This window comes from Aptenodytes patagonicus, chromosome 1 (assembly GCF_965638725.1).
Source record: "Aptenodytes patagonicus chromosome 1, bAptPat1.pri.cur, whole genome shotgun sequence".
In the NCBI taxonomy this organism is placed as follows: Eukaryota; Metazoa; Chordata; class Aves; order Sphenisciformes; family Spheniscidae; genus Aptenodytes; species Aptenodytes patagonicus.
Window position 1 is genome coordinate 130,055,992 of NC_134949.1, and position 71,459 is coordinate 130,127,450.

The 71,459-nt window shown below is 41.5% G+C and overlaps 2 protein-coding genes across 2 annotated transcripts in view; one reads left to right on the top strand and one right to left on the bottom strand.

Annotated features, from left to right (window-relative positions):
• The first annotated feature begins 495 nt into the window (after positions 1-495).
• MED14 (mediator complex subunit 14) lies at positions 496-39,660 on the top strand. The gene is made up of 31 exons (XM_076355333.1): positions 496-677; positions 2,596-2,622; positions 8,426-8,531; positions 9,204-9,377; positions 10,141-10,270; positions 12,009-12,137; positions 12,502-12,609; positions 13,459-13,591; positions 14,149-14,299; positions 16,901-17,012; positions 17,657-17,782; positions 19,215-19,293; positions 20,870-21,029; positions 21,408-21,602; positions 22,196-22,330; positions 22,756-22,832; positions 25,372-25,532; positions 25,810-25,956; positions 26,048-26,139; positions 27,287-27,439; positions 27,662-27,931; positions 29,240-29,395; positions 29,961-30,072; positions 30,702-30,833; positions 31,887-32,069; positions 32,737-32,972; positions 33,656-33,835; positions 34,034-34,141; positions 34,595-34,720; positions 35,322-35,511; positions 39,058-39,660. The coding sequence occupies exons 1-31, from the start codon at positions 496-498 to the stop codon at positions 39,129-39,131; spliced, it is 4,344 nt and encodes a 1,447-aa protein (XP_076211448.1). The 3' UTR covers positions 39,132-39,660.
• A 19,618-nt stretch (positions 39,661-59,278) lies between these two features.
• ATP6AP2 (ATPase H+ transporting accessory protein 2) overlaps positions 59,279-71,459 on the bottom strand; it is a 14,081-nt gene continuing 1,900 nt past the window's right edge. The window contains exons 2-9 of the mRNA XM_076355346.1: positions 69,642-69,772; positions 67,174-67,302; positions 64,675-64,770; positions 64,337-64,474; positions 63,974-64,027; positions 62,456-62,605; positions 61,249-61,365; positions 59,279-60,370 (exon numbers count right to left, since the gene is read on the bottom strand). Of these exons, the coding sequence (XP_076211461.1) occupies positions 60,176-60,370; positions 61,249-61,365; positions 62,456-62,605; positions 63,974-64,027; positions 64,337-64,474; positions 64,675-64,770; positions 67,174-67,302; positions 69,642-69,772 (1,010 nt within the window). The 3' untranslated portion in view covers positions 59,279-60,175. The remainder of the gene's footprint in view (positions 60,371-61,248; positions 61,366-62,455; positions 62,606-63,973; positions 64,028-64,336; positions 64,475-64,674; positions 64,771-67,173; positions 67,303-69,641; positions 69,773-71,459) is intronic.

The window sequence follows — 71,459 nt, forward strand, 5'->3', positions numbered from 1 at the left end:
GCCCCGCCCCGCCCGGAGCCCCAGGAGAGGTGTGCCGGGCCGGGCGACGCGCCAGCCCGCCGCCCGGCCCCGCGCGCCGGCCCGCAGGCGGCGGCGACGCCCCGCCCCAACGGCTCCGCGGCTGGCGCGCGCGCGCCCGCCCGCCGCCGCCACCTGCCGGTCCCGCCCGCTCGACCGCGGTCCCGGCCTCCTCCCCCCCGAGTTAGGCTTTCCCGGAAAGGTTCTCTTTCCGGTCCGCCACAGCTGTTCGCTTCCGGTTCCGTGCCCCCAACATGGCGGCGGTCCCTGCGCCAAGCGGGCTCTGAGCCCTGCGGAGCCCCCTCGGTGCCGCCGCCGCCCGCCCCAGCGCCGGGGCCCGCGCCCGCCCCCGGCCTCCCCGCTCCCTCCGTGCGGGGCGAGTCGGGCCGGGTGCCGGTGCCGCCGGGAGCGCCGGCCGCCCCGGGCTGCCGAGGGGTTCCTGCCCGGGGTTGAAGCGCTGCTGCCGCCGCCGCCGCCATGGCGCCGGTGCAGCTGGAGAGCAACCAGCTGGTGCCGGCCGGCGGGGGCCCCGCGTCAGCCCCGGCCCCGCCGGCCCCTGGGGCCGTGACAGCCGCCGCCAGCCCTGGCTACCGGCTCAGCACCCTCATCGACTTCCTCCTGCACCGGACCTACGCCGAGCTCACCGTGCTGGCCGACCTGTGAGTGCCCCAAATTCCCCCCGGCCCGGTCCCGCGCTTCTCCCTGCCCGGCTGCCGGGGCTAGCAGTGCCGCCTCCCGGCATCCCGGGAGGATGAGGAGACCTCGCCAGGGATCTGTCCTGGACCCCGGCGGGGGCTGGAGTGGGGGGAGGCGGTTGCCCCTTCCCCGTCTCCCACCCCGGGGAAATGGCCTGTTCGTGCAGGTTGGCCTCTGCGTCGGGGTCTGTTCAGGGACCTAGCGGAAGGTGGTGAGTGATCGGTCATAAAGAGAGACCGTGATTGCGAGGAATGCAGAGCAGCTGGATGCAGATTGTCTGGTTAAATGCTTAAGCTTGGCCCCACGTTACTGTCAAAAAACCCAACTGTAGTGGTTGTACTGATAACAAAACACATGAAACTGAAACGTGTGAAACTCAGATGTTTTCAGATGCTGCAACTCCTTGAGTTACCTGTGTACTTCTTAAAATACCGTTTGATTATTTTGGAGAAAGAAAATAAGTTATTTACATTTGCTTTACAATCTGCTGTGCTGATGTTGTCTTTGAAGTGGCAAAACAAAGGAGTGTTTTTGGGCCAAGCAAAACTTTAATGAAAGCATTTGGACTCTGAATAAATTCATTTCCCTTTTAGTTTGTTTAACCTTAGAGGTTCTTGTGGGGAACTTGTATGTTTTAAGAAGTGGCATACAGAACAAATGGGAAAAAATAGGTATAGCTCTCGTAAAATACCATGTCTGGTAAGTACACAAACAGAGTTTTGCTTGACTTGGGGTTAAGAGTGTCCAAACTCTGGAAAGGACGAGGGTTTTAGAATTTTAGTTTGCTTTGGAAGAACTTCCAAAATGTCGGTCAAGAAGTCTTTCCCGTATGTTTGGTATGTATAGGCAGTACTTGATACTGTATGCGTTCTTGTAGGAGCATGTGCCTGTGATGACTTTTATTCTTTTTTTAAGGTGTAGAATAGGTCCCTTTGACTTAAGTACATCATAAAGGTACAAAATAAAATGGGTGGTGTGAACAACGCATGGGCAATGCTTTGGGCACTTTGATTCACCAGGTAGTTTATAAGCTATGTGATGGCCCCTCCAAAAGCAGAGTGAGCTAGATTTTTTCCACCGCATTTCCCCATGAAGTATGATTCGGCTAGTAGAAAGCCTAGCTGGAAAGTGTTCTCCTCCTTCCCTCCAACAAAAAAAATGATTTCTCGTTCTTTTACTAGCACCAGCCTAGTCCTAGAATAAAAAAAAAAAAATAACTCTTTAAATGAGATGCCTGTGATACCTGTAGAACATTATAGAAATACAGTCCCCTCTCTGCAGTAGTATCCATCACTCAGGTCATTGATAAAGTTCTGGAGTATGGTATTTCTCCACTTTTAGATTGATTAAAAAGGGAAGAGAAGCTCATTTCAGGCAAGTCAGGAAACAGCCAATTTTAACACCTGCTGCAGTTGTTCTAGGATTGCTGCTATGAATTAATTAACTCTAGTCATGGATGCTTAGTGAGTCATCAATTACAAAGCACAGGCAGTGATACTGTGTGGCTCACTAGATTAGCAGAAGTCTTGGGATTTCAGCACCCTTTGTCAAGCTTTTAAATTAATTTGACCAGTTCCAGCTTACCTGGTACAGAGTAGTGGCAGGTGACCTGTGGTGCTATTATATACCTGATTTTATTTATTTTTTTTCCCCCCTTAACTCGGCTGCTTTCTAGAACTGTCAAGCTACTTCTTTTATCAAACATATAATTTCATTGTATTTAGGAAACATTTACAATCGTAGACATTTTGAAATGCTCTTTATAGGTATGTAGAAGTTCTTCTTGTACTTAGTTGAAGGTTACTAACAAAATTTCTAGTAGTCTGAAATGTAATAGAACAATACATAATACACTTTTTTTTTCTTTCCTTTTTAATATAGATTACCAAGAAAGACTGATATGGAAAGGTGAGTTACAATAAGACAGTCTGTAATGCATGTTAGAATATAGAACTTTGTTTAGGATGTTAAGATTAATATAGAACTGTTTAAAATTAGGAGAAAAATATTTTATTTAATTTTTTGCAAGAAAATAAGCCTTGTCTGTCTTGCTGTCACTACATAGTTTCAAGATTTTTCTCAGCATCAATGGCAATATTAGCTTTTGTTGGGTTTTGGGTTTGTCGTTGTTTGGGCTTTTTTTTGTTGCCCTGTTCAGTAACATACCGTTGCTGTTATAGTAGATGAACTCTGTTAAGGGCGTTTTTCTCTTCATGACTCTTGAAGCAATGAAGTGACAGTAAAGCTGATGTGAAAGGCAACTGGAGAACCTAAATAGATTCTAGTTAGTGTGATAAAGAAACTTTTTGTTCAGAAGAAGCAGTTCAACAATTAAAACAAGGTAAAAAGCTCTTTTCTGCTTTTTTCCATGTTTCCTGATCTTTCTTATCGTGAGCACTGTTTTCTGCTTCTGTTCTATGTGTTTTTGAAGTGTGAAGATTATTGGAAAACAAATGTAACAGACCAGAGCAGGCCCTTCCCCCCTCACTCCCACCCCCCAGGATGAACGAACTTGACTGACTTTTTTGTTTCTTTGAATAAATTTTATGGAAGTTGTCAGAAAATTCTTTCCATGTGTTGACATGCTAATTGACCTAATTTTCTTTGGAGACATGTAGCAGCTATGATATTCCTGAGAATGTTAATAAAGAACTCTGTGTACCAGGATGATCCTTAATTCAGCTATCTCAAATCTTCCAAAACTTTCATAACATGTTGTGGAATGAATCCCATTTTCAGGGACTCATAACCTGGGATAATTCCTTGTGCCCCTTTTCCTTATGCATAATATTACACAAAGAGAAACAATCTGGGTTTTGTTGGTTTTTTTGTTTGGATTTTTTTTAAATTATCGCTCTATTTGAGGAAATTGCATTCAACTTTGATCCAGAGCTCCCTTGTACTGGTGGGGGGGGCTTCTCCCATCTAGATGTTCAGCATTTTTTGGTAAAGCTGGAATCTACTTTGCGGGGCACACAGGTCTGGAGCAACATCTTAAGTCCTAATGGATTACAGATAAAAGAAAATAAGACGGCCTTCAGTGGTTGCAAAGCATGTCCTGCAATTGAAATTGTCTTGAAATTAAATGTTCATGTCCTTGTTAACTTTGACTTACAACTTTTCTTGATGAAGTGGCTTTCCAGCTCTTGGAGGAAATCTGTAAGGAAGGTAGTTTAATTTTCCAGATTATTCTATTTTTCCTAACTTTGAGAGCTGTAATGGCAGCAGTAGTTGGGCTTCAAGCTCAGTTTCTTGAAGCTAGCCTGGTGACATGGCATGCATACTTTGGTGAAGATGTGATGGTATTATCCTGTAATAAAGTTCACATAAAATCTAAGTTCATTACTATAGTGCCTAGCTAGAAGATGCCGTGATAAGAAAAACTGATAGGAAGTTATGCATCATAGTATAATATGGCTTTTCTTTGTAAAGGGTCATTTATTAGTTATCAATTATAGGAATAAATCACTTTTGCAACAAGAAAGAAGTGGTTGAATTAAAAAAACACTAGTACCGTGGTGTAAAATTAATAGTGCTGGGTTCTGGGGGTAATTCAGGGGCTTGCTTCTTGATAATGGAGACCTTTTTTTGCACAGTATTCTTTATCTTTTCCTTTTTATCCTCCAATAAAGTGTAAAATCTGGGAAACTTGTATCTAAATACAGTAATGGCTTTATAAGATTTAACTGGAACTTGGATTATAATGACTTTGCAAGGCCCTATCTTCTGTTGTGGGGAAATGGAAAGTAAAACCTTACACCTGCATTCCTGAGTGAACAGTTCCTGCTGAGAAGTATTTAAAGAGAAGTATTGTTAAAATAGTTCCAAGAACTACATAAACATACCGTTTTCCTAAAAACAGGCAGTTTTCCTACTGGTTTTGCAGTAGTTAGCGAACAAGACTGTTACTTCTCAAACTTGCAGCAAACACTCTATCATCTACACAAGATTAAAAAAAAAAAGCATTCAGAACTGTTGTAAAAACATGTTATTCGTGACTTCAACAATAGTGCAATTACACACCTAATTTTTGTGAAACATTGAGTTCCATTCTGTTCTAATGACAAAATGACTGTTATTTCACTCCTTTCATAGACACAGATAATAGTTCTGGTTGGAATGGTACTTTGGAGATAGCTGGTCCAACCCTCTGCTTGAAGTAAAAGACAGTTTCAAAGTTTGGTTCAGGTTGCTCAGGGTCATATTCAGTTGAGTGTTAAATATCCAAGAATAGAAATCCTGCAACCTTTCTGGGCAACCTTCTTCAGTCTTTGACCGCCTCTCTGTGAGTTTCTTTGTTTGTTTTCCTAATGTCTAACTAGTTTTTCACTGTTTTAGTTTGTGGCTGTTGTCCCTCAGCCTTTTGCACTTTTGAGAAGAGTCTGGTTCCATCTTCTCTATAACACCCCTTTAGATATTTGAAGATGGCAGTAGGATCTCACCATAGCCTTCTCTTCTTAAGCATAAACAAACACAGCTTCCTCAGCACCTCCTTCTATGTCATGTGTTCCGGCACCTAACCCACTTCTGTACGGCAGTACCTTTCTTGGTTAGGGAGTATAAAACTGGACATAGTGCTTCAGATGCAGTCTCACAAATGCTGACTCAAGGTGAATAATGCCTTTCCTTGACCTAGGCTGCGCCGGTGCTAATAAAGCCTGTCATTGTTGCAAGGGCACATTGCTGATGCCTGTCCACCGGGACTCCCAGGTCCACTTCTGCAGAGCCGCTGCCCAGCTGCTGCTTAGTACCCAGCCTGTGCTGTTACATGAGAGTGTTTGGGTCCAGATGCAGGACCTTGCATGTGGTTTTGCTGAACTTCATGAGGTTCCTGTCAACCAGTTCCTCCAGCCAGCTGAGATCCCTCTGTTTGCTCCCATCAGTTTGGCACCACCTGCAAATTTCCAAAGAGTGCATTCCTTCACATCATGCAGGTTGTTGATGGGGGAGTTACACTGTATTGGCCCCAGTATTGACCCTTAAGGAACACCACTAGTAACCAGCATTAAAGAAATCCAACTGGTAGCCAGTCACAGCCTTTTATTCCTGGCAGTGCAGCCAGTTTTTCACCTACCTTGTAGTCCACTTAGCCATGCCATATCTCACCAGCTTGACTACAAGGATACTATGGGAGATCTTGTCAAAAGCTGTACAAAAGTCAGTGTAAATGCATCTTCTGTTCTCCCCTTGATCACAGAGCTGTTCATCCTGTAGGAGGCAATTGCATTGATCAGGGATGGTTTGCCCTTGGCAAATCTGTGATGGCTGTTCCCAGGCTACTTTCATGTTCGTTATTTATCTGGACGTAGCTTCTGGAAAGATTTGTTCTCTGAATTTTCTTCTTAACTGAGCTTAGGCCAACTGGCCTGTAGGTCCCTAGATCCTTCCTGAAGAAGGGCATGATGTTTGCCTTTTTCCAGTCATCAAGACCTTTGATCACTATGGCCTTCTGACAATGATAGAGAGCAACTTTACAGTGGCATAGGTCAGCTCCCTCAGCATCCTTGGATGCATCCCATCCACTCCAATGGACTTTTGTGTGTCAAGCTTGCTTAAGTGGTCCTTAACTTGATATTCTTCTACTGTAGCTAATGCTTCACTCCCCCAGACTCAGCCACTAGTCTGAAGGATCTAAAACCCCTGAGATCGGAACTTACCAGTAAAGACTAAGGTAAAAAATGCACTGAGTGCTGTGGTCATTGGAAAGCTTTTTAATGTGCTTTGCTTTGCTTTTTTAGGCCTTGTAAATGTACTCTTTCCTTAAGTTTCATCTTCCTTGAATAAAAATTTTTGTGCAGCCCAGCATAAGGTCCTGTATCTATAATGAAGGACAAAGGAACGCAGCAAAACTGAAAGACTTTGGGTTCTTAGTAGAGAAGTAGCTGGATGTGAATTGCCAAAGCAGTCGTCATTCAGGGATGGTGGTGGTGGCTCTGGAAGCAGGATTCTGTCAAGTCGAAGTAACAAGTCTTCTGTAACTTCATACATGTGGTATTAGTGGAACGGTTACTGGAATACTGTGTCTAGTGTTAGCAATAATTTTCATTATTAAATTGCTGTCCTTTTTTCTGTTTCTTGAGGGGTTTGGGGGGGAGGTTTGTCTACCTTTGATTTCCGGTCACAGAACATCAGTTTGAATTTTTCTTGCTATCATGCTGTTTCCACCACAGAAGTTTGATTGACATAACTACTAGATTTTAGCAACTTTTATATGGGGTTTGTCTGAGAGATTACTGGCTTTCTAAAGTCTCACTGTAGACATCTTTCAAATCCCATAAAGTTTTTCTGAATCTTTCAAAATTCTCAACATCTTGTTTTCATAATGTAGTTACTATTAGAGCAGTATGTACATATAGCGGCTTGTCCACCACTTGAAATCTTAATATCGGGCTGAATGCCATTCGAAAATATATGCCCTAGAACCCAGAGAAGTTACTGGCTTAATGCCCAAGTTCGTGGAAGAGGTTTGTAGTGTGTAATGCAAGAAACTGGACCAGATGGTATTAGTTGTGCTTCTGGCCTAAATGTTCAGCTGCTACAAGCAGATTATGCTTTACGTATTGCACAAAAGTGTTAACTTCATTACACCAACACTTTCAGCAGAAACAGGCTCGCTCTGTGAGTATGTGTTTTACAGATTAGGATCAGAAGGAGGTGCAACTTCTGTTTGGTAGAGGCCAATATCAGTTGCACTGATTAATGTTCTTTTTGTCCAAGTGCTTTTGTTACTTTAGAAAACTGCATCAGGTTAAAACATAGTGGATTTTTTTTTTTTCAAAGTAACTAGAAAACCATGGTGAAATTAGCGAATTGAATGTGTAGAAAGGGAGGAAAACCTCTATAAACAGTAGATGAAATGGTATTTCAGAGTGTATGGTATTACAGATCTACATTGTGGATCTGCATGTCTTGTCTAATGTATCTACAATGTAGATCTGTAATGAAGGGGGAAAATCTGGGAGTGCTCCTATTACGTTCTCTTTTACGAAAAATAACTCTTAAGACATGCAAGCATACACTGCCTCATTTTGACTGTCTCATACGAAGCCCAGTGGGAGGAATATTGACTATCGGTAATTTCTCCTTATCCCAATTTCTTTGCAAGGTGGGAATGGGGAGGAGAGTAAAAGGGTGGGGGGGTTTTGTGGTCTTCCCCACCACCACTCCCTTTCCTGGCAAAATGGTAGCATATTGTAACATACTGTGTAAAGAGGTCTTAAAATTACTAGAGTGATACTTTGTTTAATATATGTTTTGTTTCTTTTTTTTTAATTTTTTTTTTTGTGTGTGTTAGTGAATGTCAGTGTAATGTTACTGCCAGGTCCTGTAACCCTTAGGTATATTGCCTTGTCTACTTTAAACTTAATCATAAGCCCTGGGGAAATCCTGTAAAAGGTATATAAATAATTCAGTTGAGTTCACTATGGAATTGTTTCTCTTAAAATCAGTGATTGATTAATGTGAGTATGCTTTTTTGTTTGCCCAGACAGTCTTGGTTGGTTCGAATCCATGTATGTTGTTAGCGTTTAGGTATTCAGAACAGTGACCTATCTGGTTTTTTCATGTTCTAATCAAACAAGCCATATATTAGTGATGCCTCCATTAACACAATTAGAAGTTATCTTTACAGCTTTTTTTATTGGCACAGAGTTAAATTGCAGCATTATTATATATCTGAGCACTGGCTTAATGTACATTTGTTTTTTTCCAGAAAAATAGAAATAGTGCAGTTTGCAAGTCGCACGCGTCAACTGTTTGTTCGTTTGTTAGCCTTAGTCAAATGGGCTAATAATGCTGGAAAGGTGGAAAAATGTGCGGTAAGTTAGCAACAGAGTTTGGTATGAAATAATCTCTAAGTGATACAGGATTTTGGTACACCCTAGCTTCTCCTTACCATAGAAGTTAAAAAAAAACAAGCCTATTTCATAGGCAAATGAATATTAAATTATAACCAATTTCTTCCTATTTAGAAATTGTATAATCTTGTCTTTTAATAGTTCATGTTCCCAAAAACTCATCAGTGGCAAAAAAAGAAAGGCTTATCTCCACATAGTTTGAGGAGTGCTTTGGGGTTAGGTGATAGGACAGGGAAGATGGTGATCTCAGTGTGTTAGTTCTTATTATCACTTTCATCCTGCTCTTGGTTAAATAAGAATAAAGTCCAGAATGTTGCAAAAAACAAGCCCCGAGTGATTGCAAACAAGTATGGTTGCATTCCAGTAGCAAACATCAGATAAAGGGCTGTGAGGCTTTACAGATCCTCCACAGCATCAGAAATGGCATGCAGATTTAAAGCGTCCTTGCATACAAATGTAAGAAATGGCCAGAATATTCATTCTTTCTTTGTTTTATAGATGTGATTACTTGAATTGGAAGTGACAGATAAAATCAGCTCAGTCATGTGCACTAGATGAACTGAATATAAAGGGGCATTGATTTGTGCATTTTTTTGGACACATATCTTCCCCACCCCTCCTTGTCCTCTACAGATGATATCAAGTTTTTTAGATCAGCAAGCCATTCTGTTTGTGGACACTGCTGATCGTCTGGCATCGCTAGCTAGAGATGCTTTGGTTCACGCTCGTCTACCTAGTTTTGCTATCCCATATGCTATTGATGTTCTGACAACTGGATCATACCCGCGTCTGCCTACCTGCATTAGGGTAAATAATGCTACCGTATGTCTGGGGGCGGGGGGGAGTCCCCGGTACGGTGTCAAATGCATGTTAATGAAACTAATTGTCTATGTGCAAATGGAACTGTAGCTTAATACAGGCCTAGTGCCAAGTCTCTGTAGTGTCAGTTTCTCATGCAGAGCATTTCCTATTTGAACAAGTTATGCTTTCCCAGTAAAACATTCTCTCCATTTAAGCTAGTTCTGCTCTAGTAGCAACTCTTCTTCCTTGGTTCTTTAAGTATTTGCACATGCTAAGCCACCATCCTAGAAAAATGAAGTGTGAAAAGGAGATATTGACATCTGTTGTTCTTAGAGGTTTTGCCTGTATTTGGAAATGTACTGAAATACTTACAGCTCTCTTTAATGCTGCTGCCTTTTCTTACTGATAAAATGCAGAATAACAGGATTTTGTGAAGTAATATAAACAGTAGTACCTGTGACTTAGATCTATAGCTACAGATAAGGATTGGCTTTCAAATCTTAGTATTTAAAAACAAGTTTAGCCTGATGTAAGGCCCTGAATTTATTTCATGATCCAAGTTGAGCAGTTTTATTCAGTGGTCAGTCTCAGGTAAAATGTAATCGACTAGAAAACAAATCTGAATGTAAGATACAAAACTTTGCTCCTGTGTAATGGCCTGTAGTATTTACATTTTCAGACTTCTAGTCTCGTTAATTTTCACCATTCCTACTGTCAATGTGTTACACATGATTGAGATACGTAGACTTGTTCGTGTTTATTTTAACAGGATAAAATAATCCCTCCTGACCCAATAACAAAGAGTGAGAAGCAAACCACGCTTCATCAGCTAAACCAGATTCTTCGACATCGACTAGTGACTACAGATCTCCCTCCACAGCTGGCAAATCTTACAGTTGGTAAGAACTGGAATTACTTTTTGAAGAATACGTTATTGCAGGCTGATTTAAAATTGTTGCTTTAGTGCTAAACCAAAGCTAAAAGATAGCTTAAGTGAGACTATTAGGCATGCTTAATCTATTAAGACTAGGATCCTGTCTCTGTATGACATCAAAATATGTCTTTTCCCCTTTTGAAAAATGAGGGCCCTGATAATAGTGCTGAAATATTACTTATTTTCAAGAAGAAATCCTGTGCAGGTAGTGGCAAAAGGTTGTAGACCTTGTCTTGTTCTTTCTGCAAATGTGTTATGAAAGAGTCTTAGGCCTAACAATGTAACTGCTTTACCTTAAGTTAATTTTAAAATGCAATTTAGTTAAACTGTTAGGCCTTTCTCTAGAAACTCTTTGAACTTTAGCTTAAACAAGTCACTCTAATGTTGCTTTTTTAATCTGTTTTGGTACTCATCTTCATGCATAGAATCTCTTCATATTTATGCATGCCTTTTGTTCCGTGACTCACTGCAGTGCTAGATCTCTTAATCTGTTTTCAGATCTCTATTTTCATTTAGCCCAAGTAGTGGTAGACATTAAGATGACCTTTTTTACAGGAAAGATGGCTATAAACTGGACTAGGTTATTGCAGAATCACAGAGAATAGGACTGGAATGGACCTAGTCCATGCTTTTCACTAAGACAAGGTTAGCCATGTGTAAACCATACCCCACAGACCTAGATCAAAGATGTTTCTGAAAAATCTTAGTTTTCACTGGTCCCTGTGTGAATGCTTGCAATATCAGTGTTAGAGCCATTTTTGTCTAACGGACGTATAAATGGATATATGTCTGAGCTCTCCAAATTTTTCAGTTAACTAAACATTTCAATGACTATTAGTTTCTGTTTTGGGGTTTGGTTTGGTTTAAGAGCATATGTGGGATGCTTTTGAAAATGAAACTCCATGAGTTAAAACGGTTAAAATTTCTATAGGAATATTTCTGTATGTCTATAATTGTAAAGGTATATGGCATATTTTGTTAAGTGATTGAGAAGAAGGTTGACCTGCAGTTTATAGTCAGGACTTGTACTAAATTGTTTGCTCTGCAGCTCATTCTCTTCATGACCTTGCTTACATAGTTTTGACAGTCTTTGTTCCCGGTTCTTGAAACTGATAGCAGTGTTCACAAAGGTGTGAGGATATATATGTCAATTAGATAAATAGCGTACGTAATCTTTGCTTGTGTGCATATATATGAATTATGCAAAAGATTATCTTCCTCACATGAAAATGGAGTTATAATATTTTAATGTTAAATAAATGGTTTGCAGTGAGATGTGTTTCCAGAGCTAGATTTCAGCCTGGGCTGAGAAAGCGTTCTGAACCTCTTTTGAATATTGCTTGAAGTATTCATTGTTGATATAGCAAAGGATTGGAAAAATTAAGCTGGAGGTTTTGTTTGTGTAACTTGTCAGGCTGGTAGTCAGCTCAATGTTACTCTGTATTTAAGTAGCATGAGTGTTAACGAGTTGTCTTGACTAAAGCGCTGCTGTTCAGGACAGTTTGGGACGTCTGTCCCTGCTGCTTGTTGACACTGGTTCTGTTGCAGAAGCAACTGTGAAGTCTTAGGAGTTGCACAGAAACATATGCAACAGAGCAGAAACTATAGGGAAGTAATCCATTGTGAGTGCCAGGAGCTACCACACTGATATTTTGAGGCATCTTAGGAGACTGAGTGAAATAAAACATTTTTTTCTTCCTTAGCCAATGGCCGTGTGAAGTTCCGAGTTGAGGGTGAGTTTGAGGCCACCTTGACAGTGATGGGTGATGACCCTGACATCCCTTGGCGCCTTCTCAAACTGGAAATTTTGGTTGAAGACAAGGAAACTGGTGGTAAAAAAATCAAACCTTTACACTTTCTTTTTAACATGATATTCATCTCTGATGCTGTATAGGTCTTGTTTATACAGGGTCTTTTGCATATCCCAACTTAAGATAATGAAGCTGTATATACTTGTCCTGTTCTCACCTCGCTCTATATGTGCTTTTGATACCTTAACAATGGTAGACTGTGACAGTGTAGTAGACTGAAATTTCCGGAGTAAACCAAGGATTTTGTTATTTTGTTAGAAATTCTGGTATGGAAATTGCTCAGTTCAGTTGTATCTTTTTTTCTTTTTAATTTATTATCTTATTTAATTATTTTAAACACCTATTTTCCTGATGTCTAATGTGAATTATTTTTAATTCACAAAAGATGGTCGAGCCTTGGTTCACAGCATGCAGATCAACTTCATCCATCAGTTGGTCCAGTCACGGCTGTTTGCTGATGAAAAGCCACTTCAGGACATGTACAGCTGTCTGCGTATCCTTCTGAAAGTTGCTTCTGAATAAGCTGTGTAATGTAGCCTTGTTCTTCCTAGTAGCTGGAGGTCAAGAAAGATGGATTCCCTATTAAGCTAGGGGGAAATGTCTGGATGTGGAGTAAAAATGATGGTCTTGGAAGCAGTTATTCTCACGTGCCAGCATGTAAAATTTGATTTTACACACTTAATCAGCAAAGGTAAAGGTGAGATACTCAAGACAGCAGGTTGTGTGGTAAGTCAGTGCAGCAGCAACTGGCTGCATGTGCTAATTCCAGAGATAGAATACAGTGCTGACTTGGGAAGGTATGGGAGCTGACAATTCTTACTACTAAGAACTGCAGTAAGGCAATGATGGTGTGTTAACTGTATTGCACCTGTGTGAATAATAAAATGGGATATAGCATCTGCAGGAAGTAGCGCAGTGACTTTCTACGTGCAAAGGGCAAATTGCTTGACAATGTGGAACTGTTTTCAGTGAAACAGCTTCTGCAGAAACAAATAGAATCATGTTATTTTAGGGTGACCATGGAAGATGGGGTTAGTGGTAACTATAGGGTGAATTGAATTTCTTTGTTAGTAATCTTCTTTTCCCTAAAAGATGATCAGAGTTAAAATCTATAAAAGAAAGCTATTGTGACACTCTTGTCTAACACTCTGCCCTAGATAAGAGTTTTAAAAAAAGCAAAAGAAACTTTGAGAAATATTTGATGCTGTTTTTATGTCTTTATCTCTGGATTAGTACATTACTGTGTTTTCAGACAGCATCTTCTCTGACTTTTGTGACAAGTGGATTTATGTAGTGTACAGATTCTTTGGGGGTCTTATATTTTCTTAACTCCGTTCGTTAGACTCCTTCTGCTTGGCACTTCAGTTGGAAGTCTTGCATTCACAAACACTAATGCTGATTCGAGAGCGCTGGGGTGACCTTGTGCAAGTGGAGCGATATCATGCAGGGAAATGTCTCTCGCTCTCTGTTTGGAAGTAAGTTAATTTTAAAAGGGCTCTTAACAAACAATAAATGAAATAATAGGAGGGTTTTCATTTACTAAGCTTGAGCCAGAATTTTCAGAATTGTACTTTCTTTTTGATGTGAGACTCCTAACTTCTTGTAATTAAGTACCTAAACATGTTGCTTGACTTGCAAAGAAGTGAGGGATGTACATTAATGTACAGGAGAACAATGGATACAGTCATAAATCAGCTCATATTTATGCGGATATCTAACTCAATGAATTAGACAATTCTTTGTCAGTCTTTCACTATGTTTATTGCTCGACTTGCACTAGATAAAATTTAAAAAAGCAATCCAAATGCTCTTCTGATTCTGTGTTGAATTTGCAGCCATCTAAAACTTCTTTATGTAGTTATAGTTTACTAACCGTTCTGCATTAAAATGTAAACTAAAACAAGTGCTTTTTTTCAGTTCAGCTGACATAATGTTATTTTTATGCAGAACTCTCAGAATCAAGGATTAGCTACTGAAAAGCATATTTTCTGCTATTCCAGTTACACGGTTTAATTATTCTCTTTATTTTAAGTCAACAGGTGCTTGGCAGGAAAACGGGGACCGCATCTGTTCATAAGGTCACTATTAAAATTGATGAGACTGATGTCTCAAAACCCTTACAAATATCTCATGAGCCTCCACTGCCAGCCTGTGATTCCAAACTGATGGAAAGAGCCATGAAGGTAAAGGTTTGCTTCGCAGTAGGCATCTAGTTTTATAAATCAAAGTCTTAAAAATGCTTTTCATTGTCAGTTTGTTTCACTTAGAAACAGCTCTTTAAATAGAATCAAAAATTTCTAGTCAGCAGTTACTCTAGGTTGTGGTGTGTTTATGTTGGGACCTAAAATTGTTGTTACAAATTATTGGCCTTGACTTCATCTTAAAAATTACACCTACTTTACAGTGCATTATATACGACTTGTGAGACAGAATGCTGAGGCTGGGGGGGAAACAACAGCAAAGTGTCAGTTATGTTTAGTGTTTGGCATGAAATGCTTTATAGAGAGCCGGTTCTTCCCTTTCCTGTCTTGGAGATGCTGTGTAAACTTCCTCTGAAAATCAGCGTCCCCATGTTCGTTGAGTTCGCTACCCAGCAGTGCTATTCACTTTAGAAAATCTTACATTATGATTTGGAAATCTTGTGCAAAAGAGCTAATGTCATTTGCTTGTTACAGGTGTTAGGTGAAGCTTGGTTTTACATTATCACTAACCAGATTATGTCATGTGGCCTGTTTGAATGTGCCTTTGTATTGTTCAAATTCCCATATGTTGAAGTGGGATTGTTGAAAAGATCCAAAATGGGTAACTGCAGTCAACTTCCTGCTCAGATTAAGGCTTCACTGGTGATAATTGTAGATCTTGGTTAATGATATCTAAGGGAAACTACGTTCTAGGTTTTATAAAAAGTCTTCTGTAAGTTCCTCGGCAAGTCTGGCTGTGATATATCAGGATGTGTGTTTGTCATTATTTCTTACAGTGTTCGGGTTTTTTAAGAGAGTTAATAAAACTGGAGTGAATGGTGTAGTTTTCAAACTTTCAGTACAGTTTTTCCACAGGGAAAAACTCTCCAGCTCAGATTCTTCACCTGTCTTACAGAACCTTCTACTGATGATAGCCTTCACCTACTGTACATACTTGGTATTTGAGCCTCTTGGCCCATCTTGTTTACCAAGTCTGACAGACAAGTCTCTACATGGTGAATGTCAAGAACTTCATATGTCTGGGCAACAGAGGAATGTGGGAAACTTAGTGGAGCATAGTAGATTCTACTCTATTTCTAGAGTAGAAATTCTACTATTAGTATAGTAAATATATACTAAATTTACTCATTTAATAGCCTCAATTAGCATAATTAGGCTACTAAATGTACAGTTAATTTAGTGAAGATATTGTATTTATGCCTAAATCCAGGAAAATGTGCTTTATCTAGAACATCTGCTGAAGTTCCACTGGAGCTGATGCAGCCTAACCTCACTGAATCAAGTCTACAGACTGTAGATTAAGATATGAGGCCACTGTAAATTTGAGATTTATCAAAGTTAACACTGACTCCCTTTATAACTACTTGCTCTGAGCTTAAAAAATTTATCAGCTATGGTATATACACTGCTGTTCTAGTGTTTGAATAATGATCTCAGCTGTAATGACGTAGATAGCACACTGTGTTTCTGTTTATTTAAGATACTATATAAAACAGTGGCACGAACAAATATGTTTGTCTAAGCAGGTTATTATACATTAACCTACTGAAAATTGGATGTAGCTATAGAACCTGTAGTCACTTGTTTGTGAGGAAGATTTAACTCATAGCAGCTGCTGAGTTGAAATGCTTTTGTGGATGGATAAACACTTGATTTTTAAGGCCTTGTCTTGGAAAGCTAGTCTTTAGGGGAAGGTCATTCTGGTATATACGGAGGCGTGTACTGAAATTCTGTATAATTCTGTTCTGGTATAAACTTCTTCTGCATTTATCTCTTATGCTAGAAGAAAATTTGAGTTTAATTCACCTTGAACAGTTTTCAAAGCAGTGTGAGGTTAACTAGAAAAAGGTTTTGCAGTAATCTGTAGCTTTGCTTATGCAAAATATGTAAATAATATGACTAATGTGAATGGATATAAATGCGAATGTTTTAATTTAGGTTGCACAAATAAGCTACAGTTAATATAAGTGGTGGCATAAGCTTCAGCACTGGCAGTGCAACAAGCCTCTAGGTACTCCTGGGTTCAGTAGGGTTGCTCATATTCACTGTCTGCCACTGCATCTTCACTGACTGCATTGTTACCCCGTTAGCAGGACTAGAACTAGTGTGTTGTATTTCATGCTAGAGCTACTTATGTGTTTGTGTAGAGGTAACCATATTCTAATACAGTGTTGTTTTGGGGGGTTTTGTGGTTTGGTTTTTTTTTTCCTTAGCTTAAGCTAGTTATAAACGGGTGCATGCTAAACTGGAAAATAGTCTGGCCTTGATCCAGAACAAGTATGTCTGTACAGGGAGTGATAACAGCATAGTCTGTGAAACTCCTTTTCTTTTACATTTTTTTTTTTAATCTTCTCTCAAAAACCCTCCCACTGCTTGCTGCACAGACAGGATCTTATGTTAGTTTGTTGTATTTTATAGTAATCCAAACACTCAAGTTAATAGTTTGCTTGGTTCACCACAGTTCTGGGCAAATTTTTTCTTAAGTGATTGTTTTATTAAGTTATGTAGCTTTGTTCCAGTGTGCTAATGCATAAAGTCTACACATCAAATTTGAACTTGCTCAAGTACATTCCTTTTTTACAGATTGACCACCTATCAATAGAAAAACTCCTAATAGACAGTGTCCATGCAAGATCTCATCAAAAACTCCAGGAGCTGAAAGCCATTCTTAAGAGCTACAATGTTAATGACAATTGTATGTGTTTTCTACTGAAGTTTGTTTCCAGTTAATTTCCATTTGTGCCTAGGAATGGTTTCCTTTTTTCTTGGTGTTTCTTGTTTTCATTAGTTTAAATAAAAAATATGAAAAAATAAAGGGAGATGTGTTCAGAATTAACAAGACTTAGCTTTAAATTATTCTGCATTGATAACTGTAAAATATTTATACCTCTAAATGTAGTATAATAGATGGAGCTGGTAGAACATTGTAGTCTGGGTTGAAGGGTTAAAAGTTGCCTATTGTAAAACTTGTACGTGTTCAGAATTGAAAGCAAATCCTTCACTGTCTTGAGCTGGCTTTGGATGAGACTTTGCTTAAACTGTTGTTGAAACTATTGGGATTCAAATTGAGCTTACAATCATGAAGCAGTGAGTTAAAAGATACTCAAGGATTAATAATCTCTTTCAAATTTGGTCTGTCTTTTCTCATTGGTTTGTTAGTAGCACTGTTTTCACAGAGAAATTCTTATATTCAATTCCCTCTTTATGTTAACAGTATAATAATGTGCAAGTGAAGATTGCTTCTACAAAAACAAACAGGTTTTGTAATTATAATGGGCTAAGTTTTAATATGATGAGCTTGAATTTTGTGTCAAATTATTAACATCAATTTTTGTTTAGCATTCATTGAGACGGCTCTTCCAACTCTTGTAATTCCGATTTTGGAACCATGTGGTCGATCAGAGTGCCTACATGTATTTGTTGATCTCCACTCTGGAATGTTTCAACTGATGCTGTATGGTGTTGGTAAGTAGGTGCAAAACCAGTTTGTATTTAATATCTTGCAAGAGTCCTGCATTATGAGGTAATTTTGTGTGAACAATTCTGTCAAATCTGCAAAGTTCTGTGCGTAAATAAGGGTAATGCGAATGAACATCACACTTGGGTCATCATCTAGGTATTTGCATTTGAGGAACAGAGAAGTGGATCTTTGTGCTTAAGAGTCACAGTTCAGTTAGGTGTATTTTAAGAGGACAACAGACTAAATATCGTTAGGCATCATTGCAATGCATGTTCTTTAAGACTCATGGTTCCTGGGTTCTGCTGTTAATGGATGCACTCATTTCATATGGACCTGATTGAGAATTGTATTTGTCATGGTTTAACCTCAGTTGGCAACTGAGCACCACAGAGCCGCTCGCTCACTCCCCCCTCCCCGGTGGGATGGGGGAGAGAATCGGAAGAGTGAAAGTGAGAAAACTCGTGGGTTGAGATAAGAACAGTTTAATAATTGAAATAAAATAAAATACTGATAATAATAGTAATAATAAGAATACACAAAGCAAGTGATGCACAATGCAATTGCTCACCACCCACCAACCGATGCCCAGCCAGTCCCCGAGCAGCGGCCCTCCCGGCCAGCTTTCCCCAGTTTATGTACTGAGCATGACGTCACATGGTACGGAATGTCCCTGGGGCCAGTTTGGGTCAGCTGTCCTGGCTGTGCCCCCTCCCAGCTTCTTGTGCACCTCCAGCCTTCTCAGTCGGTAGAGCATGGGAAGCTGGAAAGTCCTTGACTAGTGTAAGCACTGCTTAGCAACAACTAAAACATCAGTGTGTTATCAACATTGTTCTCATCCCAAATCCAAACCACAGCACTGTACCAGCTACTAGGAAGGAAATTAACTCTATCCCAGCCGAAACCAGGACAGTATTATGTGACCTTATACATCTTGAGTTACTGTTCAAGTCTTAACTTCAGGTTTCAGATTACTTAAGAATCAAGTTCTTTCAGTTTATTTGCCTAATAACATACTGCTGTGGTTTTACAGGCATTATGGATCATTTGTTGTGTATCTTAATCTCTCTCTTCACAATGAGCCACATGGAGAAGACAAGGGGCAACAATTACAAGTTGCACCAGGAGAGGTTTCGTCTCAATATAAAAAGAAATTCTGTACAGTGAAAACAATCAATCACTGGAACAACGCCCCCAGGGACGTGGTGGAGTCCCCATCACTGGAGGTTTTCAAGATGCAATTGTACAGGGTGTTAGATAATCTCATCTAGGCTCTATTTCCCATGAAAAGTTGGACCAGATGATCTTTTGAGGTCCCTTCCAACCTATGATTTTGTGATTAGTTGTTTGTTAAATTAGATGAGACACTTTCATTAAACGGTCAAAATTTTGTTTGAAGAGCAGATGTTAAGACCACTCACTCACCTAATGTTCTTGTAGATCAACTGACACTCGATGACATAGAGAAGTCTGTTAATGATGATATGAAGCGTATCATTCCTTGGCTCCAGCAGCTCAAGTAAGAGACTTGAATGATTCACTTGTTTGCATAGAATAAATCACCATATTTGTATTTTGGATGATCACACTCGCATGGCTTTGTGCTTTACCGCAGTAGGGAATATACTTCCTCCCTGTTCTAAGCAACTCGGAGTATTTGCCGTCTCCTCTAAATGGGTGGAGGAAATTCTGCTTTTGCTTGGAGTCGATTCCATAGTCCTCCTTTAGTCTGCCCCCTTACACGTAGCCTCATGCATTGCTATGCGCACACTCTGCATGAAGTCTTTTCACTTTAAGTCAGTAGCAGACCACTTGCTTCCTGAGGATCTCATTTTGTGTTCATGTTCATTTTCTGTCCTTTATTCCACTCTGTTTCTATAGCTGAACTCTGCTTGTTTCTCATCAAGAACGATCTCCCCTCTCACAATAGAGAGAAAACCAGGAAGTGGCCTAGGAATTATTTAAATAATATCTGTTTATCTTCTAACACTTCAGCCCTTGCTGGTTTAAACCTCTAATCTTCCTTCCATAAAGCCCTGAGATTTAGGCACAAGATACATTTGGCTCCCATAAGAGGTTGTAGCAAATAATACAAATACAGTTTGCATCTGCATGAAAACCAAGTTCCGACTGCTCTGTCGTTTTGGAAATTCCCAGTACTCTGAGCTAATTGCAGGGTGAAACCTCTATTTGAGGAATGTTGCTTCTAAAAGAAGCATGATGACGCATGAAGCACTGGCACCCTGGAGGAACTAATCAACCTCCCTTTGTTATAAATAATGTACTCGAGATAATGGCTTGGGTAGTGCTGCAGTTTTTGAGGAAGCTAGGCAGTCCCACGAAATGCCTTTTAGGACAGCTGTATCTAACATGTATCTATGAGAATAAACGTGGTGTGTCGTGATGGAGAGATGCTGAACACCCACATTTTCCACTGCTGTTTTCAGTGGAAGTTTGCCTGAAAAACCAAGCCACGCATTTCTGAGCCCCTTTCAAGCCTAGCTAGGCTTTCTGGCCTTGTCACTATAGCCAAAATCCATTGGAGTAGAACAAGTTTGATTCCAAACATTAGAATAAATTTGGTGTCATGCATGTCCAAATTTACTCAGGTGAATGAGTTTGTTTATAACATAATCCAGAGTGACGTTAATCCAACTTTGGTGACTCTTTTTACTGTATTGCTTACCAGCATGTGGGATTTTTTTTCTATACCAAAAAATAATGGAAGATTCCAAATTGTAAAATAACTGTAATCTGCATATTTTTTAATTTGTCCCTTCTTTTTTATATTGTAATTTTATACTGTGGTGTATAAAAATTTATTTATGTATTCCTTCAGCAAATAATTTCAGGGCTTTTCTTCTTAAATTAACAGCTGTCTGTTACTCAAGCTGAAGACAATATGTAAAGATAGTAATAAGAAAATATAAAGTCATGAAATTTTCTGTGTGATTTTCTGTGTATAACTTGTGCAGCAATGGTAGATGTTGACTTAGAATATGACTGACTGAATTTGACACTAATGCTCTAAACAGCAGTATACTAGAATAATTTAAAACAGTCTGAGGGTACTAATACCATTATTTCAATGCAAGGTTCTGGCTTGGACAGCAACGTTGCAAACAGTCTATAAAACATCTGCCTACAGTGAGCAGTGAAACTCTTCAACTAGCTAATTATGCTAGCCATCCAGTGGGAAACCTTTCCAAACACAAATTGTTTATCAAACTCACTCGCCTTCCACAGTACTACATTGTAAGTAACTGAAACATGCTTCTATCTTTTGCTCCCAGGCGTGGATATACCAGACAGTTTGTACTGTTAACTCTAACATTAGGAACCCAAGCGATTGATGTAATCCTCAATTCTCCCCTCTCCCTCCCTTCTCTCTTTCAGTGGGTTTGTTAAGCATAGAGAGGAGGGGACCTAAAGGCTTATTACTCAGCAGCCTTCCCATTCTCTTTGTTTCCTGAAAGTTTAGTCTTCCTTCTCTTTTGGATCCCTTTCTTAGCCACAGTATTAATATCTTGAAAAAGACTAATGTCTTGTCTTTGGGGGGGGGCGGATAGGAACTGATGTAGACATATTCTTAGCTTGAGGGTCTTCTCAATTTGTTGTTTTGTTTAAATATAGGTTGTAGAGATGTTTGACGTTCCTGGCAACCCCACAGAACTAGAGTATAAGTACCACTTTCTCTCTGTGAGCTATGCTGAAGGAGATGACAGCCCTGCTACTGCACTTTTACTACAGCAGTTCAAACCAAACATTGAAGAGTTGGTACTAGACACAAAAAGTGGGAAACAAATGAAAAGTGGAGTCAAGCGCAAGGTATGTGCTTCAAAAGTCATCAGGCTAGTTACAGAGCGTGAGAGCTAAACACGTGTTCTGAGCATCAATACCAGCTTTAGTAGTGTTGTTTCAAAAGTTTGTATGCCTGACATCTTACTTGTATTGCGTCTTGGTTCTCTGGACTGCTTCCCTAGGGAGATGTTGGGAAACTATTTTGTAACGGTTGTCTTTTAATTCATGTCAGGCCTTCTCCGCTGTTCTAAAGAGCCAAGGCAGAGCAGTGTGCTGAGGTAGCTAGAGTAGCTTGTATACGCAGAGCACTGGTATCTGCGTGATATGTTTTGCGCCATGTAGATGTAGTCTTTGAAAGACTTGCAGGGGCTGATAAGAGTTACTTCTTGGGGTCAGGCTGACATGGCTTAGTGATACGTAAATACTGTTTTAAGGAAGGAGGTGATTATAAAATTACTTCAACTGAATTGCTTCAGTCCTGAAGTGGACCGCATCCTTTCAGGAGTTTGTGCTCAGGGTGTGATTCATTTAAAACTTGGATGAATGAGATTATTCTCTGACATCTTCTCAAAATGTTTACTCCGAATGTGCAAGTACATTTGTCTTTATTTTAATTCTAGTTATCTGGTGATCCATGTTCCATAGAACCTAAGAAACCAAAACGGTCGGGAGAAATGTGTGCCTTCAATAAAGTGCTAGCTCATATTGTAGCCATGTGTGATACAAATATGCCATTTATAGGGCTTCGTATGGAGGTATGTATTAAGAAATATTTTGTTTCCTTCTTCCCCTCTACTACTCCTGATTCTCTTGTCTAGATGTGACTTCGGCAAACTTGTGGTCATGTGTTCACCTTGGAGTTCCCCTGCCAGCTGAGCCCGGGTGACTGATGTTCTACACTGGGTTGCTCTAGTCTTGTTGTAGCTGATTCTCTAATACCAAGCACTGCAAAAAGCTTGAAAAGTTGAGGGAAAAGGGAAAGTGAGAGGATGAAAGACACGCTTGTGGGAGGGGGTGGGAGACAACTTTATGCCAGATTTGCACAGACTGTTTTTTGGCTTTCCAGTGCTTGAGGATGTGAAACATCTGTCACCCTTAGGGAAGAAAAAATCCTTGAAAAAGTTACAGTTATTTTGCTTGACTTTTTGCTTGGGATAACATTTTTCTTGTTCGTTCCTAGTTATCTAATATGGACATTCCTCACCAAGGAGTACAAGTAGAAGGAGATGGCTTCAGCCATGCAATACGTTTATTAAAGTAAGAGGATATACTCCTGTTTTTCAATTTATTACTGTACATACACTTGACAGAAAAAAAGGATTGTTTGGAGAGTAACACTAAAAATATCGGGGCAGGGGAGATTTTTGGGTTTGGGTTTTTTGGTTGTGTTTGGTGTTTTTTTAAATTATTGTGTGCCTTGCACTCTCATGTGAAGCAGTGCTGGAGAAAGAGGAAAATACGAGTAGACACAGAGCCAGCTATAATTTGTTTCCTTCATTAGCCTAAACTGGGGAGCTCTGAAAACAGTCTGACAGTCCTCAATCCTAAAATCCAGGCAGTGCTAAGGAAGATATGTGATGATTCATGAACATGTAATTGCAGTTTTAGATCAGATCAGCGGCCTACATACTCCAAATGTTATTTGACAATTACCAGTATGTGATACTGCAGAGGAAAATGCAAGGAATCCCAGAAAAGACAATTGCATGGTAAAAAACTTGTAGAGGAAACATCTGAGAATCGTACAGTAATTTAAGAGTGGAAGGGACCTGTGGAGGTCATCTGGTCCAGCCTCCTGTTCAAAGCAGGGCTGATGAGCTGCATTTTCCAATCTCCACGGGTTTTTGTGCCCTCCCTGGGCACAGCAGTCTCAAATGCTGACTAGCGGGGAGTAGTCACTTGATTGCCTGGCTAATACAGCCCAGGATGCAGCGGTCTGTCATTGCTGCAAGGGCACGCTGCTGACTCCTGTTCAGTCTGTCTCCCAGACCCCCAAGTTCTTTTTCTGCAGAGCTGTTGCCCAGCCAGTCAGTCCCTACCCTCTGCTGTTGCTTGAGGTTATTTAGGTCCCAGTGCAGGACTTTGCATTTCATAGAATCGTAGAATAGTTTGGGTTGGAAGGGACCTCTACAGGTCATCTAGTCCAACCCCCCTGCCGTGGGCAGGGACATCAACTAGATCAGGTTGCTCACAGCCCCGTCCAACCTGACCTTAAATGTTTCCAGGGATGGGGCATCCACCACCTCTCTGGGCAACCTGTGCCAGTGTTTCACCACCCTCAGCGTAAAAAATTTCTTCCTTATACCTAGTCTAAATTTACCCCCCTTTAGTTTAAAGCCATTCCCCCCTGTCCTGTCACAACAGGCCCTGCTAAAAAATTCGCCACCGTCTTTTTTATAAGCCCCCTTTAAGTACTGATAGGCTGCAATAAGGTCTCCCCGAAGCCTTCTCTTCTCTCGGCTGAACAACCCCAACTCTCTCAGCCTTTCTTCAGAGGAGAGGTGTTCCATCCCCCTGATCATTTTTGTGGCCCTCCTCTGGACCCACTCCAACAGGTCCGTGTCTTTCTTATGCTGAGGGCTCCAGAGCTGGATGCAGCACTCCAGGTGGGGTCTCACCAGAGCAGAGTAGAGGGGCAGAATCACCTCCCTCGACCTGCTGGCCACGCTGCTTTTGATGCAGCCCAAGATACGACTGGCCTTTGTTGAACTTCATGAGGTTCCTGTTAACTCATTCCTCCAGCCAGCTGAGGTCTCTCTGAATGGCAGCCCTGTCTTCCAGCATGTTAAGTGCTCCCTTCAGTTGGTGTCATCTGCAAACTTGCTATTCCTTTGCATTACGTAGGTTATTGAAATTGTTAAATAGTATTGGCGTCTGTGTTAACCCTGAGGAATGCCAGCCACAACCAACCACTAATTGGACCTGCAACTATTGACCACAGTGCTTTCTACCTGGCAGTCCATCCAGTTTTTCACACTTCTTGGAGCCTACTTCAAGCCTCACCAGTTAAACTTTGGATTGTGTTATGAAGTAAAACAGATTATATCAGTTTAAAACATTAAAAAAAAAAAAAAAGACACCTTCTAGAGTAAAACCTTAACTACTTTTATGCTGCAGAAATGTACAGTGATATAAAGGCATCAGTCTTTAAATGCATCAGGACCTACCTTTTTAACTTTGCATAAGAGCAGAGAAGTACTGAGAACTTCTGAACTGGAGTTAAGGGTGGTACATGAAGTTTCTGGTTAGACTCTCAAGGGATTTGAAAAAGTTCGGCATGTTTTTACTTAAGCTTTATTTAGTCTGTCCCCTGAGCTCAATTCTCACATTGGGATATGAATAAATTAGTGGGTACTAAGAGAACTGCCAGGTTGTTCATTGCATTTAGAGCGAGCTTGTTCTAGAAGGTGAACTGATTTATGAATTCAGGTTGCCACAGAACTTACTTATTTTCATGTTTTTTGGCTTGTTTCTCTGTATAAAAGCTTTATATCGGTGTGCTCTTACTTTCACCAGGAAATCAGGGCAATTCAACAGATCCCTTAACAGTTTGTAATTTGCAGGTGTTGAATCCATATAAAAATTGGTCTTAACTCAGAGTGCTTTTGTAACACACTTATTACAGTCCTTGAAGAGGAATGGCATGTTTCACTGTGCAGTCCAGCTATCTTTGCTGTTGATTTGTTCATTCTTTCATGTCCAGACTTGGAAGTCCTTCAGGAAATACTAGAAGGTAGTATTTTTCGTTTTGGAACTGTACTGTATATAATTGAGATCCTTTTTTCTTCATGAATAGAATTCCTCCCTGTAAAGGTGTAAATGAGGAAACACAGAAGGCTCTGGACCGATCTCTTCTTGATTGCACTTTCCGATTACAAGGTAGAAACAATCGCACATGGGTGGCTGAGCTGGTGTTTGCAAACTGTCCACTTAACAGCACTTCATCCAGGGAGCAAGGTAAGTTTTATTTAGGAAGACTGGTAAATTTTGTTTGTTTGTGTTTTACATTGTCTGTTCCAGTAGTTCTAATGTTTTGGTGTTACTGGACAACTGTCTACTCTTAAGATTTCTAATAAACCACGGTGCACCTGAATCAAAATTTTGGCTGCTGAGTTGATGCACTTTTGTTATTTAAATATGCTTGCTGGTCACTTGCCACAGTTCACTCACAGTCTGTAAATGACAGTTAGGAACCACTAGTTTAATCAGTATTTACAATCTCATAACACTGCAGGACCAACCCGTCATGTTTACCTGACGTATGAAAACCAGTTATCTGAACCAGTTGGAGGTCGCAAAGTTGTTGAGATGTTCCTTAATGACTGGAACAGTATTGCTCGGCTGTATGAATGTGTCTTGGAGTTTGCACGATCCTTACCAGGTACAGAAGTCATCTTCTCTTCATTAAAATGATGTGTTTACAGATTACTATGGTTTTCTCGCTCTAACTCTTTTCCCTCCTCTCTTCAAAGACATACCCAACCACTTAAACGTTTTTTCAGAAGTTCGTATCTACAACTACCGAAAACTTATCCTTTGTTATGGAACTACCAAGGGGAGCTCAGTAAGTAACTCATAAGTGCACTTAAAATGTATGTTTGAGAACAGAATGGGTAGGCCTAGAGTTCTCAGAATTGTGCTACAAAATATTTCCTTGTATTGCATTATTGTGGAATTAATACTGATGAATGTAGAAAAGACAGAAATAGAGGGTGCCAGATTATTAATTTGCTAGGTTACTAGATGTTCAGAATTTTTGAGAATTTGTATAAGATGCTTCAGATTGTGGGAAGGACAGTTGTGTGCTTGATTGAGGAAAGCTGATGTGGCAGCCTTTTTCTGACAAACTTATGGTAAGTGTTGCTACTGGTCACCGTTGTATACTGGAATATATGGATATATGTAAGCTGTGTGCTTAATGCTGCCTTAGAAGAAAGGACTCTAACTAAAGTTTTAAATGTAGCACTGTGCTTTCAAATGAGGGGGTCCTTAATTACTTTGTAGCAGTGCTGTTCCTTTGTTCAGAACTCTAGCTTACTCTTTAGTATTTGAATTTACAGCTTATTAATTACTTTGATAACTGTGTACTTGCTCACACCGTTGCATTAAATGCAAGGTAGAGGAGGAAGTAAGTGCACATTTATTACAGACTAAGAATGTATTTTTGTGTGCAACCGGTGCAAAGTAGCTGATGCACTTGAAATTGGCTTTCTGGAAGGCTTTTGCGTTTGTGTTCTAAGCTGAATTTTTAAGAGTATTTCTATGGGCATTTTTGGGACAGTTAATAAGTAATAAGAGTACCAGTGTGGATTTTGCATGTCACTTCCTCATATATTAGCATATCCAGTTCTCGGTTTTGTGTGATATGACTGAGAAAACCAATCCACCTCCGGCAACTCATTAATCAGTTCTCTGCAGCATGAATCTCTGAAGTTTAATTTGCTCTATCTCACCTTTTGGCAGAAAAGGCTTTTGTTCATTCTGATTGACTTGCTAAAGTAACTCCCCAGTTTTGTGGTTGCCAACAATCCAGCTAGCTAAATGGATGTTAAAGCTAACAGCACTTTTTTTTCAGAACCTCAACAACTTTTGAGGAAGGTGAGTTAGGAATCTGTTGAGGTTTGATGAAAAATGGCAGCAGACCAGCTTTCTTGTTATAACCTCATAGTTGTTCTAGTTTCCAAGACCATTTTATGTTCTTGACATTGCAGATCAGCATTCAGTGGAACTCCATACTCCAGAAGTTCCACATTTCACTGGGAACTGTTGGCCCAAACTCAGGTTGCAGTAACTGTCATAACACAATTCTGCACCAGCTCCAGGAGATGTTTAATAAAACACCAAATGTGGTGCAGTTGTTACAGGTAACGTTTTAAAAACTTCTCTCAAGAAAAGTGCAAGATAATTTAAGAGCTGAATTCTGGTTAAACTGTTCTCTTCAAAATTACACGTGTGTGTTATGACTGTTTACGGATCTCATTGGCAGAAGGTGGCTTGGGGAAGATTGTATCTCCCCTATGCCCCATTTTCCCTGACCTTTACTTAAAGGTAAGCTACCTGATCTCTCAATATCTGTTCTCTCTCAGGTTTTGTTTGACACTCAGGCTCCACTAAACGCCATCAACAAACTTCCAACTGTGCCCATGCTGGGTCTGACTCAACGCACCAACACTGCCTATCAGTGTTTCTCAATTCTGCCACAGTCACCCACGCATATCAGGCTGGCTTTTAGGAATATGTACTGCATTGACATCTACTGCCGGAGTCGTGGTGTTGTAGCGATACGTGATGGGGCGTACAGTCTCTTTGACAACAGCAAAATAGTTGAAGGTTTTTACCCTGCGCCTGGATTAAAGGTGACCGTTTCTGTGTTTTCTGGCATGTTGTAAATAAGTGAGCTTCTAACTTGAAGTATGGATCTGATGTGAAGAGTTTTGTGAAACTTTTTTTGCGAAGAGCTGCAAGCCTTCCAAAATTCTGAGCACAGAAGGAATTTTCTGATTTATAAGTGGATTTGTTAATTAGTTTGAATTAAAACATTTCCTTTAAGAAAACTAGCATCAAATGTCAGTGGTTTTTTTTCTATCTATGTAATAAGGTAACGTAGAGGCTACTTCAGGCATCCTTTTGTTAAAACTTGCTGAAGCTTTGTGACCAGGCTAGATGTATTCTCCAGGATTAACAACAACTGCTCCTCACAACCTATGTTGTGTGGCAGGACAGTGCTCATACGTTGCGGATGAGGAAACGCTCCATGTCAGATGATCCTAGACAGAAACTTCTCTTTTAAAACTTGTTTCCATCAGTGTGTGGCAGGAGCCTGTGGCTTCGCTTCTGAATACAGAGCTGGTTTGCTCTTCCTGAATAATGAATCTATGCACACTGACAGACTACCATAGCTGAGGGCAGCTTGTACCAGTGCTAGTTATACTGAAATATTGGAAAGTGGCACCCATTGTGAAACAGGATAGTTTGCTAATTTTTTCTTCTGACAGTTGCAACTGAACACTGATTCTCTGGTACTGCATTTAGCTGATCCTAAACATCTACCTCTTTCACGAATTCGAAGTGGAAGGCTAATGAGAAGAGGAAGGGGATTATAGATACCAGCGGAAAAGTATGAGAGAATGAAATTGGGAAGGTAGAGGAGGAAGTGATTCAAGCGGGTTGGCAAATTTCTCTGGGTACAAGAGAATGCTATGGAGGAGGTGACCTGAGTGTTCTTACCCAAATAGGGCAGTTGTAGGTGTGGTACAACAGCCCAGTAGGTTCTGCATACTGATGAGTTGTTCTGGAACAGCTATTTCCAGGTGTAGGCTTTTCCTTATTTTTAAGGAAAGAAGAAGAACGTTGGTATTTCAATTAACTAGAGATATTTCATGTTAATGAGCAAGGTTTCTTGTTTGGTGGTGATGCAAGATCCCTTTTTTAAAAGAAAAAGGAAATTAAGCTTAAATATCCACTGAGCAGCTCTGTTTATGAATTGATATTTTGCAAACTATTCATACTGTATATAATGAATGCCCACTAGTAGTTAGTTCTAGAGACCTGCCTGTTTCTTATGTGCCGTAGCCGATATAGTATTAGAGCTCAGCAAATACTGTGCTCGTTTATGTAATAAAATTTAAATGGGGAAACTGCTAACAAAACTGATTTTTCCACAGACGTTCCTGAACATGTTTGTTGACAGCAATCAGGATGCACGAAGACGATCTGTAAATGAAGACGATAACCCACCTTCTCCTATTGGAGGAGACATGATGGATTCTTTGATATCACAGCTTCAACCCCAGCAGCCACCGCAGCAACCACAACAACAGGTACCCTCCAGGCAAAATAAGAGATGTTTATTGTCTTCCACAACTGTAGGTTTTTAAGAACTGAAGTTCTAAAAGGATTAGCTGTAAAAAATGGAAAGGGAGACTGTAAAACTGCTCTGCTGTGGAATTCCCCTTGGGGCAAAATGTATTAATTTATTTTGCCATTTCTCCTTCCAGTGTAAACAGCCCGTAGCATGTGAACAGCAACTTTGGAAGGTCACATGAGACTTGCTGCCTTAGAAGCAAAGAACTGAGGGAGGGAAAGTGACTGTTTAAGATAACAGATGGGAAGGGCAGTCAGGAGGCTTCTCCCTTATAGGGTGGCAGATAAAAAGGAGTGAGATGCAGGGGTATTATGTATTGAGGAAAAACTGCAAAAAGTCCCTGAAAAAAAATAGTGAGCACTGAACAAGGTGATACAAAGAATCAAATAACCATGTTGAATGACCTATCAAATTTCATAGGTGGGGACCAAACTCTCATTAGTATTCTCCTGCACATACTTAACTTTAGTTTTAGTACAAAATGATGAAAGATTTTCGTTGTCCTGTGTTGACAATTTCAGCCGTTTGCAAAACAGGCAGGAGCATCGGGAGCATATCCTCTTACTTCACCACCCACCTCCTATCACAACACAGTGACGCCATCTCCATCTATGATGCACACACAGTCACCAGGTAAGATGGCTGAGAGTTTGTGTGCTAATCACGTACTGGAAATACACACGCAGCTCTCCTTGTATGTGCATGCTTTTTCTATTATTTGAGCTGTGTATAGCTCCAAGTTAGCCAAGAGAATGCACCTTATATTGTGGAAAAATAGCAAAGCAAAGTCCTGCCATGCGTGTTTTGGAAAGTACATTTTGAAGCTAAAAGAAAAGTTCAGTGAAACTGTCATCTTTAGCTGTGTAATATTTGGGACCGTTTCATTCTTACAGCTTACAACTTGCTCAGATCAAAACCTGTTAATTTTAAATACCTGCTTTTTCAGAAAAGCTTTTCATCACCGAAGCTCTGCTTTCTTCTCCCAGCTGTTATAGCACAACAGCTGAAAATATTTAAATTTGGGAAAGGGCTGGGCAGGGGAGAAATGCCATTCTTCAAGCCAAATATCTTGGAAAGTTTCCTTTGTGTGGTCAATCAATCTGGAAAATATAACGCTCATGCATGTACAAAATACAGCCTTTGAGTGCAAAAACAAACTCTCATGAATCTTGTTTGCTGTCTCCCTAAAAAGGAGATAGCTGTAGCAGTTGGTAGAAAAATGGGAAATGTGTATGTTGAGTGACGTGATGTCTTTTGATTAGGAAATTTGCATGCTGCAAGCTCACCTAGCGGAGCTTTAAGAGCACCATCACCAGCATCCTTTGGTCCAACTCCTTCACCTTCCTCTCTTGGAATCACAATGGGACAAACAGCTAACTTTGCCAGCCCGCATGGTGAGTTCTTTACTGGCAGGTGTATATATAGCGACAGGGAGAGCACATTCGCTTCTTGAAATTAAGTCTTCCGGAGCAGACTTAAGTTAATTGATTCATGTTTTGTAACTGGCTTAAGGTAGCTGTTTTCATACATGTGGCGTAACTTGTAACAGTAGTCAAAAGTAGCTGCATGGCACGTTGAGATGTTCCTAACGTTTTAAAAATTGATTATCAGTCACTCTTTCCTGCTTACTAACGTGGGGAAATTCTGTGCGGTCTTGTAGCAGAACAATGGCTGCAGCTTTTAATGAGCATTGTCTCTTGTTGGATTAGTTAATGTATTTTCACTGCTTACGTTTCTTGGAAAAATGACTGGAACAGGTTAGAAATTCAAATACTTGCAATTTGAAAACATCAGAATCTTGCTGGTTTGACATACATACATGAGCAACATGCTGCCTTTTGGTTGTTTCCTTTACTAATTTTTTTTTTGAAAGCTGCCAAAACAATTGTTTGTTGTAATCACAGTGCATTGGAAACCATTCCATAGATCACAATAAATGAACAGTTCAGATTGTAATTTTAGCACACCAATTTAATTGTCAAGATGAACAAAGTGAGATAGATAGACAACAGACTGTTTAAGAAGCTCGTTCTCATCAGTCTTTATAGGGGAGTACAAAACCAAAGATACTTTTGCAGAGATAACGGCAAGATACTGAATAGATAAGAAACAATCTCGCTGAGGCTTTCATTTGCTAAGGAGGAGTAGAAGTCCAAGTCTATAGGCAAGAGCTCTTTTTAGTTTAGACCCCATTATGTGTTGAACATGCCGATTTGCCTTAACGTTCAATTTTATTTCACTTTTTCAAAAATACAACCAGAAAACCCTTGAGTCTGCATCTTGATTTCCACCCACCCATTATGTTTTTTATATGGTTGTAAAATGTAGTCTAAAAGCTTGCAGACACTTTCATGCTTTACAGATTTTGGTAGGCCTTTTTTTAGATCTCTAGCCTAGAAAACCTCGTACTTTTTAAAAGAATAATAACGTTCTTGTAACATCTGTAGGTACCATAGACCCAAGCTCACCATACACCATGATGTCACCCAGTCAGCGTGCAGGGAACTGGCCAGGATCTCCTCAGGTCTCTGGTCCATCACCAGCAGCACGAATGCCTGGAATGTCACCAGCCAACCCTTCCCTTCATTCACCTGTCCCAGATGCCTCTCATTCCCCACGAGCGGGAACAAGTAGGTTTCTTTATCAGTATTTTGGCTGTGAAACACTCATGTTTAACATTTCTAGTTCTGTTCTTCTTGGTAGTTTTGTGTGTCAGCCTAACAGTCCTTACTGCCCTTGTGCAGTAAAATATCTAAGGAAACGAAGCCTTTATTCTGTCCTCATTCAAGTCTTCTGTAACAAATTGGAAAACAAGTTAAATCATACAGCATAAACTCCAGCAGGATTGATACCTCTTGTGCACTGCAGAAATTAGTCTTAAACTATTGAGCTCCGTGACTGAGAGAAAATTTTTTGGAATGAAAGCAATGATACCCAGATACTAACTTTTCACATCATAGAGTTGTAATGCTGCTCTTGCACGACTGATTTAGCCATCTTTACATCTCATTGAGTTTGTTGTACAAACCTGCTATCTGCTGGCATGCTGCAGAAAGAAGGAAAGGGAGTAGGATTTTAATGTTACTGAGACTCTGCATGGGTGGAGGGTTGAAACTCTAATTCTTTGACTTTGTCTCTGTTGCCTATCACTAGGCAGCCAAATTCTTAAATAAGAAGGATTAAGCTTTTGCCCAGAGAACTCATGGCTTGTATAGTGACAACAAATAAAGTGAACACATATCTTATGTTACAGCTTAAATCCTTCCTTTACTGCAAGTACTTCTTCTGTACCAATAGGTTCCCAAGCAATGCCGACTAGCATGCCTCCACCTCGTAAACTACCTCAGCGCTCTTGGGCTGCATCCATACCTACAATCCTCACCCACAGTGCCTTGAATATTCTGCTGTTGCCCTCTCCTACCCCTGGGCTTGTGCCAGGACTAGCTGGCAGCTATCTTTGCTCCCCTCTTGAGCGATTCCTCGGATCGGTTATTATGAGGAGGCATCTTCAGAGGATCATACAACAGGAAACGGTATGATTTAGGTTGTTTTAATATTGACATGCAAGTATGACTTCACAACTGTTCTTTTTCATGCTTCTGTACTCCATGTCTTTCAAATCAGGCAAACTGAAATGCTTCAAATACATTAAGTATTTGCTGTTGGACTTGTGCTATACTTCCGAATCTTGCCATCTAAAGTGTCAAAATTTAGAAAAAGCATTTAGTTCTGCTTCTTTTCCACACAAATCAGAAGTGGAAAGCCTGTTTGATCAGGTGAAATTTGGTAACTGATATGACAGAAAGACTGTGACTAGATTTTAAGGTGCCATGGCTTCTGTGAGTTTAGCACGTCTGTTGGGAGTTAACTAGAACAGGCACAGGGTTACTATGGATGCCACTACTTGGCAGGAGTGCCCAAGAAATTAGTTACTAGTTAACAATAACTGAAGTACTCAGTCATGAATGTTGCTTTAGGGTTTGGGACAGACAATGTGCACCTCTTTGCTTCTTTGGCATTGATTCAGTGACAGAGAAAGAAGCCAAATCTTGCATAAGCTTCATTCTCAAGGCAATTTTACCTGTATACAAATATCACGTGTTTCGTTCTGGAAAGAGGGCAGATTGATCACTACAGTCTTGGGAGTGAACGTGTGTGTGTGTGTGTGTTCATGCTATTTAACGACCGATTGAATGTGTTACTTCTTTTTATTCAGCTACAGTTAATAAATTCCAATGAACCAGGTGTAATTATGTTTAAGACGGAGGCACTGAAGTGCCGGGTTGCTCTCAATCCCAAAACCAACCAGACCTTGCAACTGAAAGTAACACCTGAAAATACAGGACAGTGGAAATCAGAGGAGTTACAAGTTTTGGAGAAGTTCTTTGAAACAAGGGTATGTACTCAAATCATTAACGTTTTACATTTTTTTGCGTTGCTTTTAATCTGGTGGTGTTTTGAGTGCTACTGCTGACTTTCATTGGCATGTATAAGGGCTGCAAAATATAAAATTAACAGCTGTGCATGCTGGTTACCATATTAAATGGTATAGCTATTATCTAAATAGGCAGTACTAAATACCGTCTGTCTTTAGGTTGCAGGACCACCTTTTAAAGCGAACACCCTAATAGCCTTCACAAAATTACTAGGGGCTCCAACGCATATCCTCAGGGACTGCGTACACATCATGAAACTTGAGCTGGTAAGTTAACCGTTCTATTTAGTTCACCCAACTTCAGTGGTTATATTTTAAAAAAAAAAAAAAAGGTGCTGTATCTTTATTTATAAACACATAAATTACTCTAAATTTATATATATGTTACATAGTGTTAATAAAGAAGTTTTCATTTTACTATTACTAGCTCTCCTGGAAACTCCCAAAATTTCTCCTTTAAACTGATGATTTTGAGAAACTGCAGGCACATTACTGCACAATAGGCACATGCATAGGCTGGCTGGAATCTTTCTGATTGTATTCTTGTTTACCCTATGCTCAATTCTTTCAGAGTTATTCTGACTTACGCTAAACCTGGCAACGTCTGCAAGTTTAGCTAGAGGCACATTCTACTTTCTAATGCTTCCCTAGTTCATAGCCATGTATGTCACTGATGTGAGACCTTTGCTGGTCTTTCTCTGTGCTGTTCTTTCTAAACAGTTCCCTGATCAGGCAAGTCAGCTGAAATGGAATGTGCAGTTTTGTTTAACAATTCCTCCCAGTGCACCGCCAATTGCGCCTCCAGGAACACCTGCTGTTGTGCTGAAATCCAAAATGTTGTTTTTTGTAAGTAGAGCTATCTGTTTTACAGTTTTCTGGGCTGCGTGGCTTTGAAATCATCACGGGTTAGTAGCAAAACATAAGCATGCTATATCTAACTGTAATAGCTAAAAATGTTCTGCCGTTTGGAAGCCTAGATTTGCGTGCATCTCTCTTGTAATGAGTTCAGTTAGTATTCCTATTCTCCCCCCTGTAAAAACACAGCAACTCATCATGTTTTGCGTTCTTGGAGAGATGTTGACAATATATAAAGTTCAGTTCCCTCTGGGCTTGCAGGTATCTTCGAATGCTCAACTTCTGGGTGTTTTGTTCTTCTCTGAGGCGCTAACCACCTAGATTAAGTGATAAATGCATTAGTGGTGCTGGGAAAGAATAGCAGGAACAAATCCATATTAGTGTCATCTCTGAGGCAATGCTCACTGTAGGGTGCTTTTGAGAAGAAAATAGTCTACACCTGCCTGATAACTTCTCTGTTACAGAATGGATGTCTGAAAACAGGGGGTGGAAGTGCACGCTGTCTGGAGGCCTAGAGCATTTAACTGTATCGGAAGTTGCGCTGAAGTACGTGGTCATTCGATTTGACACGCTTTTTGTTTTTTCCCCGCAGCTCCAGCTAACACAGAAAACAACAGTCCCACAGGAAGCTGTTAGTATTATTGTCCCAATTATTTATGATATGGCTTCGGGTACAACGCAACAAGCTGACATTCCCAGGCAGCAGAACTCTTCTGTTGCTGCTCCAATGATGGTTAGCAATATTCTAAAGAGGTTTGCTGAACTGAATTCACCACGAGCAGGTACTGTACATGTCCAGTAGATATATTCTCTTCACCCAGACATCTGTGACAAATCTCCAGTGTAAAACTAAACCTCTCTTAAGTCTGAATTCTTCTTGATTTCTATCATACTTCTTTAGTGATTACAAACTCCTGATGTGACAGGCAATACATAACTTAATAGCAAGTATTGGCAACACAGCAGAAGGTTACACTGATGATTCAGGCTGGATTTTGCTGTTCTGCCCAAATGATAGAATGCACCTCTTGTTGGCCCAACTCTTGCTGCACAGTAGGAGTCATACTTTTTAAGAAATGGGCCCAGAATGAGTCACAAGACATACGCTACGGTCAAGTGTCAGTTTTCATGGTTAATTATGAAGTTATTGAGCTTAACAGTAGAATATAAAGGGATGTTAAAATAGTTATCGGAACTTGTCCACGTGCTGTGAATGATGAAAAAGTAATTGGAGTGATTGTATACTCCTTTGTCAGTGTGTACACTAACAGAGGCGCATACAGTTCTGTCCACCAAACGTGCTGTGAAGTGTTTGAGCTAAATAGGTTGTTCTGAATGTTCATTGGCCCGTAGGTAGTGCACTGTGAGCAACGTTGTGCTTTGCTTTCCCTTGTTTGTCATGCCTTTTTTTTTTCTTTCTTCTTTTAATATCTGAAACATTGAACAACAGTAGCAGGTTCTTTGGGCAGCATGTTGTCTGTAAGCAGTGGTTTGGGGTCGTAATACACAGATGGCTCATAAGAACAATAACTTTCAGTTCTGCTGTAGTTACATGCTGAAGAACAAAGCCTTTTTTCAATAACCCAGTGAATAGATTGAAGTTGTGAATCCAGCGGTTGAATTCTACTTCTATTCTGTATAATTATTCATCTTGTTGTTATGCGGTAATTTTAACTATGCTTGATGGTTTATTTTGATTGCTAGAACACGAGCAATGTTTATCTTAAATTGGTGTGGATATGCATACGTTTCTGGAAATTGTGATGAGATTTAAATTCACATGCATTTTCTGTTTAACATAGAGTAATAATGTAGGTAAATAGGAGAGAGAATAGCCTTGAGGGCCTGTGGGGTTACCTGTAAGAGTTCTGTACGTGGTACAGAACTGTTGTTTGTCTAGCACTTTTATTTCAAGATAGGTTAACTAAACTTCAGGTGTTTCTTTTGGAAGGTGCTTCCCCACTGAGTTCCCCTAGTGTGGGGAAGGGTAGATACTTGTTTTGTTGTTTGTTACTGCGCTAAGTTGTGTTTTAAGGTAAACCCTCCACAAAATACCGCAGCATAGGGAGTAATTGTCAAAGCTGCTCTTCAGTATCCTAGGTGAGATGTCTTCTGATGATCGCTAGCTAGATCAGGATAGACAATTTTTGTTTGTCACACAAGTTTTGAAGTAGTTTGGGATTGTGGTGCAGGGAGCGGAGTATAGACAGGGAAAAAAAATGCGTGTAAAAAGAGCTTGTGGCCCCAAGCAGGACCTTATCCAGGCAAAGAAGAATGAGCAGAGGACACTTCCAATAGTCGTTCCTCTGACTTCTAAAAGAAAGAATGAGTCTGTATGGGTTTACTTATTTACTTATTTCCACCACCACCGCCCAGCCAAAGCAGGATCTTCCCTGAGGACACTTGAAATGCAATTTCCTGTGTTCTTACTGTCAAAACTTACGTTATTATATCTGATAAAAGAGAACAAGATACCTTCTTTTCTTTGCCGTTGAAAGGTGATAGGAGAGCCAACAGATGGAAGTAGGTAGTTGGGAGACTTCTCTTACAACAGCAGTACCCGGGAGATCCCAGATGCATATCCTTTCTCTTCTGATGCTATTGTCCTGTACCCAGAATTTTCCTACCTGTGTTAGCTCTTCTGCTGCACTAACTGCAATTTGCTTGGTTAAGTGAATTTTTCACTGTTTCAGTCAGAAAGGACCAGGGCTTCCCATCATGCACGTATGATATTACTGGCACTTTCATTGTAACCCGTAATCAGTGTTGCCTCGTTTTGGCTGTATCTTTTTTACCTTTCTCTCTTTGTGAGAAAGTGTTTTGTATTCAGCTTAATTTTCCTCTTAATAAAATGGTAGTGCCTGAAAAGTAAGTTCTTTTGGAAGAGTTTTCTTTTCAGATCTGTGGGCAAACACATTCTGCTGTGTTTAACAGTAAAATGTTGACTCATTGTGAGTACGCTGTCTTTCTGAGAGCGCTTTACCTATGCCTCCATGGGGAAAAAATTCTTTATTTGGGGGAAGTAATTATATGATCTGAGATGGAATCAATGCCCTGGAATAATAGGGTTAAACTTGAGCTCTAAGTCTACAACCTGCATTATGTAGTGGACGTGGATCTGGTAGGGAAATGGAAGTCCCTACAGATGCTGGAGGTGACCCTTAGAGAGGAGCTCAAGGGACTCGTGATATCTCTTAAAGGACTTCACGACTAAGCATTTTTCAGTGCCTGATTTTCAGTGATGCAGTGGATGGTATCTAGCCCAGATTTGTAGCTTTGATATGATAATGACTTGCCCAGAATAATCTTGGGAACCCCTAGTTTGGCAGTTAGGATTAGTGCATCCCAACAAGCTCTGCTCTTACCTCTTTGCTCGCACTGTTGCTCCTTCAGCAGCAAAATTGAATGTCTTCTAATTGATGTTTCTTGAAACGTGCAAGAAAAATTCAGCCCGCAGTGACCAGGGTACGATAGTGGCTATTAATGGTATTCTCTTACCAGGGAACAGCAGATGAAAGTCACAGCTGCCTAATTCTTCACCTTTTGTTGTTCTGATTAAACCCTTTTGATTCTATTGGTTTTAACTTTTTTTTTAAGCTATTTCAGAATGTGTGTGTGTTTTTGTCAAAAAATGCTGGTATTCAAAACTTGAGACAGCTGCGGCTGGTTTTTCCTCTCGGTATTAGGTCTCAGCTGTTTGAAACACAAGTCCATTTGCTCTGTATTTTATTTTGCAGTTCAGATGTCAAGGGTAGAGCCAGAGCAATTTGGTTGAAGGAAACAGATTTCTGACTTTTGCCCGGTCTTGGAATTAGAAATGTTTCCAAGACTAGGCTTAGGACAGAAAACATCCTCCAGCTGTTTCAGACTTGAGTCTTTTGAAATGTTTAGTTTCTGCTCTTAATCAATACAAATAGCACTTGAAAAAGTTCTTTTTCTTTCCAAGACGCAGTGCTTTTAATGAGTAGCATCCAGAAAAATTCGGATTGCAGTGCCGTGTACGATAAATTCTAGCGTAGATTCAATCTGACCTTCCAAAGCAATTAAAAGTTAAGAGCTTCCTGCGATTTCGTGACCAACAAGAGCGGTCCTGCTGGGAAAGCCGGAGCTACTTCAGTTAAAACCGTTCGTCACAAATCCCGACGTCCGCGGAGGTCGCTGGGATTTGCGAGTCGCAGTCAGTCACCACGTATCGTCAAGCCCTGCCCGTACGGGGCAGTAGCCGTGCCGGCGTGGTCGGAGTCGGCGTAGCGCGCTGCCTCGCGAGCTTGTTAGAGTGAAGGCCTGTCTGTGGAGTGATGCTAACCTGTCTCTTTTCCCTGTTCCAGGTGAATGCACAATATTTGCAGCCGTTCGTGATTTGATGGTTAATCTTACGCTGCCCCCTGGTGGGCGTCCGTAGACACTTTTAAAAGAAGGCTGACAGTGAGACAAAACCGCAAAAAAAATAAAAAAAAAACAGATAGTAATAAAGCCTTCGGTTAAAAGAGGACGTTTTAATTTTACCGTCTTTTTTTTAAGAGCTAACTATAATAAACTGGCAAACTTTCAGGGATGCACTTTCATCAAATGAGTATCACCACGACTTTTGTATAGTGCTGTTGTATAGTGTGTTTTAATGGGAGACACTTCAGACTAGGTAATAGATTGAAGTATCGGCTTGCTGGTAATAGATTTAATATTCTGTTTTATACTATAAAGATTATGAAAATGCCAAACTTGTTTGTTTTTCTGTTTTTCCTATGTTTTGGTGTAATAGTCTTTTTTTAAGGCAGGTCTGTCATTTTTGAATACTGTAAAACTGTGACAAACTTTATATTGAAGCTGTATTTTAATATGACTGCTTTGAATCCTTAAACAATTTATTTGGGCTTGTTGTAAACATGTCCCCAAAAAGCAATATTTAATAAACTGGATTAAAAAATCTTAAACTGGATGTTGTATAATCTTGAACTTTGTTCCTCTCCACTACAGCCACTGGCCAGACCTCTTGTATTCACGCTTACTTGGCTGTCTCTGTATGTGATCTTGTTTTTCCCCCCACACATGTGCTGCTAACCTAAAAAAAAAAAAAACAACCCCAAAAAAACACCAACACAAAAAACCAACCAAACAAAAAACCCCTTACTTATTTATTCTGTGGGTTTGGTTTGTTCCAAGTCGTAGGAAACCAGAGTTTGTTCATTTTCCTGGTTGTATAAATAACCAGTAATTACTTAAAACGATGCTTCATTAGAGTCATAAGGAGCTACATCTGTTCCGTCCCCAAAGCAAAGTTTAGTGGAAGAAAGCACCTTTTTCATCTGTCATGGAGTTTGTAGTTACAGACGCCTCTATAATAATAGAGTATTATTTGTCCTGTCGTAAAGGCAGGTAAGGTAGAAGCTTGAACTGTATACCATGAAATTGGAGAGGCCGATCCAAAAAAGAAACCACCTCACATCTAACTTTCTGAATTGGATGGATGTAGATAACGTTGTCAGTGATGACTGAAGGCTCTTGTAATTGAATGAAATTTCCATCCTTAGGAATCACTCTGTCATTTAACCATTTGTCCTCATGGATCGGTGTTCCCAAATTTTTATTGAGTTCAAGTTGGCTTTTTCTGACTTCCTGCAAGAGTAGCTTTCTGCTACTCTGCCTCACTCCCCTTGCGAAGCTCTGTCAGCTCCCTGCTCAGCTGAAGGATGTTTTAAACCAGTTTTAAAAATCTTTTGGTGGATGTATTCTAGCCTGCCTTGCTGGCTTTGAGGCTGCCCATTTCCCCTACAACTGTCGCAACGCTTCTTTCCCTATGAATGAATGAGTCTCTTTCAAAGCTCTTGCCACTAGAAGTAATCTTTTGGTTGGTGTCCGCTTCAGATTTCAGCCTTGAACCTGTGGCTGTGGGGGTTGGTACTGATCAGTCAGTACTTTTCTGACCTGTGTGTATCTAAAATCTTCTGTGCGGTTTCCGCTTCTGAAATGCGAAACTCGTCCGCTGGAGTGAAAACCCTGGCAATCTTTAGATGTTGTTGCTGCTGCTGCTACTTAGTTGGAAAGATTTTGTATTTCTATCTTTTCACAACCAAACTGATGTTTTAAAACAATTGGCAGGTGATCCAAGCATTCCTGAAAAAGGCTGGCTATTATCCTGGCTACTAGTCTGCATTCAAGGTCTGAGCATTCCTATGCCTAAAAGCAGCTCTCCGATACACAGAGCAGTATCTGCTGTTCTTTGTGCTAAGGGGCAGGTGAGCGTGCTGGCGGGCAAAGGCCCCCCGACAGCTTCAGCGCTTGAAAGTAAAAGGGAGGGGGAAGGTCTGCCCATTGGGCAGAGAAAACAAAACTCGTAAACTTGTGGCAGGCGGTTATGAACTGACATTCCCCACCTGAGATTATGGGAAGATTGAATTTTATTTTGTTATACACACCACTTCTCCTAACATACACCACATTTTATGCCTTTATCCTAAAATTAAATCCTCAAGGAAAACGCTACTAGTAAAGGAACCATTTCCCACTGACCAGTGACACTTGTTCCTTTCAAAGAAATGACCGTGTGTATTTACAAGTGCAGTTTTAAGTTCAGATTTTCGTGTGTTCAGTCTAGTTTTCTGGTAGCCAGATGTTACACCTACCTGCTGCATTGGGACTATTTGTAGATTTTAATTGTTACAGGAGATTCGGTTGCCCATTTATTTCACTAGAAATGCTGCAGTGACTCCACATCCTGTGCGGTACCCGTAGATTGTTTCTGATAAACCTGCCTGTGGGACAAGTGTGAGAGAAATTTAATTACACAGAGAAAAATAGCAGTTCTGAACTGATCCGTGGTTCAGTTGCTGGCATAGCAGTGTTAGCCAGTGTCAAATGGGAACACGCGACTTTTTAACTATCCAAAAAGCCATCCCAGGTGACAGCAGTAGCCTTTGTGCTTTCCAGATAACAAATATTGATCATGTTAAAGGTTTTCTTAGTATAGAAAGGCGGGGAGAGGCTTTTTTGAGCCCTACAAACACTCAGAAAAGGAGCTGAATCAAGGTGAGGTTTGGGGGGTTTTTTTGCTTGAAACTAAGTTTAAATTACTTGCTATCCTTACACATTTGAGTCTCCTACAGGTTGCTTTTGAGACCGCAGATGTTTTAACTGAGTTTACAAAGATTGCAGGAAACAAGTTCTGATAATAAGTAGCTGAGACAAAACAAAGCTCCATAAAAGTAGATGCTGTTTTTCTTTCAAGGGCTATAGTTTGTCTCTAAGCATGTGCTCAGTTTCACCTATTAGTTGAAAGTTACCCTAGTTAGCGGGCATTTTAAAGCAAAATCTTCTGTGTGAAAAATAGCAGATAGACTACTAGGAGAATATTTGTGTCATTTTAATCAGCTTTATGATTCAACTGCCAAAGGTGTCGCTTCAGAAGTTGTGTTAAACTGGTTATTTTAGCTCAAGTGGTTTTAGTTGTTCCCCTGGCCCAAATTTTCCATGTACCGCAGAATTTCAAATGTTTTTAAGGTAAGAACGTATTTCAAGAAATTAATGTGTAATTGAAACGTATTAACCGTACGTAGCATCTAGACTGTAGTTACAAAGCTGCGACTGCTGTGTAACCCCATAATAGCAATATAATTGAGAGTTTCGCATTCAGATTAAATCACATTGACTTCAACTACTGCGGGGCTTTTCCTAAGACGCTCCAACAGCCGCTGGTGCTTCAGCGTTCAATGGGTAGATCATAATTTTTTGGGAAGGTTTTTAAGACTTAACTTCGCCTCCAGGAGCATCGCAAGCCCAGGAAGCAGTGCTGTGCTGCCCTTCCTTGCGTGACGCTCTCCCCGTGTACTCCCAGCCCCTCACATTCTTCCAGAGCGGTGATTAACTTCTTTGGGAAATGACCCCGCGTAATAAGTTTTACAGGAAACATCCGGCTGCCGCTCCGAAAGATAAGAGATGCTGAGTGAGGAAGGGTTGTACTCGTGTTGGTTGGGGGCTGTGCAGAGCGGCACGGATGCGGAAAGCTACGGCAGCTTAAGCCTGGACAGCTTGAATTCCTGCCCCAAGAAATGGAGTTCGGAGGGGCCTCCGGAGGCGGTGGAGGCAGAGCCCCCCAGAGCAGGACCGTCCGTCCCCTCACACTTTGCCGGAGAGCCGCTGCACATAGCCAGGAGCAACTGGCATAAGCAAGTGCTGCGGGGAAAATGGTCTCTGCTATGTGAAATAGGGCTCTCGTTGACTGGTTTTACTTCTCCTACGATTCCCCACCACCACACATGTTTTTAAAAGGCCGTTATCGAGGCTGCAAATACCAGAGTGGGGGAGTTTCAGCTGCACCTGAGGCTTTCTTTTGGAGAGCAGAGGCTAAAGGGGGAGTTTGTCAGAAACTACAAAAAAGTGGTGTGCTAATAGGCCGGTCTGAGGTGGGGAAGGGTTTTGCTGACACCCTTGCCGTGTGTTAGGGCAGGCAGCTCCCAGGGAGAGCAGGTCCAGGTCCCTCTCCTCCGCCACGCCTGGGGATGCGCCTGCCTCCCTGATGTCTAATCCCTCTCAGGGCCACTTCAGCTAATCAAAAATAAATGAGGAGTCCTACCCTACCGTTAGGAAACCTGCACTGTGGCCTTGAAGCGCCCGCATCTCCGCATTGCCATAACCTGGTCTGTACGGGCAGGGAAGCCCAGCACCAAGCCCCCAGCTCTTGCCTGCAGCCCCCCACCTGCCTGGTGCTCCTGCTGGCAGGGACCCCACAGGCCAGGACCGGCCTCCCAGCAGCCTGGCCTGCCCACGGCCCTCCCGGTCCTGCCGGCCCTGCCTGCTGCCGCGGGGGCTGCTCCCTGATCGGGCAGCATGCTCCTTTCTGCATCTTTATTTTTGAGGCTTCCTCTGTGACGAATACAGCCTTGAAAGCAGCCGGCAAGCTTGCAAAGCAGCAGGCAAACCTTAAGTGCTGCATTTAAGAGAGACAGAGAAAAGCGCTCCCATCCTTTGAAGCTGATTTTGCAGCAGAGGGAGGGAGGGGGCGGCTGGGGGGCTGCAGGCCAGCCTGGGCCCTGCTGTGCTTTCGGCACAGATCTGTGCAATGTCGATCCCATCAAAACAGGGACAGAGCCAGCCTGGCGCGGGGCTGGGAGCTGCTGGTGGTGTCTCTGGTGCCGCTCTGCACAGGAGCTCCCGCCTTGCTCCTCGAGGTTACATAGAATAGACTATTTCAGTTGGAAGGGCCCTACAACGATCATCTAGTCCAACTGCCTGACCACTTCAGGACTGACCAAAAGTCAAAGCATGTTATTAAGGGCATTGTCCAAACGCCTCTTAAACGCTGACAGGCTTGGGGCATCGGCCACCTCTCTAGGAAGCCTGTTCCAGTGTTTGACCACCCTCTCGGTAAAGAAATGCTTCCTAATGTCCAGTCTAAACCTCCCCTGGCGCAGCTTTGAACCGTTCCCACACGTCCTGTCACTGGATCCCAGGGAGAAGAGCTCAGCACCTCCCTCTCCCCTTCCCCTCCTCAGGAAGCTGTAGAGAGTGAGGTCGCCCTTCAGCCTCCTTTTCTCCAAACTAGACAAGCCCAAAGCCCTTAGCCGCTCCTCACAGGACATGCCTTCCAGCCCTTTCACCAGCTTTGTTGCCCTCCCCTGGACGCATTCAAGGACCTCCACGTCCTTCTTAAATTGTGGGGCCCAGACCTGCACGCAGTACTCCAGGTGAGGCCGCACCAACGCTGAATACCGCGGGACAATCCCCTCTTCTGACCGGCTGGTTACGCTGTGTTTGATGCACCCCAGGTTACGGTTTGCCCTCTTGGCTGCCAGGGCACGCTGCTGACTCATGTTGAGCCTGCTGTCGACCAGCACCCCCAGATCCCTTTCTGCAGGGCTGCTCTCCAGCCACTCCTCTCCCCATTTATACTTATCAGGCCTCTGCTCGTGAAGTGCTGTAATGTTGTAGGAACGCGTCATGATTTTCATGCACAGCTGAGAAGCCGTGTTGTTCCTTGTGTACCTCCACAGAAGCAATTCCACAGTACCGAACAATATTACAATTATCACACACTGGTGCTATTAAATAAGAGCTAACACTTTTACTTACTGATCTTTTAAGACATCAGTTAGCAGGACAGACTAGATCTTGTTTAATTAAATCTATTCTCTGCCCTTCTCCCATCAAAAGCTGCAAGGAAAAGAAGTGTTTGTATATATGTGGCACCAATGAGCTTGAAAAAAAAAAGGTAAAATGGATGTACACCTTAACTATTTGGGCAGCCTGCAAAGCCGACCGTTTCCGAAGGATTTAGCTATGTTAAAATAGATATTTTTGTAATATTACTGTGTGAAAACTGAAATGTAACTTCAGATACTAGAGACATCTTTCCCCCCACACTGAAGCAGCCTGGCTGAGCCCATCTTAGCCACAAGTCCTGCTTAGCTGTCACCTCAGTGCCCAGAGGGGAGCAGCCAGCTTTTCCACCAGCTGAGACCTAACCTGTATTTGAACCTAGATCTACCCTTTCCACCTACTGTGCACTCTTGGGTTCAAGTCTTCCAGTTCAGCTCTCAGTTAATGTGTCAGGGCACCATACGAGGAGCCGTTTGCTGAGCGGCCATCCCGACAGCAGCCTCCTGGCAGCTGCTGCCATGGAAAAACACCTCTTGTGTTCTCCACCCTGTCGCGCTGCACCAGCAGGGATGCAGGAGTTGGCTGGGGAAACCAAACCACAGACCTCGGCTTTTGCCAGGCAGCTCTTGGGAACCCGCAGTGGTCACGCTACTGAATTTTCTGCTTAGCGGGAGGCCCCAAATGGTGGGCTCAGTTCGAGCATGTTTTCCCCTGGTAAATAAAAGTGGGCCAGGGAGCGAACTCGAGCTTGCCGTGCTGACCTGCAGAGCCTACTGGCTAGCAAGCTTCCCAGTTCTGTGCGGAACCGCTCCGGCTAGCTCTCCACAAGCTGAATTTGCTCAGGGTGGGCATGGACGCGTGTGGGTGTGAGTCAGTCGGGGCCGCTTGTCCGAAGGGCCCAGGATGGGTCCTGTTCCTCTCATGTAGCAGTGTAGGTGCAGTCCCTCACCGTCACGTAGCTCCATGTGGAATGCACGAGCGTAATGTGTGTGTTTGGGGTAGCTCTGGATGCTCAGAAATGTTAAATTCCTTTTGATTTCTGTGGGCTGGAATTTACCTTGGGAGCGACTGCTGTGCTGGGTAGTGTCTTTCCTTTCGTGGTATCTCACAAATGGGGAGCAGGGCAAGTTTTAGAAATAAATTCATTCTTTTCTATGCTGCAGGTATCCAGGTCTATACATAGTTGGTCATAGTCAACTTGAATTCATCTTAGATTTGAAAGCACGTTCGTTGGGCCTGAATCCAGATTTGTACGTTGCTTTCCTCTACACACTTCTGCATTTGTTTCTCTGCATTTGTTTTGTTGCAGATGGGTGCTTTAAAAAAGAAGTTTGCCTATACAACGTCCTGCCTCTTGCTCGCTGCACAGTTTGGCGCAGTATGGTACCGTCCACATTCAACTCTTACTGAAAAGTCAGCTGCTCAAATAGGGAAAGATTTAAGTCTGAAGGATCAACCTCTTATTCAAACATGCTGTTGACTAGCAAAGAGCACATTCTGGGCATCCTGGAAGAGGATTATTCCAGTTTGTTTCATTTACTTCAGATGATATGACCTTGAAACATCAGTGGCATTTGCGGTCAGGTAGTGATGCTGGACAGAGTCTGCAGCTGAAGCCCAAGGTGACCCATCAGCCGTGGGGGTTTTGTTGCGCAGGTTTACCTAGCATATGGGAGAAGAAAGTTTTTGGGCCAGATTGGTGGGACACAGCAATGCTCCTCCATCTTTTTAACTTCTGTGACTGCCTCAGAGACAGGCAGACATCAGCAGAAACTCACAGAGGTCATCCTGACCAGATTATTTCCAAGGAGTCCTCTTTTCTTTCATAATATGTAGTACTGTACAGCCCTACATTGTGCAAGGTGTTTGTGGTAAGCAGTACCAGTGCTGGGCGCAGAGAGGCCGTGGCCCTGCAGTGGCACTGCTGCTGCTCTTCACCTTCTCCTTGGAGGACTGGAGGCCGCAATGACCTGATGCGTTCTGCAGAAATGAGTTTCTTCTTCCTCCTGGCTGAAGGGGTTTGGGAGGGAGGCCCAAGATTCACTGTGCACGTTGCAGAAGCTGCCAGAGGCCTGACCGCTCATACAGCTATAAAAAAAGGTGAAACAAGAGGTTCTGCTTTGCATTTAGTGAGAAATATAGGGCTGGCAGTGGCCTCCCATGTCTCCAAACCCAGATCCATTGCAGGCAAACATGCTGTAAAATGCTGTTTATAAACTTGGCAGGCTCCATCTTAAAGTTAGATGCTTTTGGCTAAACTCACAAGTCTGCTCAGTATCCCCTGGGGAGGCTCTTGGAGATCCTCACTGCTCTGAGCTTTGTGGTGCACTACAGAGATTATGTCAGCCACAGGAAGCTATGAGTGAGACAGGTGATATTTTTAAGCGTCCAAGGAAAAAACTGCCCCTTTTCCATCTCATTTCTGAGCTCCGGTCCCTTTGGGCAGGGTTAGGACCACAGTCAGGCAGCAGCTGTTAAATTGTGCTTTTAGAAGCATCTTGATTTGTTCTCTTGCAAGAACAACAACAACAAAATCCACCCAGCCACAGCTCTCTTTTAGAGACCTAGCTTAAAGTTAGGGAGGAGTGGAGGGAGCTGGACGGAGGAGCACAGTGCAGGCTGGCACAGGGGTGTCCAGAATCGTGGGGAGGACCCACCCCGGGCTGGGTGGAGGGACTGGCCCCGGCTGCTTCCCTCCTTCCTCTTCCCCATGGCCGCTCTCCCAGCCCCAGGCGCTGGGACGACCTCCCTGCAACTGAGCGGGAGCGGAAACATCTCTCCTGGGCTGGCGTTGCCTGTTCTGTTCTCCTCTTTGTGCCTCAGACAGGTCATCGGGTTGGGTTGTCCATGCACAGGAGGAGGCAGATCCATGAGGTGGATTGGAAGAAGAGATGGGAGGGTGCTTGATCTCCGTGCAAGTAAATGAAATAGAGCAGGAATTAATAAAGGAGAGATTTCAGGAGATCTAGAAGAGCAGGAGAGGCTGTCTGAGAAGGTACTTCAACTCTCCCCGCCAAACTCAGTTTATCATTTTAGAGAGGTTAGTTTTAGGAAAGCAGCAGGCAGATAGCTCTGTAGGATTCCTTGTTCGACCTTAAACAAAGTATTTGCTGATGAAGGCCTGCACGAGCAAAGGCAGATTTTTAGGTTGCCAAGTGACAAACTTGGAGTCCCTCCAAAAGGGATCAGAAATGTTCTCCGTCTCACAACTCTCTTGTTCTAGTCCATCATGGCAATTTTGCAGGGAAGGCCTCGCGTATTCGCCTTTGCCTCCGTTGTTGGCATTTGTGAGCTGCTCTCTCGCTCCTCGGCGCAGTTGTGCAGCACTCTCAGACACTTCTTACCTGCCTCTGCCAGCAGCAGGGCTCCTCAGTTAACCAAACTAACCAAACTAAATTCCAGAAAAGGAATTTTAAAAGGAATTTCTTTTTCTCTGCTTTTTTTTCCCGTCTCACAGTTTCTTGGAGCTTTTTGTCCTACAGTCAAGATTTTGCATGCATCACACTATCACTCTGGAGGACTTAAGTTAGCAAGGCTTATACAAGGAAATGGTTTAAAAAATAATAAAGCCAACCTGTCATTATGGGGGTTTGGAGAAAATGTAATTATTTGAAAGCCTATTTATGCCTACATAGTTTGATTTAACAGTGCGAGGAAATTTTAAAATTTAAATTAAATTTAAAAGTTTTAAATGGGTTATTACAAAATTAATCTTTTAAGCAAATTCTAATTCCAGTGGAGATAGCTGAGATGGGGGTACTGGGTTTTGGGGTTGGATTTTGTTGTTTGGATTTTGTTTTCAATGTGAACAAGGTTGTGGTTTTGCAAATCTGAACACAGCAACATTGTGCTAATCAACAGCAACGAACAGAGAGTGAGGCTGACCAGCCTGTACTGTTGTTTTACTCCAGTGCTTTTCATACCTTAGTTTTTAAGGAAGGACATCAAAAACTTACTCTGATTCTCTTTGATTTTCCAAGTTTTCCTCCGCCTTTGAGTTGCACAGGCATTTAAACAAACAAACAAACAAATAAATAAAAGTACCCCCCCCCTCCATCCCATCCCAAATCTTTGCCAGGGTGCCCCACATGCTAAAACACGCAGGATTAGCCTGGTTCAGGGATTGGCAGAGCACAGGTTAAAGCTGACGGAATGAAGATCACGCAAGCTGTGCAGGAACGGGCCAGCCATGGAGAATTAATTGAGCGAGAGGTGTCCTGAGGAGCCTGTTCCCGGCTGGCACCCGCCGGAGCGCACCGGAGGAGACCTTTCTCAGGGAGAACAGGTCTGGTCTGGGCCCAGGACTGCACGGAGCCTTTCTGAACTCCATAAACACTTTGACTGTGGGAAAGACGGCTTCTTTTTTTTCTCAAATGAAAATGTGGCTCTGAACCCAGGTCGAAAGGAAGATGTGTTTAACCCTTTAGTTTCCAGCGGGGGGGGGATGCTTGACATGCACGTACACACACACGCACTCTATTTTTACTTTAGGTGAACCCACCTGCTGGACCTCGCCGCGTTGTCCCAAATTTGGCTGTGTTTGACTGCTTTGATAATGTTTTGCACAGAGAAATTGGGTCATTTTTTTTTTTTCCCCTGTAACGCCTCTATTTCACTCTTGCACCTTGAAGTCTTTGGGCAGAAGCTGACGTGGGAGCCTTAGGAACAAAAAGCAAATAGCTGGTCTTCAGTTGTGAACCGCTGCCCACGTTGGTAATTTCTGACCTTTAATTTTGGATATGCACTTACAAAACCTGTGCTGTCAGAACCCCATTTTCCGGCTCTAAATAAGACTGGTTTTGACAGTCTCTGCTATTGTCTGGCTAACAGCTTCCTCCAGCCCTCCTCCCTGCACAGCTCTTTGTTGTTTTCCTCCACAGATAAGGAGTTAAAATAAAGCTTTTAGCAAATGTGGCATTTCCTCCTCCTCCACTCTTCTATTGTCACACATGATTTGATAGAACAAATCTAATTTTACCTTTAGCAAGTGAGGTATTTTTTGTGGGCTTTTTTTTCTTGTTGTTGTTGTTGTTTTAAACAGCAATTCTTATAATGACAGTGGAAGTGTTCTTTTAAATGAAATGTTGGTTTTTCTGGGGAAAAATATCCTCCAGCCTAGCTTTCTCTGCATTCCACGTATTTGCCTAAAATTTGTAGTAGGCTTTCAATTTATATGAGTACTTTTAACCTCATGGTTACTTGGGACATACCTGGATCCATAAGAAAATGAAAAGAAATATTTTTCCCTTTAACTATTTCATATATCACCGTTACTTGCTGTCTGGCTCTGTTGTACACTCGGTAAGGACACAGAAGTATCCCTTCAGAGGGAATATTTCCAGTATTTCAAAACCAAGATTTTGTATCATCGGAGGGGTTTTCCGCTTCTGTTCTCCTTGTCCACTTTGAGGAAGAGTGCCCACTCTGTGCGTGGTTCCCTCCCTCCATCCCTCCACGTCCTGACCATCAGTGCCCTGTCAAAATCTGGCATTTCACAGACTTTAATCTGAGAACCTTTGTTTCATTTCACAGATTATCTTCATAAATTTGTTTCCGACATGGAAACTTAGTTATTTCCTCTGTGCTCCCAGCACCAAAAAATCCTTCTGGTGTTTCAGTGTTGGACATGGCAGAAATTTTATTGTCTCTCTGTTCGAACTCTCATGGAGCATGGAGATGTGGTCCAGCGCTGCCCCCCCAGCACGTACGCACTGCATCAGCTTATGGCTGCTCCCAGGAATTGCCCCGGTGGTGGGAGTTTCTCAGGGCAGCAGTAGGTTTGCCGGCTCCGAGCAGGCGTTCCTCGGAGCTGGTGTCCCCGGCAGCCTCACTGCTTTCAAGTACAACTTGATTATAAGGCTGCAAACGGATTTTCTTTCCCAGCGCTGTAGCGTAAAAGAAAACGTTGCAATCTCGGGAAATTATTTTCTCTCGCGGTGCACGTCGGATGGCTGTTTATTAAACGTTAGTTTACTCCAGTCTGTTTTCACGAACACGGCTGAAGCAGTAAGTTGAGGTGAGCTCAGCAGCCTTTCGCCCACCTTCCCTGCGTGAGCGGGGGGGGGCGGGGGAGCCGCCGGGGAGGGCTCAGGCCACCCTGGGGCGGGTGGTGGGGGGACACAGCTGCAAATGGGGCAAGGGCAGCTGAAATTGCCCTCCTGTTCTGGTAGGGGGGGCTCCACGTGCAACGGTGCGTTCAACTATGGATGTAAATTACAAGGCGAGACGATGGATGACCTGTGCCACGGGCGGCTGGGCCGGTGCTGTGCGGTTGGTCTGACTTTGACGGGCTGGGAAACAACCGGGCCTTTCACACGATCTCTGTCCTGCATCTTACCGAGCCTCCGCTTTCCCAACAGCACGCGGTAAAATGCCGGCTCTTCAGATGGAAAAGTCCCAGAAGCTGACCGGTCCCGGCCTGAGCGGCTTTTAACACTGGGGGGATGTTAAACAACCTGCCACCGCCGTAACCCGTTTCAGGTGTTTCCTGTAGCTTGGTCTTTTCTAGATCCCTACTCTGATTCATAGCTTGTGCTTTTAAAATATTTTAACCACCGTTGTTTTTTGCAGTCCGTGGGAAATGTTTGTTTCTGACTAGATAACACACATTAGACATCAGATATCAGGAAAATGAGGCACTTTATGTAGTAATACTTCGTTCCATCAGAATATTTTTGTCTACTTGTGCTACTCCAGCACTTACAAGAGATGCAGATTATAAAGAACTTCTTGAAGGAGAGGAGTGCAGGGGCTACAATGCTTTGAAAAATAGAAACATGACCAAAACCAAATTTTAACGGAGACTGGAGAAGAGCTTGAGAAGGAAAAAAATGAAGGTAAGAATGTAAATGAATTTATTTTCTAGCTAAGGTTATGTTGTATGTAACAGGGAAATTCATAAAGGACTTTGGCAGGCAATAGGATTTAAAGACTTAAGCTTTTTAGAGTATTCTTTTTTCCCCTCTGCCAAATAGTTAATTTGGGCTACAGTAACTAATGACTCCTACACAGCGCTGGAAATGATAGCAGCCGGGACTTGTTTTACCACTGCCAACAATCTGAATATTTCAGAAGCTGTGGACTTCGCTAAGAACCTAGTCTGTCGTGTGGAAGTGGCCAAACACGGGGTGGAAAGAAGAAACAGAGGTGATTCCTGTGTGGATGAACTCCTGGGAACCTCTGGGATAACAGAAAAAAAAGAAAAGGAAAAAAAAAAGAAAAGGGAGCAGAGGAGGAACTAAAATGCAGAACGGTTGTTTGTGATGTTTAAATCTAGACTGCCCGTTCAAGACAAGGAAGCTGCTCTCATGACAGTGATCATGACTCCTAGTGTGACATGTCAGAGGCTCTTTCCCAAGCGAGGCTCCCGGGATGGAGCGGCTTGTCTGGCAGCTAGCTCCTCGCTAGGAGCCCAGGAGGCTCTGGCTCTGCCCTGAGGTGGCAGGGAAGACAGACTTCGAGGGAGCGAGGCCCAGAAACGACTTCCTACAGTTTCAGGCTTTCCGCTGCCGTTGGGACAACTTGCTTCTCGAAGGGCCGTGGGGAAGCCTGAGGCGGCGGCAGCGGGCTGGGGGCTGCCTGTGCCCAGCGGCGCGGGGGCCCTGCGGGGACGCTGGCAGCTTCTGCCCTCGGGCTCCCTAAAAGTCAGGAAAGAGGACGGAGGGGGCTGGCGACCACAGGCTTGGCACGTGTCCCGCGGCATCAGCAGCTGCCTGCAGGAGATGATACCGTTTCTTTCAGTTTTGTGCCTGGCCCCTGTGACTCCCTCTGAATTCCCTTTAGTACTGACTCTTCCGTTCCCTTGGATAAAAAACAGTAGTTAGGGGACAAAGGCAAAATTAAAGTGACTGCTGTGCTGCAGGTTGACGCTGAGGCCGTTATGCCTTGACGGTGCTATTTGTGTCCCGGCATGCGTATTTTCCTGATTCGCTTGTGCTTATTTTTGGTACGCTTATTTTGGTTTTCTCCAAAAGTAACACACATCAAAGCCAGTTTCTGGTAGCATCACCTTTAGGATGTTAGTGGTACGGGCACAGTTTCCCTGCAGATGTTTTTACTGAACATCTTTTTAGGTGGCTGTATTCCTATTAGCCTTCTGAGTTTATAAATCCTCGTTTTTACAAAATATTGAGCATACGTTTTTTAAAAAAATCTCCTTTAAAATATGGAAAGAATGTAAAAATATTTCCAATTTTTAATAAAAGTAATGTCTTTAATAGGGGGAGGAAACCTCTTCTTCCAACGTTTCATTTGTAAAGCCCAACATAACTCTGTGTGTGTGCGCGCGCACGTGTGTGCAAAAGAGATCAAGACCAATTCATATCTAGAGAGTGCTTATGTTAGTTTTTGCTTTTTCCAGTTATGCCTCCTCACCCCATCTGCTCCTCTGTATGACTGACAGTTGATTGCCCTTCCTTTTTCGAGCGCATTTTCCTTTCAGGTTACCCAGAGCTACCCTGACTTATTTCCCTTGGAAACAAGGCCACATCGCCTCTCTGCTCCCAAGGATACATATAATAACCTGAAGATTTCCAGAGGGCAGAGCTGCACGTTCACCAACGTGGCTTAGGTTATACTAACTCACCTGTTTGCAAAGCTGATGGCTTTCTCGGGGTTGGCTGCCCCAGTTAGAGGTGCTCCGGCAGCTGTGGAGGTGGCAGCTCTGCTATGGGGAGCACTGGCAGTGGGGTCTGGCTGCCTCCTCTTGGCTCTGTCAACTGGCTGAAACGTCTGAGATGATAGGTCGACTGAAAATAATTGGTACAGCTGTTTTTATCTGGTTTTTTTTCCTCTTTTTTTTTGCTGCAGCAGAGACTAAGAGTGACAGAAATAGATTCTTAGGAGCTGAGAGCTGTCTGATCGCTTAAAGGTTTTTTTCTTTCCAAGCTGATGCTATACTTTAGTCAAGATTTTGATTGATGACCTACTGGAGGATGTAGTTAGAGCTCCCGTTTAGCTCTGCTGTGTTCCAAATGCTGTAATTGATTAAACAGGTATTGCGACAGACTTTTTTTTATCAATTTCTTGAGTACTTTGACCATGGCATTTTAAGGAAGTACTTAAAATAAGGGGGTTGATCAGGCAAGTAGGTAGGCAGCACTGAAGTCTTTCAAGTCAGTGACCTTGCAGGGTTGGCTATAAGCTACCAACTAAATTACTACGCATTTATCCTAGCCATACTGCTTCTATCCCTGTTGCCTAATGAAAAGCATATGCTCACTAGATTAAGGGCATGTAAATTTGTCATCATAAATTCATGCACTGGAATATAATTAAAGTGGAATTTGACTGCCTTTATAAAAACATTTGGTGCAACCATGAATTTTATTTCCCTTATGAAGCATTCTAAATATTTGATGATGTGTATTCATGCCAAGAACTTAGCTCTGTATTTGTGGTGATGTTGGGTGTCATCGATGGCGTTACTAAATTTGACTGCCAGAGTCCTTTAGTGTGAAGCTGTTCTTCAGCAACAGAAGAATCTCTAAACTCTGAAAGCACATTGGCAAGCTATGTCCCTATTTAAGGATGGATTTAGATTCTAAAAGCTGTCCTCAACCACTCTTGAGTACAGATGCAGTTTAGCGTGCCTTTTTGACCTATTCTAGAAAAGAATTCCTGCTAATTTTGTCATAGACATCTATCAGAATCTCTGATCAGTTTCAGAGCACCGCTTATCCGCTCCTGGTTTCAGATAGCCTTTCAGCAGACCCATCTCCTGCCTATCGTAGACAGACACCATCTGTAGCAATTGATTTTCCAGCAGTGCAGGTAGGAGAGCGCGCTGGAGCAGGCTATTTGCATGCGTGGCTTCATGCCATCCGTCAGTTTCTGCTCTGTTAATTTGAGAGGAATGTGGTCACCTGGGCTTTCTGTACCCTGCACCTCATCGGTGCAGGGCAGGCAGGACACGTGTTACACAAGTCTGAGTAGAAAGAACAGCACGGTGATTTCACAGCAGCTGCATTGTGCCACGGCACGAGTCTCTGAGAAGTATGGGAAGTGTTGTAGTATCTGCTAGTGCTCCACTGACTACAGCTGTTTCCCCCCAAAAAAAAGAACACAAGCCGAGAGGCCCAAATTTGTCACTGGACCAGGAGATTGCAGTCATTTACAGCAAGACCAAAGACTTGCCCAGGAGCAGTCCCAGCTCAGAGACCTGCTGTGGTCTGTGGTTGCAAGCAGTGCCTGGAGAGGGTTTGGTGGTAGCGGTGCCAGCGTCTGTGCTAGCTCTACACAAAGGGAGTTGTCGGAGTCTTTGCTCTCTGATCCAGCGACACAGCACGTGGCGTATCCCTGCAGGAGCAGGGCTGGTGTCTGTGTACGCTGGCTAGCTTTCACTCATTTCTCTTCCATCCTTCGCACCGTGAGCTGCAGAAGCCCTTTATAGTTTAGCGCCTTGCAAGTAAGTGTAGTTCCTGCATAGCAACACCTGGCATTAGTGGCAGAACAGGACAGGAAATAAACTTCTGGGTTCCCCATTTATTCCAGTTTCTTTTGTTCTACCGGATTTGAAATCCTGTAGTTCCACTTCCGTCTTCCTTGATCTGCTTCCTTTTCTGTCCTGCAACACTTGTGTGGATCCCCTCTTCCCCCTCTACAAAGATGAAAATTCTTAAGAATATGGTTCAGGGCCTGCAGAAGAGAAAATATAAAATGCAGGGCAGTCCCCATCCCTTACTTGAGCACAAAATTTGTTTTTTTTCTAGAGAACATTCGCAAATTTTAGCTCAAAGCACCCACTTCGCCACAGCCAAAAAGACTGTGTCAGTAATAGGATTCAAAATGTCATTGTTGTTGTGGGGCTTTTTCTTCAGAGACAGATGCTTATCTCCTTACGCTAGACTCTGGCAGTGCCCTTGTCGCCTCCATTAAGGCTGACCTACCAATCCCAGCAATCCCTTGCAAGGTTGCCCAATGTTTGCATTGCAACATGGTTTCTTCATTTCCACTTCCTTTTTTTTTTTTTTTTTTTTTTTTTTTTTTTTTTAGACTTGAACATAACATTTACGCATTTCAGATCTGCTTTAGGCTTTCCTTGCCTGCATGTTGCAACAGCAGCATGTTGACTGGAAGAACTTTGAAAGTTCCCATGCCTGCCACTGAGAAGTCTGGACAGTTGAGGCATATGCAAAGCCTAGATTATACCTCCCTTCTGCCAAGTTTAGACTTTGGGGGATTATCTAGGAAAAGCAGCATACTGACTCTTTTAAGAACCCTTTATTTTATGGCTTACTTTCGCTTTTCAATCTAAGTATCAAAAGCAATGCTCAGGCTTCAGCTCTGACTCAGAATTCTCTCCTTTTTCAGAAATATCAGCACTTCATGAGAACAGCTACCTGGACTCCAGGTACTCCCCAATCCAAATACCGGCCAGTATATGACTAAGCTCTGAAGCAGACCCAGTCAAACACATCTCACCCTTTTTGCCAGAGGCCAAGCTCCCCAAGGAAAAACTCTCTTTGGTGACCAGATCACCACTCCCTGCAGCAGTTACATCCTAAATCCTACAGACAGCACTGCATTGAGCCTTTCCCAGTCTGGCTGAAAGTTGCTTGCTGCTGAATATTGCATGACGACTCTCCTGTCCTTCTCACTTCCAGCAGATAGGATCCCAATATAGGCTGTATTTTCCTTGCATCCCTCTCCCTCCCTCGGCCTCGCAGGAGTGCCTCAAAAGAACAGTGATAACTTCCCTTTGGAAAACAAACTGTGGGCTTCTGCTCTCACTGTTGTCTTCTTTCATAGAGCTTCACATGAAAGCTTCGTTGCTTTCCTGATAGCACTGTACACAAAAGCTATGATTTCTGCCGTATCACATAAATCTTTTTGAAATTTATATTCTTGGGATGATTAAGTTTAAAGAGAACTATCAACAGCAGATCTAATGGTGTTGACAGCACTTTCATTCTAATTAACTGAATTCTAAGTATGAAAAGGCTATTCCTGGCTCAGGGAATCGGTATTGTAATTGCCTGTTTGATTAGCAGTTAAGGACCAGTACTGTTGTACAACATAACGTGTCTTGCTTACCTAGCTCAAACTAAAGCACAGCGGCTTTAGAGTGGTTCAAAAAGCAGCTCGTGCTGCACAAAGCAACTGGTATTTAAGAAATAGCGCGCATTAGAGTGCTCAAAAGCACCTTTAGTACCAGCCGGGAGCCTACAGCCATGAGAAGGAACAAATGTGGCACTAACACGAGAAGTGGGAATTCAAATGTGCCCTTCAAAGTAGTTTAAGACTAGCTTTAAAAAGTAAAACCAGAGCCTACAGCAGCAGCAAGCAGCTGGAACAGAGCTGACAGGATGACCATCTCAACAGCAGATCCTGCATTTAAACAAACTCTATACTGCCAACTTCAGGCTGATTACAGTATAGCTACCTAGGTGTACCTGGCATGCAGACCTTAAAGACTTACAATTAATTATACAGTCACTTTAAAAAAACCTAGCTCCTGTAAAACTCTGCACCAGTATCTGAAGTGGACTATTAATCTGATTAAACCTCTGAATTAAGTAAACTAGGAATGCACTAATTCAATATAGACCAGTAAGAAGCTCAAGTTGAAATAAATCCTCACCAAAAGGTCTGTAGCATGACTAATTTTCAGGCAATCAACACTTCACTTTCTTTAAAATGAAGAACCCACAGCCCAGACCACCCAACCTTGCAAAAGCATTGGCAGCCCTAGTACTAGATAGTAGACATGCAATGTGTTTTATCCCCCCTTTTTTTTTTTTACCTCCTTAAAAGGCCTTGCTGAAACACTCTCTACCAAGCTGCAATTTGAGTTACTTATTGCTGATAAAAGCAGGTGAAAGAGGAGATCAAACTTTCTGATACTACAGTGCTTGGCCTCTCAGAATCACGATGTGGTATATTTTTACCCCAGACATACTGTTCTTCCATATGACAGAACCTCTCTGAGAGGTTCTTCAGAAAAAGTCTGTCACAATAATGCTTCCCATTTACCCTAAATGATTTACAGCAGCTTTACTCTTGTGGCAGAGCTGAGCTCCTCATTTCAAACAGTACATAGGGTCACCTTAGCACATTTTGCGATCACTGTACATTGTAGCAAAGATGTTGCAATGACCAGAAAGTTCATGCAACAAGTCTCAGAAATGCAGCTGAAGCATCTCCTTAAGGAATAAGGGAATGGATATAAAAAGACTTAACAATTGGTAATTTGAAGTTTCAAAGAGTGATTTAAAATATCAGGGAACCTCTTGCGGCATTGTTTTTTAAAGAGTATTTTAGCATTTTAAATGCCTTAGTATCGCTTAGGACAAGCGGAATCCCATAAAGTGGCTTACTCTATTTCAACTGCTTTATGTCCAAGACAGCTGGAAACAATGCAAGCTTCTAAATATTCCCCGAGCGTTTACCTTTGTGTTTGTTAACCTTTCACTGCAAACTGGTCCCTGCAATCTCACAGTAACCTGACAGTTGTCATTCTTCCTCCTGCCACGTAGGTAATTTTTTTAAGGTATAGTTCAGCTGGAAAGATTCTACTATTAATGTACTACCCCCTTTCTCACCCTAGATCATGCTTCCTGCTGAAGTTTTGGGGTATTGTCTTCCACATTAAGTGATCTCAAAACAGCCAAAGAAATTTAAAACAACGTATAGGCTATCACGTAATAGTTTACTTAAAACGTTAGGGTTCATGCCTATCAAATGGGATGATAGAGCTGTATTTTAATTGTTTTCATGATAAAGTTGTACAGCTTCATCAGATGGATTTGATTCTCAAAGCACTGCAAGTGTGCTACAGAACGTTCAACAATTAGACTACACATTCTTGTCAGAGAAACTGGCAGTGCAACTCTTCCTTTCTATCTATCAATCTTAATCACCCAGATTAACTTTAGTGCCATTAAAAGTCATTTCAAATGATTGTAACATATACTAAACTGGATTTCCTGGACTTGGGCAAAGCTGCAGCATGTTACTCAATTCAACACGAAGCATTGTCCAGGATCTCCAAGACATGAACGACTTCAACCCCTCCAAATCTGACATTCCCAATAAACGAGACAAATTAATTCAATAAGCAGATCTCTTCTGGAAGCGGAACAAATCTCTCCTAACAACAGGGGAAGTTCAGCACATTAGAGGACAACAAGATGAAAAAAGTAGTTTCCATTCACGTCGCTGTAGTCTGGAAGAATTCCTTTTACCACAAGAGCAAATGAGTTTCTAAAAAGTAGGTAGTCCTAAAAAAGAAGCAGGCCAGAGATTAACCGCTTGTTTTAACTACACTCACTACTTGGTTTAGGAAAATTAATCCATACAAGGTGATCTTCCAACGTTTGCTTTTGCAAGGCAGTTAAAACTAAACTGTTATAGACTTGGGCCCACTGTCACATACAGAAGGCTGCCGGCACCTACTCTATTCAGCTGAGCTAATACTAAATAAAAGTAGCCACACCTATGAAGCCACAAAGAATAAATGCATTCCAGAACAACTGTTCTTTGTTTTATTGAATGGTTGAAGCAGGACTATAATCCAGGTATACTTAACTCAAGTGTTGGTCCACTCTTATCATCAAAAAGAATTGATTCAGGTTTTTTTATAACAACATCAACACAAATGGAAGGAATATGAAGCATCATAATAGGAACTTTCAACCCTATGTGACATTAGACCGTGATCAGACTGGTGCTACTTCAATATTTATAGACTCTCCACTGTATAGACCAGCCACACTAGTATTATTTACCTCCAAATCATTAAAGTTCTAGGTAAAGGATCCTTCTGTCTACAGCTTACATCTGAGCCACCAACATGAGATCAAAATGCCATTTGTGCCACTAGAATCGTAGTCTTGTAGAAATATTTCTATATTTAGTATTTTACTAAAGAATAATTACTATCCTCTCTGAAGTTACATATAGCCATTATAAATATTTACATCAAACATTTACAACTGGTTCATAATATACAACACAACAATTTAGCTATAATTTCTAATCTTCCAGTGTAAAAGTTTCAAACAACATGTTGCTATCATAAATTGAAATTTATCTGTTTTGCACACAGTCACAGGCAGTACAGGGCATTTCAAAAACTCATGTTACATGATAAAAAAAAAGGAACGATGTTACTTTAGTAACAATTAGTTTGGGGATTGTTGTGTTTTGTTTTTTTAAACAAGCAGATTTCAATTTCTAAATCCCAACTGGTGCTACTACTAACATTTAAAATAGGCTTGAGAGGGAAAAAAAACAACTTAGAAATAAATACACCTTTTAAAAAATTCCACAATTAACCATGTCAGAATATTTGTTTTCCACACAGTTTAAAGGAGACCTTACTCTCCATCATTTCCTTGCGCTGAAACACAGTGTAGTTCAATCCATTCTTATCTTCTGATTTGTCATCCTATAAATAATGCTGTCATACCCAGGATCCATGTTCCAGAGGTTGTAGGAGATAACTATCACAGCTAAAGCAAGACCTATCATCATCCACAGAATAATGTTGAAGATTACAGAGTAGTTGTAGTTATACGGATAGGCAAGGTTATATGGATTTTCTGTTTCGCTCTGTAATAAAGAAAGTAAGTGCGTTACTTTAAAGTTAGCTTGCATACAAAACGCATTCCGACTACATCGAAAATCTGAGCAATCTGAATAGGAGAGATGCATTTTTGTCTAGACAATTCTGATGCTAGGGCACAAAATGCAAGAGTGATTATGTGATTGACATCAATGGAATCCAAAGGAATGGGCTGACAGGAGCCTCGTGAAATTCGATGAGGACGAACGCAAAGCCCTGCTCCGGGGACAGAATAACCCCACGTGACAGCACAGGCTGGGGACTGACCCACTGGGCAGCAGCTCTGCAGAGAGGGACCTGGAGGTCCTGGTGGACAAGGTGAACAGGAGTCAGCAGCGTGCCCCTGCAGTGACGAAGGGCAACTGCATCCTGGGCTCCATCTGGAGTGTAGGCAGCAAGTCAAGGAAAACAATTTTTTCCCCACCCGTGAGGCAGGACTTGCATGCACTACTGTACTGGGGAGAAAACGACAGAAATGCAAATTCTAACACGACATAAGGGAAGAAGTTTTCACAGTGAAAGTGGTTAATACCTTGGAACAAGCTGTCCAGAGAGGCTCTAGGACTTCCAGCCACGGCCTTTTCAAGAACTTGGCTGGACAAGGACCTGAGCAGCCTGACCTAACTCCTAAATTAATCCTGCTTTGAGCAGTAGGTTGGACTAGATGACCTCCAGCAGCCCTCTTCAACCTAAATTACTGTATGATTAAGCGAAGATCAAGACAGGTAAGCTGACCTCTTCATGCCCATGCCTAAATCATAGCCAGTATTCTAGCCCTTAAAAAAAAAGTTACGCTCAAATGAAGAAGTGATGCAGTTTGGATCACTTTTAATAAATGATATATAGAAAAATGTGCATCTACTACCTGTGAAGACTGAAGAATGGAGCGAGTCTTCCTCATGAGGGGAGAATTAAATGCCTTCACAGCCACCACTTCTACTACTGCATTCCCACTATACAGGTTAAACATCTCATCTGCAAACTGGAAAAGCAAAAGTGATTTAATTTAAAATCTACGCCGTAGCCAGGAATTACAAAGAGTTTTGTTAGAAAGATGTACTAAACCATAAGATGCCAGCTTCAGGAATAAGCAGCTTATGGAAAGTGGTAAAAATTTACACTATTTTAGAATTCCACTAAGAAAGTGCCAACTTTCACCTGGTTTACAACATCTCTTTAAAACCCCTCAACCACTGTTCAACAGACTGTAGCTTACGACTGCTTTCTGGGCTGAAATTCGTTCCTTCATCCCTTTTACAGAAGGCACGCCCCCATATAGTTTCCCAATTGTATGTCTGTCAGTTTCAACAAAATACTTAGGTTCTCAACCTTCCACTGGGAAATTATGAACCTGAATATTTTAATCTGATCCAAAGACTAATATGTCTAGTATTTAAATATACTTGCTTAACTGCAAAGAGGCCAAAGAGTAACATTTAGAGAAAACAGTTATTTGGCTTAGCAAATTCATGCTTTTACACTTTTCCATCATGCTTTTGAAACTCTCAAAAGTGACTGGTCTTAATAAAGATTTTATCTAATGATTACATAAGACCTGCTAAAGAATTACTTTTTTGAGCACACTGATAGGTGAACAGCGGTTATTTTAGAGGCTTGGAAATTTAGATTTATACAGCTTTGTGGGCAAGGGGAGACTAACCACTGCACCCTGGGATAAAGATATTTCCACATTTCTGAGAGCCAGTTTTTGAGAGACGTACTGGTGGGTTTAAGTGCAAGATATTTATTTAGGAAAAACAAACGTATCGAGTCATGTTGATATATGGTTTCAATATATTCCTACTCCTTTATGCAAAATATCTAACACATTGTAGAATCATGTCAGCACTTTCCAGAATGGCAAATTGTAACATTCGATTTTATAACTGAACAACTGCATTTTAAAAACCAAACAAAAACAAGCATCAAGTGATGATGGCGTCAAGCCATCACTAATGAAGTGACAATTCAAAGCAGAAGACAGTCAATAAACTAGCTCCCTTGTAGTTAATGCAAAAAAAATTATTTCCTTAGTATTCCTGTGAGTTTTATTCATTAGGTAGAAAGTATACCTTTTGCAAAGAGTCTACAAGAATTTGAGAAGCATCCTTGAACTGCTGAGAATCTTCCCCGTATCGTTTTCCAACCTCTTCCAAGCCAGCCAGTTCCAGAGAATACAGGTCTGGAGAGTGATCTTTGGCTAAGTGCTTGTGTCGAGACAGCTTTGGCACACCATTGAGGGCAGAAAGAAATTAATTCATACACAGGTTACTTTAAAAACATATTTCACAACATCAGTTTGCTGGGACTAATCCAGCCTCACTTTCCACAGTCATGTTCCTTATTGATTAGGAAGTGGAATTTCTTGCCAGCTTAACTAGAAGATGTCCACAATTGTTTCTTTTCTTATTCTACAGAAGAAAGCAGATGATCATCATGTAGCATCTGTTCCTAATATGAGGTTATATACATGTAATATAGAGCTCTACTAAAAAGAAACATTATACTTATTCACATCAGAATCCTTGTTCTGTAATTGCCATAAAAATGAAACTTGGAGGAAAAAAAAAACAAACCCTACAATACTTGGATACTACTATTCCCTTCACTGAAGCTGGCCCTTGCAAACTGAGTAGGTTGCAACTTCCACCTTGCTGTTGCCCATGTACAAAAGTAGTTTACTTAAGGAGTATCATCCCATTGTCATAAAATCCAACCAATATAATCCAAATTATCAGGAGAGTAGTGATATTCTTGCAGCACTGACATTTGCCCGCACAAGAGAACAGTCTCTGAAAGCAAGGAATTTAATCTGTTCCTATCTTCCCATCTACTTTAACTACGGCATTTCTAGCCTGCAAGACAAAAATAAGTTGTTCTACCTCACTTCCTCAAGAGCCCCATTTCTCTCCACCAGCCCTTCACCTAATGTGAACTTCTGAGTTTTTCATTACTGCTTCTTTCACTTTAAGTAACTGAGGGCTGTAGCTTAAAGAAAAAAAAAAAAAACCAAAACCCCAAAACAAACCCTAAACCACAGCAACAAGACAGTAGCTTCTTAGTAAAAAGAGCATAAGAAGCTTTTTGCTTAAAAAGATCAGAATTAAAAGCTCACCCCTCCATTGGAACATTTCCGTCACCATCACTATTCACGCTACAAAAGTAACCCCAGTCTTTTCAGATAAAATGTTATGGTGATATTTTGAAGTAAAATGGTGGACAGGGCAAAGAACACGTTCTTAACTACCATTACTTCTCAAGTAAGAAAACAAGGAAAGCCCCAGCAAATTCTTCACCGAGTACTTCCTGTGTCTGGGTATGGAGCAACAGCAGCTCAGAATTCCCCCTGTTCTCACCAAACACAACGCAAAAGAAATTGCAGATGATTAAGGTTCTCATTTTCTTCTGTCAGTGACAGGGCTGATGCCAATAGCTTGAGAATGCATTACTGAAACTGATGCAACCAACTGATGACACACTTGAATATATATCACTGGTTGCCAAGTATCCTGGCTATAGCTTCTCTACCTTTAAATGAGGTCTCCGAAGTTTGTGACATAAGATGGGGAACGCGTTTCAAAAAATCTTACCAGGCTTGCAATATCATGTAGGACTTGTAGTTCTGACAGAAAAAGCAAGTCAACCTGGGGGAAGAGGCAGGAAGAAAGAGACAGGTATTTCCTTTCATGAAACCAAAGTTAGGGAAGTCTCATTTTGTTGCAAGTCTCAGTATCTTATAACAGGTTATGTCTGTTACAGCATCAGAACATGCTAGAAGGAAATTACTCCTTCAATAAAGTTACTTAAAAAAGAACTTAAAACTTACTTCTTAGAATTTAGTTAGAAAAAGTTACAGTAGGCTCTCCTAGGCAAAGCGAGAGGAAAAAAAAGCACAAGCTAACTAAGAATACTAGAAAAAATCATAAAAGCTCCCACTGATTAAAGTTTTTTACCTCATTGTTTCTGCTGAGGGAGTTGAGAGGAAGGGAGCTGAGAATGGAGTTGTCCTGGAATAAGCGGTTTCGCAGTTGGCGCAGTGTGACAGAAAGATCTTCAAATACAGAGTTTGCCTTGCCCACCATGTACACTCTCTGCAGGAGTAGCCATTGTTTAATAACAACAAAGGTTAGGTTTTTTTAGTTTTCCAGTCACACATTGAGAATCAATCATACTTGCAATCTCTCTCCAATGCAAAATGTTTCATATAATCAATTAGGTTTGCTCCAGCCACACAAGTGGAAAGAGGTTTACTATTTAGAACATCTGGAATCAGAAGTGAAGCAATACTCACTTCCTCACTGGGGGCCAGCTGCAAGACCACAGGAGTTTCCTCAGAGAACAAAGTATGAATAGCGTTCGCAACACTGTCAAGACTGAAAGGAACAGCCTGGAAGACAAAGTCTAGTTAGATTTTTGGGTAAAACAGGGCCTAACAGTAGGAGATAATTTGCTTAACTACAGAAGTCCGGAAAAATAGGACCACCTCTTTTTGAGCAAAGAGTATGCATATTTCCAAAGTGATAACAACAAATAATAGTAGCCAATGTGCAAAACATCAACTGTGTATCTATAAACAGACAATTTATTTGTATATATGGAGGACATAATATATTTTTAAGAACTCCAAGGGGCTATGACTGTGTAATTAAGAGGCTTACTTAAGCTAAGAGCATAGCCTTGTTTATCAGTAAAGCAAGACCAACAAATATAGAAGCAATACAAAAGGGAAAACCAATCTTAGTGCAAATGGAAAGTTATGAACCACAGAAAACTGATGAATGAAAATATACCAGTAGAAAGACCAATTGCTGAAACACCAAAGAAAAGAGCCGTATAAAAAAAAATTACTAAAAGAAATCCTAGCATGGTATAGTGCCATTACTGGCAAGCTAATAAAGCTGTTAGTTTTTCTAAACACTTACTTCTGGGTTTCATCTAAAAAGAAGCAGAACAGCACATTTCCATTCACTAGTTAAAGAGTGTAAAAATATTTTGTCTAATAAATTTTAGTAAGTCTGTAAGCTAGGATAATTTGTACCCAGCGGTCCTGAACATGGATGATCTCAATGATAATCATTTGAAACTACTGAATATTGGAGAACCCGTACTTTGCCAGCATACATTTGGGGCAGCTCATCTGAAGCCTTGGCAGCAGTTAACGGAAACAATTAAAGCTTAGGAATATTAATTCCTATTAATAGGAATTAAAGCAAATATGCATTATGCACACATCAGCGCAAACACAACTGAAGACTTCAAGTATATTTAAGGTTTCCAGAAGTTAGCAATGCCTACACGGTCAGGTGCAGACAATCCTAAATCAGTTTTGGTCCAGACCCCATTGCAGCAATGCCAGCGTGTAACTGTGCCTCAACTAGTGAGCTGTGCTTGAAAGCTGATGTGAAACCAGATCTGTGTTAAGCTGAATTTGACCTGAGTTCGGTGTAAAGCCACAAAACATTCCGATTAAACGCTGATATTTTAAGATAGATTAAAAGGCTGCCTGGCAGCTGTAAAAGTAATTTCATAGGGAAATCACCTCCTCATCTTGGGGTGTGCAATAGGGTGTCAATATTAAACAAAACACTATTCAACATCGTCACTGAAGATTCCACAGTTTGACTGAAATAATAAAATGATAAATGATAATTCTTAACAGGAGCACAGCAGTCGCACAGAGCCAAAATGCGTGGTAAACCAGTGCAAAACAAAGTTTTCCAAGAAGCAGAATGAACTAGTTAGAAATAAGCTGAAACACAAATTATTTGAAAAGGGTTTGTGGGGGTTCATGCTGGACAAACAACAGCTCAACATGAAGAACTGGGCCAATACTGCAGCAAAATGGATTAAAGCAGACAACGTATTTATAAAGGAGAAGTGAATAGACACTGTACAGTTACCATTATTTTGTAAGTTACTGTGCTCCTGTTAAGAGGTGTGTAGACAAAATCATATGACAGGAGAAGAGGCAACAGGCATAAATTTAAAAAAACAGGAAATTCTATCTGAACACAAGAACAGTTTTTTTTACTGTAAGGGTGGTCAAATACTGGCACAGGTTGCCCAGACAGGTTGTGGAGTCTCCATCTGTGGATATTCAAAACCCAACTGGACAGAGTCCTGGACAGCCTGCTCTAGCTGACCCTGCTTGATCAGGGGGTTGGACTAGATGATTTCAAGAGGTCCCTTCCAACCTAAGTGATTCTGTGATGCTGTGACAAGCATGAGAAAAGAGTCTCAGCAAAGACAGCCAGTGACGTGTACAGGTAAAGTTGCTTGTTGTTTTATTTTTAATACAGTATAATTGAATGGTGTCTCAAAATGCTGTATTTCACAGTCAAGTACTTGATGAAAACTCAGACTGCTTAGAGGGCGATACAGTACATCAAAGAATCAACATCATATCAAATGCTACCACACACACTCAGCTGAAGCAAAAAAGTTAGTAATTCTGACTATGAATCAATAAGTTAACATGGGAAACAGTGGATTCTCTGCCTCTTGGTACAAACATTTTAAAACTAGATGCCTTTCAAGGAGAACACGCTTTGGTCAAACAAGTTACTGAACTCAACACAGGAGGCCCTGGCTGATCTTAAAAGCCTCTCACCTTGTACAGGAGTCTGACTGGATTATTTATCTGTACAGCCTGATCCATCATTCTAGGGGATATGTGAACTTCAAGTAAGAAATAAGTGAACGTCAAGGACTACAGTTGAGAGTCATGTACTTCTCGTTAGATCACAAGAGTCACAGAAATCACGCAACAGTTCCAAATGTGGATACTCACATTCTCAATAGGGTAAGAAATCCCCTTCACAGGCAATGCCAGCTTGTCTACTCCCTTCACTGTTACCAGCACGGTAGCTCGCGGTCTGTGAAACAGATCACCCACTGCAAGCCCAGGCCAGGAAAGGTCCTATTATAAAACAGTAAAAAACCTTGTATTTCACAGGGAGAAAGAGAAGAGCCCTCCCCCACCATTACAGCAAAATAGCTTATAACTATCTTGTTAATATCTCTGTGCAGGACAGCCTATTGGAAATTTTATGGGGAAGTAAGTTAATACTAGAATGCTTTCATCTTGAATGATGCTGTCTCAAGTTAACCATGAAGAAACTGTTAGTTTAAGAGCTGCCAGTAACTTCATAGCAAATTCTACACCGAGAAAGCATTATACATACTGGATATATCAAGAGTTATTTCCCATAATTAAATTAGAAATATCATAGTCTGTATTTAATAAGTGAAGGCTGAATTAAAAAAAACAAAACAAACAAAAAAACAAAACACAAAAACAAACCCTTTCGCAAAACACCACAGAAACAGGTTTAGGCACATTAAAACACTAACACCTTGATATTTTCAGTACCAGAGAGAAACGGGGGGGGGGGAAAGGGGGGGAAGCATCAATCATACCAAGATCCTACTAATCTAAAACTTACAAATTTGCATAGAAACACAGGATTCCTTAGTAGCTTACTACAGTTATGCATCAGTAAGAGCACAGTGAACATTACCTGGCTGGTTTATTCAGGCACAAAATACAAATTCATCTATTTAGAATGAATTCAAACAGATTTCTCCATTTGTGTAAAAGACATAACTGCTTGCTTAAGTTTTATGAAACCAATTTGTTTGGATTTTAGAATTAAATATCATTGACGTTATGACCTGTATCACCTCAAAGAAACAAAAGAAAAACTTTTAAAGCATCATCAGGGACAAAAAGGGGTTCAGTTTTATGTTGCCTTAACAAGGGAGAAATACTGAATGACTGTTTTTGAGAATCCCCAATGTAACACAGTAAGAATTCCAAATCCTCTACAGCGCACCTACTGCACCATCAGTTTATGTTCCTAGACTACAGCCTTGATGTAAACTGCAAAAAGAGTGTTTTGGCCCTGCGGTATTCTCCATGCTGGGGTAGGAAGCTGCCTACACAGTGATCACTGCCTTAAGGACAATGCTGGTAACTTTCAGTTTCAGGGCTTAACTGAATAGAGTAATTTAAATGCTTCCTTCCCTGCCTGCTTCTAGGATTTGAAATAATACTAATAGAGAACTATTTCTAAAGGATGCTACGGACCCATCAGAGCAAATTAATTCCAAACTTTGGCAAAGGCACAGAGTGAGTACTGAAACACTTTTTTTCCCCACAATAACCATTTTATACCTCCAGATGACCCGTATGCCAAAAGTCAAGTGTTCAAAATGGGCCAAAACCCACTGTTTTGCTGGGTGTCTTTACATGCAATGCACACAATACCATCTGATGTGTTGTTTTTTCTTGATAAAATAATCAAAATATACTTCTTAGGAATACTACTCATAAGAATTTCTGTTACTAGTTTAGTGACAAAAAAGCGTAATTAATTGACAGCAAGATATTTTCAGACAAATGCCAAAACACAGGCTAAACAGACCTGCATTCAAACCAGACTTATCAGACCCCTTGCTTAGCTGCAGTATGGAATTGCAGAAAGGGAACCGGCCTCCCTCACAAGCATTGTGAGAATATCCCAGCTTGTAGCTTTAAGTATCTGGCCACACACAGACACTGCCAGAGATGGCTGGCTATTAAGCTTTCCCGTACTGCTTCAACGGCCACTCATCCCTGCTGAAGCCCAGCAAAAAATTCAGTAGGCAAAATGGAATGAATCCAAGGGCTCCTACTCACATGCCGCACTTTAAACATCGCTAAAGCTATGTTCAAAAACCTAATTTGGGAAACACTACCACAAATTAGGTTTTCAAGTCTTTGGATTACTTCCTAACTATTTGGTTTATTTGTTCTTATTAACTATGCTCAGCAGACAAGCTTGCTGACCTGACACAATGCCTGCCTAGCCAAGCCGTTTCTCACAATCTTCGGAGTACCCTGGAGCAGAGCCCTACAGATATAGCTCGTAGGCAAGAAATGCAATGGTTTCCACAGATTCTCAGTACGTGACTACGGATGGGGGGACACAGCATGTAGCTGGGTCTCAGAGGAACTGAAGAACATCACAGTAAAGGCTCCACAGGCTTGCTTCCTTCTGTAGTTGATGATTCAAATTAGCCGGCTAGCACAGCCTTTTGCTGCTCATATGACTGATATAGCTCTGTGCTTGGAAACCACCCTCTGACGAGTCATGCATTCCTCAGGACAAACGGGATGATATGTTATATATTCTAGCACATGACAGGAAGATTTGCATGTTAAGCGAGCAGGTCTGTAGTTTTAGAGGCATTTCAAAATCAAGACCTGAAACATACATCTTCAACAGAAAAGCCCATGGATAACGCAGCCACATCTGGGATCCGCTCGCCAGGAATGGGCCAACTTCCATCTCGAAAAACAACTGACTGAGGTGATCGTAAGACGCTAAATTCATCACCGCATACACCTAAAAACAAACAAAAAAAGCTGTCAGTTTTCACAATCTTTCCCTTACATCACAGAAAAAGAGCGTATTAGAGCTTAATAAGACCCCCTATTCCTCCCTCTCATACCCATCAATTTATGTAACACAAGTAATGAGAACCGATTGTTTTAACGCTCTGGAATACAAACTAAGGTTTCTATAAAGCAATGACTAAGGATGGACAAATCCACGTTAACAAAAGCAGGACAATTATTCAAGCAACAGCACAGTACACTTCTGCGTACTCACTAGCAGATTGTGAGCGGTGTCACAGTTCAGACCTGGTAAAGCTAACTCTCAGTACGGCCAGGCAGACTCCAAAATCCTGTTAGCTCACAAGCAGCTATGCACCAACACGGCTCTGTTTGCTTCCAGGACTGCTTGGCATAACACCTCTTTTCATGCAGGCAACAGCCTGAGCCACTGAACCCAGAGCCAGGAGGACCAGCAGAGTCAGTGCTGGCTTAAACAGAGCACTGCCAGGAACAACCTGGCTTCTGCAGAACGGCTCCGGTGTCTCTGCTCTGCCTTCTCAACCACGTGACGTTGCGAGATGTTCTTCTTCCTCAGATGCGGTACTGGACCTAGGCTGACTGTGTGAAGCCACAATCTACAATACTTCTCATGTTGGGTTTTCACTTATTTGCGACCCCTCCTTCCCTCTTTTCCTCATTACCTTGAATAGCAAGGTTGACTAAAAGCATCATTTCTAATCTGTGTTGTGATGACAGCAATTTATTGTGTAATAAAGTCAGAGAGGACTCCATGAAATAAAAGATGGGCTTATTTCAGTCTAGCTTCCTATTTTAAAAATCACTTAAGCATAACTGCAATACTGTGTACGCAAACATTTATCTAAATAAATTTTAAAACGTATTTGATGTATTTAAGCAGTAACATCCACAACGCAAAACTTCAGACGTATCCCCCCAATGAGCAATGTTTCTACCGGAAAACTAATCTGATACAAGACTCGAGAAAATCAAGTAGGAGAACAATAAATATTTGCAGGCCATCTAAGTTTAAGTTCTAATTATATAATCAGTCTGACTACATACTTCAACATTACATGAATAAGATGTACCATCTAAGAAGGAAAAAAAAAGTATTTACTCATATGATCACTGAAAATTAGCTACCAATGCAAGTAGCTATATAAAATAGTTTTCCAGGGCATCTGCAAATCTAAAGGTCATTTACAAAAATAATGGAACAGTAAACTGATGTGTTGTGTGGTTATAATCTTCCCTAACATTAATTTAACCAATCTGACCTTGAAGATGCTGTTTTAAAGCCTGGATCATGATCACGCATACAAATGTTGACAGTAAATCTGAGCCATATTATGATAAACATACTAAAGGAACAAAGTACTGCGATGCAGGTCAGGGAAGGGTGGCAAAAGGAAGGAAAAAGCCCAAACCAACACATGTATACGGAGCAGATTCAAGCATTTTTTGTTTTAAATTGATATGTGTTCATTGGATGGCCTGCTAGCAATTTTAATGGTGCATCAACCTTGTCCTGGTTTCGGCTGGGATAGAGTTAATTTTCTTCCTAGTAGCTGGTACAGTGTTTTGGATTTGGGATGAGAACAATGTCGATAACACACCGATGTTTTAGTTGTTGCTAAGTAGTGCTTACACTAGTCAAGGACTTTCCAGCTTCC

Coding starts and splice junctions, on each gene's coding strand:
- MED14 (XM_076355333.1), top strand. CDS start 496: ATGGCGCCGGTGCAGCTGGAGAGCAACCAGCTGGTGCCGGCCGGCGGG. Junction 8,532..9,203: donor GAAAGGTGGAAAAATGTGCG/GTAAGTTAGCAA, acceptor TGTCCTCTACAG/ATGATATCAAGTTTTTTAGA. Junction 26,140..27,286: donor GAACTACCAAGGGGAGCTCA/GTAAGTAACTCA, acceptor TTGACATTGCAG/ATCAGCATTCAGTGGAACTC.